This window comes from Telopea speciosissima, chromosome 6, assembly GCF_018873765.1.
Source record: "Telopea speciosissima isolate NSW1024214 ecotype Mountain lineage chromosome 6, Tspe_v1, whole genome shotgun sequence".
NCBI classification, from domain to species: domain Eukaryota; kingdom Viridiplantae; phylum Streptophyta; class Magnoliopsida; order Proteales; family Proteaceae; genus Telopea; species Telopea speciosissima.
In genome coordinates, this window is record NC_057921.1 from 43131412 (window position 1) to 43203500 (window position 72089).

At 39.9% G+C, this 72089-nt stretch overlaps 6 protein-coding genes across 6 annotated transcripts in view; 4 read left to right on the forward strand and 2 right to left on the reverse strand.

Moving 5' to 3' along the window:
• Nucleotides 1–1255: 1255 nt before the first annotated feature.
• Nucleotides 1256–3669, reverse strand: LOC122666246 (pentatricopeptide repeat-containing protein At4g19890). The gene has a single exon (XM_043862405.1). The coding sequence runs from the start codon at nt 3656–3658 to the stop codon at nt 1430–1432; it is 2229 nt and encodes a 742-aa protein (XP_043718340.1). The 5' UTR covers nt 3659–3669; the 3' UTR covers nt 1256–1429.
• Nucleotides 3670–3879: 210 nt separating this feature from the next.
• On the forward strand, nt 3880–34907 carry LOC122665300 (alcohol dehydrogenase-like 6). The gene is made up of 11 exons (XM_043861415.1): nt 3880–4027; nt 4118–4254; nt 9376–9422; nt 11862–12184; nt 21386–21468; nt 21579–21654; nt 21754–21815; nt 22182–22277; nt 22409–22570; nt 27012–27139; nt 34883–34907. Exons 1-10 carry the CDS (start codon nt 3988–3990, stop codon nt 27132–27134), a joined length of 1149 nt encoding a protein of 382 aa, XP_043717350.1. The 5' UTR covers nt 3880–3987; the 3' UTR covers nt 27135–27139; nt 34883–34907.
• A 5836-nt stretch (nt 34908–40743) lies between these two features.
• LOC122665773 (NDR1/HIN1-like protein 6) lies at nt 40744–41580 on the forward strand. Its single transcript, XM_043861911.1, has one exon. The coding sequence runs from the start codon at nt 40744–40746 to the stop codon at nt 41452–41454; it is 711 nt and encodes a 236-aa protein (XP_043717846.1). The 3' UTR covers nt 41455–41580.
• A 5689-nt stretch (nt 41581–47269) lies between these two features.
• Nucleotides 47270–72089, reverse strand: part of LOC122664831 — a 28845-nt gene continuing 4025 nt past the window's right edge. Inside the window, exons 2-5 of the mRNA XM_043860836.1 lie at nt 60324–60331; nt 55201–55428; nt 52397–53222; nt 47270–47820 (exon numbers count right to left, since the gene is read on the reverse strand). Of these exons, the coding sequence (XP_043716771.1) occupies nt 47596–47820; nt 52397–53222; nt 55201–55415 (1266 nt within the window). The 5' untranslated portion in view covers nt 55416–55428; nt 60324–60331 and the 3' untranslated portion in view covers nt 47270–47595. The remainder of the gene's footprint in view (nt 47821–52396; nt 53223–55200; nt 55429–60323; nt 60332–72089) is intronic.
• LOC122665775 (non-specific lipid-transfer protein 1-like) lies at nt 64840–65341 on the forward strand. The gene is made up of 2 exons (XM_043861912.1): nt 64840–65186; nt 65332–65341. The coding sequence occupies exons 1-2, from the start codon at nt 64840–64842 to the stop codon at nt 65339–65341; spliced, it is 357 nt and encodes a 118-aa protein (XP_043717847.1).
• Nucleotides 67578–72089, forward strand: part of LOC122664832 — a 13351-nt gene continuing 8839 nt past the window's right edge. Inside the window, exons 1-4 of the mRNA XM_043860837.1 lie at nt 67578–67615; nt 68974–69065; nt 69141–69210; nt 70349–70458. Coding sequence (XP_043716772.1) covers nt 69002–69065; nt 69141–69210; nt 70349–70458 — 244 coding nt within the window. The 5' untranslated portion in view covers nt 67578–67615; nt 68974–69001. The remainder of the gene's footprint in view (nt 67616–68973; nt 69066–69140; nt 69211–70348; nt 70459–72089) is intronic.

Consider the following 72089-nt stretch of genomic DNA (forward strand, 5'->3'; position numbering starts at 1 on the left):
CAATTAAAAAAAATGTTTTTGAGGGTGCATTTGGATCATATGCTTTGGGGTATAGGGGTGGATTCTAAATACATGCATTTGTAACTTCTACAAATTAAGAGAAGGATAGCTGCAGCTAAGACATGGCAATTTCTAATAATATGATGATATCTATACTAACCGAGGAACTAGAGATTCAAAAAATTAAGATATCTAAATGATCACCTATATGAACCAACAACAAATGATGTGGTACACTTTGAAGGAAAACCATCCTATTGAGTTTGGAAAGATAGACAATAGACGATAAGTAATGAAGGAGAAACTCTATGAATCTACATACGTAAGGCATGATCCTCCTCCATTGACTATATCAAATTGGGATAAAACCATAAGAATGTAAACAAGATTGACATAATTATATTGTCAAGATCATCCAACTGTTCCTTGGCCAGACAACCCAATGGTTTGGAAGAGTTTCTGATACATCCAATCTCCAACTCTCAGTAAAATTTTCTACAGGAATGAAATAACATCCGACAGCAATTACAACACAACAGACGCCAATAAAACACCCTAAAAAACAGAACCACAGTGGAAACAAGAACAAACAACAATTAAGCTCAATTGATGAAGTCAAAAAGACTTGGGCCAGATATTTTTTTCCAACGCCAAACCAGAAAAACAAGAATATCTAGAAGCCCAGCTGAAATATTCAAATAAAATTTACATCTCAAAACGAACCTACTTCCTTGATAAATGTAGACCATAACAATATTCCCAGCTTGAGGCATTACCCACCTAATAAATCAGTTAAAGTTAGACAAAGAGGGGATATCAGTTATATATCATACAGATCAGTTTAAGCAGTTTCCCATATTAAATATTCCAAATAAACAGCCAAAAGGTGGGAGGTTAAAGAATAGGAAGGAGCGCCATGTATGCCCTGTACATTAAACATGTCACAATTGTCAGTGAAGAGGAGGGCCATGCTCCTGCAAGATGTCAAATAACACCCACCTGATGGCTTACCTCTATTAATTTCAGCTTGATGCAATGTCTTTGCAAGATTTTAGATCCAGTGTCAAACATGCTATTCTACCAACAATGATCTTGTGCCTCTCCCTCGCTCTCCCCTCGTGCTTTTCCATTGCTAAAAAAACAATGTTGTTGGCCTGTAAGTCCAATAAGCTTCCCCATTTTTTCTCTTCCATTCCTTTTCTTTGGGGGATGAAGCTCACCAACATTTTTCTTTTCCATTCCTCATCTGTTGTGGGGTGCAATCAACCTCTTAACTTTTCATTCTCATTGGCCAACAAGAGCAAGGAACCCCCTATTACTAAATTCTTCACAATCCTACACTCTTCTTCATGTGTGTGTGTGTGTGTGTGTGTGTGTGGGATGTGGGGGGGGGAGTAAATAAGCGTGTATGCAATCAAGAAGATGGCTGCTAACTGTTCGCTTCTGAAATCCTTTTAGTCACTTCAGAAGCAACCGAATACTTGTTGTTATCATAGCAAGCTGTCATGAAGGCTACACAAGTTATGCGGTCCACATTCTGGTCTTTATCCAGCAATCTATGGAAGAATGATGCTGCCATGTCCACCATCTTCTCACTACAGAGTTTTCTGATTAAAGTATTGACAGTGCGAATCCATGACTTCTTGTCCAATTTGTCCAAGATAGCCATAACAGTGGCAGTCTCGTCCTTCTTGCAATATTCATAAGCTAATGTGAGGCGAGTAACTTCACAAGGGGAAAATCCCTTATCTACCATAGCATTATAAAGCTTGTGAGCCTCCTCCAGTTTGGACTCCTTGCAAAGGCCACTAATTAGAGCAACATAAGTGATGGAATCAGCGGGACACCCATACTCAGTCATCTTCTGAAAAACTTTCAACCCAGAGCTGGCATTTCTACCTCTACAGTACCCAGAGATCATAGATGTGTAAGTTTGCTTGCTTGGTACCAAGCCAAGTCCAATAGCTTCCTCAAATAGCCTCTCGCTATCTTTCATTCTTCTTTGCCGGCAAAATACTGCAATTAATGTGGTGTAAGTATGAATATCAGCCAGGAGCCCTGCTTTTACCATCTTGTTGAACAATCCCAAAGCCTGATTATGTTCAGCCCGCCTGCAATGCTCGCTAATGAGGATGGTATATGTGACTTTATCTGCTTGCAATCCATATTCATAGCCCGTCTGAAGCAGCGTTTGTGCCTCCTGAACTCTTCCCTTCTTGTAGAGGCCATCGATAATTGCATTGTATGTACTAATATTGGGAGAGCAATTTTCTTTAACCATTTTATCTAGCAGCTCATAAGCCCGAACAACATTCCCTACTTTGCAATGCCCATCAACCAAAGTTGTAAAAGTGTTGGTGTTTGGTACCAATCCTTGTTCTTGCATCCTAGTCAACAACATCTCAGCCCGGTTCAACTTCTTCTCCTTACAATAGCCACCGATCATGGCAGTGTATGTATGCACATTCGGTTTATAGTTATTGCTCCGAATGAGCTTCAGAAACAGCCTAAATGCCTTCTCTATCCAACCTTTCTTGCAGAGCCCATCAATCAATGCTGTGTGAGTATAGACATTTGGCCTACAACCTTTTCTTCCCATCTGCTCCAAGACTTCAAATGCTTGTTTAATACTGCCTCTCTTGCACAACCCATTAATCAAAGCTGTATAATTGATCACATTCACAGCAAACCCCACCTCATGCATCTTCTGCAAGAGCCCATATACCCTATTTGCATCGCCCTTGTTGCAGAATGCATCAATGACCAAGGTACAGGTCACATTATCTATGGCAAAGCCTGCAGCCATCATGTCCCTTAACCACTTCTCCACCTCAGTGACTTTACCAATCCTGCAATAAGCTACAATTATTGACTTGAAACTACAAGAATTTGGAGAAACACCTCTCTTACACATTTCCACAAACACGTTCTCCGCAAGTTCTGTTTGGCCCAATTCCACAGCAATCCTAAGGATAAAGTTCAAGGTGTGAACATTAGGAGGCAAGCCCTGGTTTTGCAGCTCAATAACCATGTCGACAGCTTCCTTCAACTTCCCAACTTCAGCAAAGCTTTTCACCATACACCTCATGACTTCGTGGGCTCTCTCAGAATTGCCTAGATGGATCAATGAAGCAGCTGTGGTTATATATAAGCGCATGAAGTAACGAAACTTCGAGAGGCTGATAGCCCAATAGAAGAAACTCAAAGCCACCATGGAACCATCCGTGTCGGCGACAGAGGCGACAACAGTAAGAGCCTGTTCGTGGGTCAAAAGAGATTCATCGATTTTTAGAGGCAATGGAGTAGACGTTGCTCTTCTCTGGCCTTGTTGATGATAAGCTTCACGAACACGAAAGCAGATTGTACTAACTCCAGTTTGGGATGGAATAGTTGAAGCCCGTGAAAGATCCTGAGTATCTTTGAATTCCTCGATGCAGGGAAGTGAAGTTTGAGGATATTGAGGCCATGAATGAACAGGTTTATGGCCATTGTTTGTTGTTGAATCGCTAAATTGACGAGTGAGAAATGGAAGATAAAAGCCATTTTTTCCTTTTGGGCAGGAAGAACCACGAAGATAACGACGAAATAAGGGCTGAAGGCAGAGATAACGAAAAGAAAGAACTACCATGGCACCATGATCGCACAACAGAATCTTCATTCCTCCATGGGTCACCGTATTTATCATATTCGTTATTTCTTTTAAACCACCCCCCCCCCCTCTTTTTATTTATATAGTTTGTCACTGAAGGTCGTTATCCTTTTATTCATTCCTCCATGGAGCCTCTCTCACCTAACACCACACCAACACAAGTTCTCTTGTGAGAGAGAGAGAGAGAGAGAGAGACTGTTACTTCTTACCATGAGCCTCTCTCACCTACCACCACACTAACACACCAGCACAAGTTAGCAACCACTCCGATTAAAATCTCCATTTGCTTCTACCCTGTTGGAGTTTCTTCACCTCTCTGGGTTTCTTGGCCTTCAACCATGTCTTCCATCAAAGAACCTCGTGTCATCACTTGCAAAGGTATCAGATTTCGACCCACTTTCCCACTTTTGATCCATTTCATTCTTATTAAAATGCTTAGAATTTAAGTTTTTCATCTTTCTTTTGTAGCTGCGGTTGCTTGGGGACCTGAAGAGCCTCTGGTTTTAGAGGATGTGGAGCTGGACCCTCCGCATCCAATGGAGATTCGTATAAAGGTCGTCTGCACCTCACTTTGCCGGAGTGACATAACACAATGGGAATCTAAGGTCCTAACTCCTATCCCTTAATCCTGCTACTGTTCGTTTTAGTAGTTTAAACTTTACAGAAGTCCGACAGTGGTTTTCCTTTCTAGATCTCTCCTACCCCTAATAATTTTTTAGGATAAGGTGGGCAACCCCTCCCCCCTTCCCCCGAAAATAATCCTCTCCAATTTGATGCCGACACGTGAGCTCGGACCATTGGATGGCCAAGCTGCCACGTGTCGGCATCTCCACCTTGCACTGCCGAGCTTTAGGAATTGGAGAGGATTAAAGGACAGTACACTGCACATCCTTCAATCACTGTCACATGGCAGTTGAGGTGGGGCTGTATTTTGATTATAGATGGACCCAAGGTCTTCTGCTCACCTGTCAAGTTCATCCCAACTGAGTTTGCCTAGTGTCAAACGAAGCAGACTAAGTATTGAAAAATCAGGGACCATGGGGGGATGGAAATGCCGCGTGAGCTCTACGTGCAAGGACCATGGGGGGGATGGAAACTTTATATGGTATCAAAGCAGGTTTTCACTGTATCCACATCCCCGCAGTACATACTACCACACGTACGGGAGAGTGCTGGGAGTTTAGTCCCACATCAACATCGGTCTTCTTCAGGGTGGCTAGCAAAATCCAAGCGACATTGGGGGAGTTTGCAAAGTCGACATCAACATTTGTCTTCTTCAGGGTAGCTAGCAGAATCTAATGAAATACACACCCAAATACTTTTAGGAGACACAATAAACGATGCAAAACCGTAAAGAACATCAAGAGGAGACCGAAAGTCAAATACTTTAGTAGGCATGCGCAAGGTTTAAAGTATCGGTATCGGGTATCATATCGGTCGGGTGATTTTAAGAGACGTATCGTATCGTTTCAGGGATACGTATCGAACAATACAGATACGCATAGAAATGGTCAAGATACACATGGAAATACACTTTTGGAACAAAAAACAATATAAATAAGCAATATATAATAAGTGTCATGCATAAAACCTAAAACGATGAATAATGTATAACCAAACAAATGCATTAAATTAAAATTGTTATAAAAGATGAGGTTTCTTACATGTTGTAATCATCTATAGCCATGACGAGTATCGGATGATGCAAGGATGATGTTGTAGCACTCCTTGATTCGTTTTTTAGTTTAAAAGTGTGAAAAACCAAGATTAAATGCAAGATTTTAGACTCTTGGTTGAGAGTTTTCCTTCGTTTTTTCGTAAGATTAGGAGTTGTATCGAGTCTGTGAGTAAAAATGGTTTTTTTTATGGAATGTATAGATGGTATCGGTACGTATCGGTATGTATCGGTGTGTATCGATATGTAGCGGTAATGTATCGGTATGTATTGAACAGTATTGGCCGAAACATATCGATACGTATTACACCACCCACAGAACCCTTTACTGGACATATCGATGGTATCGTATCGTATCGGCCCGTATCAGTCGATACATTACGATACAATTCGAGACAGTTCATTTTTAAAAAAAAAGAGACGTATCGGTATGTATCGTATCGGTATTGACCGATACCGATATATATCGGTCTGTATCGTATCGTATCGTATCGTATCGTATCGGTTGATACTTTAAACCATGGGCATGCGGTTAATGAGGTAGGCAGCTATAAGAACAACGTTACTCCAATATTGGGAAGGGACATTCATGGCAAACATGAGGGAACGGGCCACCTCCAACAGGTGCCGGTTCTTCCATTCCGCCACACCATTCTGAGCAGGAGTGTCAACACAGCTAGTTTGGTGAATGATACCTTGATCAGCAAGGTAAGCCTGGAATGGTCCTTTCGTACATTCTTTACCATTGTCACTACGAAGAATCTACACCTGAGCATCAAATTTGGTGCAAATCATACTATGAAACATTTGAAAGCACCAAAAGACTTCATTCTTATGGTGCAGTAAGTAAACCCAGGTAATGCGCATGTGACAATCAATAAAGGTCACAAACCATCGATATCCCGAAATAGAGACATGGCAGGCAGGGCCCCAAAAATCAGAGTGAATCAAATGAGTGTGGTACTTTTATTGTTCAAACTTGGATAACTTGAACGGGTTTGCTTGGCGAAGACACAAGCATCACAATGAAAATCATTCGGATTACACTACTTAAACAAATTAGGAAATACTCTGGCTAAGGTGCCAATGGGTGGATGATCCAATCTTTTGTGCCATTGATGCAATTCGGTCAAAGCTGATGATGTTGAAGTTGTTTGGTGACTCTGACTGAGAACAGCTGAAACTGGAGAGAGACCATCCTCGAACAAGTATAGACCACCCTACACTCTACCACAGCCAAATGTTGTCCCCTTCTCCAAGTCCTGAAAGACACAATGGGATGGAAAAAAAGTGACCTTACAATTCAAATCTTTAGTGATACTACTAATATAAAGAAGAATAGTGGAAAAAATAGGAACATGTAATACGGATTGCAAAGATAATAAGGATGAGCAGCGAATAGAACCTTTTTCGGACACACAGGAGAGGGAACCATCTGCTACCCGAACTCTGTGTTTCCCTGAAGAAGGAGAATACTGAAGAATAAATTGGAAGAACCAATCATGTGATCAGTTGCACCTCAGTCGATTACCCAAGGATGGGATACAACCGAGATACAATGACTACCAAAGAGATACCTGAGTGGGCAAAGTTAGAATCAGAAGTAACCGGGGCAGATGCAGAGGTCGGTCGATGAGGTAGAAGGCTCCAACTTGGTCATGAGACCCCTGAGAGTTTGCAGCTCATCCTGAGATAGAGAAGAACCTGTGAGTGTAGTATCGGATGTCTCATATGATGCGCATGGGATTGAGTGGATCAACCTCGACCACGAGAGATGGTTGGTCGGCCGTGTAGCTTCCAATAGTGATCCTTAGTGTGACGCTCCTTACCACAATAATCGCACTTGACAGGTTCCCGATCGGAGGTGGAACAATCACTGGAGTGTGTGAAACCACCCCAAGACTGAGTACCAGGGCCAGAATATAAAGCTGACCGCTCTTGTGATATGGGCTGCAACATCGTGGTACGGTGACTCTCTTCCAACTGTACCAGAGAATAGGACTGCTCCAAAGAAGGAAAAGGATCACGGCTGTGAACCTAAGCACGAATCTGATCGTACTCAACATTAAGACCAGCCAAAAAATCGTATACTCTTAACTTATCTTCATGTTTCTTGAAGCTAGTAGCATCCTCAGGGCAGGTAGCGTGAAAGTCTTCATAAAAATCCAACTCCTGTCACAGTCCACGCAACTCAGAGTAGTACTGTGACGAAATGAGTTCTTTCTGCTTGGGCTCATGACTCTTCTTCCGTAACTCATAAACTTGGGCATCATTAGCAGCCTTCCAGCTTTGGGTGTAGTATCCAGCAGTAAAAAACCCCGTGCTATATTAGGTTGCATCGAATTAATGAGAAATGACATGACCAACGAGTTATCTGAACTCCACTTGTTTTTAGGCTGACCAGCAGCAGTAGGCTTTTCTGTCTCACCTGTAAGGTAACCAGCATACCGATGAGAATCAATAGAGAGAAAGCATGACCGCGACCACATCAGGTAGTTGCTCCCATCTAACTTGATCGAGCTAATAGTAAATGAAGGAAAATCAGTATGAGTCCCACAACCCTCTCCTTCCATTCCAGTTGATGCAGTACTTAGGTTAGACATTGCCGTGGATCAAGAAGCTATGTACTGAATGAAGAATGGTTGCTAACACATGTGATAATCTGAAGTGTGTGAAGTGCAGCCAACCATAGCACCAAACAATTGAATAAAAAAGGTGTTGCTGTCGAAATCAAATCATAGGATCAGATTTCAAAAATACTCCCTCAGTTCATGCAATCGGTAACCTGAGAGAGGAAAGAAGATGAGAGGAACCCTCAACGATTTAGGTTACCACCACCAAATAATGGAGAGGTGGTGCTAACCAGAACCGAGAGGATAGAAGAGAGAAATAGAGAGGCGGAAGAGAAGGTGAGGCGACAGAGGAGGAGATCGAAGAGAGGTTTTGCGCTAGGGTATTAGGGTTGCGATCCCAATGTGGATCCACTCTAATACCATAACACAAGTCTGGAAAAATTATGGCTTATGTCATTATGACTATAGCCTCTATTTATAGTAGAAGAAGACAAATACTAAAATATTAAGACACAAAATACCAACTATATCCTTATACCCTGTTACACCCATATTACAACACAGGGCAAATAGGGGACGGAGAAGAAGAAAACATACCCAGAATTGGCAGACGTACTTGGAACTGGAGTGAAATATAGGCAGTTAAGGGCTTGCCTTGGGTGCCTTGGCTTTGCATAGGCCTGGCCTAGGCCTTGAGGCTGCCAGAGACCAACTTGGCTCACCTTGGTGCCATGACAACAGTGGTCAAAAATCAGGTTTTTCATTTAATGGGGGAAGGAAATGTGTTATTAGCTTTTGCAATAGATGGAAGAATGATAATTTGTAATAGTGAGTCAGGAAAATTCAATTAGTAGCATTGGAGGTAAAGAAAGCAGATGGACTATGGAGTGATAAGTTGGCTGATCCCAACTATTTTCTTTTTCTGCCCGCATATTTCTAAAATTGCAATCTGGAAATGTTCTATATTATTTGGTTGATCCTAAAACCTTTTTCATTGCAACATACATTAGAGAAAAACGTGTAACTGACAGCAACTGGGAATCTTTGATTGCAATCAATCTTCTATATTGGAAATTGTCCTTATCAAGGGATGATTCATTGTATCATATGGTTAATTGGATATTATAAATAACTTGCTGGGACCCCATATTGGTTGTCATTCACAACATGGATGTAGGCATTCAGCCGAACCACATAACCCTGTTCTTCTCTTTTTTCCTTCTCTATTCTCTATTACAACATATTATTACAGATGTGTATGCTGGTTGCTTTTCTTGTAGTTTATATTAGCCAGCTAGACATCTTGTTCAGCATTCTCATTTTGATTTACTGAAAAAACTGCAACAAGGATAGCCTGTCAGGAGTAATGATTGTCTATCTCTAACAAAGTGCCAGTTGCACCTATATGTTTAGCCATATAAATTTCCTTTCATGATCCTGAGTTATAAATTCCCTAACCTAATGCGTCTTTTTTACAGGCACAAGCTCCTTTATTTCCTCGGATATTTGGCCATGAAGCGTCAGGGTTTGTTCTATTGTTTCTCCTTTTCCTCTGCTCTGGACATATTATATTTAAATGGTAGATGATGACATAACTAGGCAGATTCTAACACCAAATGAGATGGTCTCAATTTTATATGGCATGCAGTTAATGTGGTCTTGATTTTGTATGGCTTATGGTTTACGTCATTGCTCATCTGGAGCATTCAGTTGATGCTCTTTTGTTTGCATTGAGCATAGCCTACAAATCACTCCTATGAGATGATTATTCATTGCCAAGTTATTGGGATAATGATGAGATGAGTTTTATTGATAAATGTCATTATATATGATTGTGGACCAATACACAATTGTACAGAGCTGTAAACTAGTGTTGCAAGCTACTTATTAAGCATTTGTATACATCAAACAAATCAAATGTATATAACATTTCAATGCATGGCTTCACAACCATGTGAGCCATGATTTGTAGATCATTCAATTTTAACTCCTTTTAGTATGAATGACCAATGAATAATGATTAATGAGGACATAGCCTCACCAACCACAGATTCAATTATTTGGTACTTCCCTCCAAAATCATATGCTTGTTATTTCTCCACTCCCTAAAAGCTTCACCAGATTGCAGGTGTTGGATATTTTGACATTTGATGTGTGTCCATCAGACCCAATTTAATTTGATTAAATTAATTAATTACATTTTCATTACATGTTTGTTATAATTGTTATATTTTATGCAACAGCCCATTCTCAACTATGGACAGACTTGGGGTTCTACGGTTGCCATATTGTATATTCCCCAATGGCAATTGGTTCGAAATATAAATATGGGAACTTTAATGTGTTGGACATTGATCCATATGAAATTCTTGATGGTTCACCACCAGTTGTGATAGGCAATAGGAATTTCTGGTAGTTACTTTTTCCCGTAATTGAGAGACGTTTATTGTTACATTTATATTTTGTGCATTTGTGGTGTGCCAATGGAAGATGTCTACTAACAGGACTGATTATACACCGCTCGCTAGACGAGCACAATGTAGATGGTAATGAGGGTGAAACTCAATAAGGTTTCCGCTACCCGTTTAGGGAGAACATCCAAGTATGTGAGTTGTCAATTGTGACTGGTTGAAATCCTGGGCTAGGTAGTTGTTTTGTAAAGAGTTTGCTAAATATATATTTTTTATTATGTTATTAAATTATATTTGAAAAGGTGGTTTTCAAATGGTTTTGGTCCAGTTACTGGTCACGACACTCCTATAATTAATTGCAATGGACTTATCTACATGGCGGTGATTTTTATTTCATGGCTGTGAGTCCATTGCGGGTGTTGGTAGTGTGGGGGAGAAATGTAATGAAAATACCCACCATTGGGGATTTTCAGGTCACGCCTTTTGTAGTGTCGTCCTTTTATGTAATTAAGGACAACTTAAAGGCTACCCTTTAGGATCCCACCACTTGGCACGATTTAGTCCGTTAGATTGTAATCTTCTAACTTAGCTTTTCTATAAAAGAGAGGTTATAGCTGAACCCTAATTTCACTAAAATAATTCAATGTTCTCTTAGAGAAGAGAGAGCTTGAGAGAGAAAGGAGAGTCTTCTTCTTCCTCAAGCAAGGGTTTCAGCCATTGAAGGTGGTGTACTCTACGGAGATCATTCGAGTGCTGCATTCCTTTTGAGGAGTGTGCCTCTTGTGTGTTCTAGATAACCAACAAACCTAGTATTGATTCGTTATCGCATGTGTTCATCGAAATCCTTGTCCATTAATTTTTGTAATGGATTCCTATATTGTATCACTTTCATTGCCTCTATCAGGTAGGTTTCAAGCCGCTATCAGACAGTTTAGAAACTCACCTTCTGATCGAACGCAGTAATTCAGCAAAATTTCTAGTTCACTTTCAAGTTGGTAATCATTCATAAAATGTACTCTAGTTGTACAAATGCAAGGGATGAATAATTCCACCTTGTCCCATGTAACTTTTGCTAAGAATGGTGGTTCTGACATTAAGCTGAAAAAAAAAAATAACATGCTTGTCTATACATCCATATCTTCTATGTTGATCTACCAAGTGAACCCTTCTAAGCAAGCTACCAGTCACAATTCTACTTCCCAATTGGTCAATACCTTCAAACAGGGATCTTAATTGTCTGATCTTCTTAATCAATGCTATTTTATTGACTGTCAAATTGTCAAGTTTTAGGCAACCATAGTAATGGATATAATCTCTACCTTCTTTTATTTTTTTTTTCAGATGGGTATCTCTACCCTACTATTCTCCGATTAACTATCTTTTTCTCCCTAAGAAATTCAAAGAGATCTCTTACTCGGTACAAATTATGTGTTTGTTGATGTCTCTCCAGGGAGATAGCCTATTTTAAGTTTTGATATCCTAAAATCTATTACAATTTTCTCATAAATTACAAAATAATTATGTAACTGAATGTTGCTCTGGAATATTCACAGAATTGTTGAAAGCACAGGAGAAGGAGTGACTGAATTTAAGGAAGGTGACCATGTGCTTACGTTGTTCACTGGAGAATGCAGGACATGCAGACATTGTAAATCTGATAAAAGTAACATGTGCCAAGTATTGGGACTGGAAAGGAGAGGTTTGATGCATAGCGATCAGAAAACCCGTTTCTCAATAAGAGGGAAACCTATCTATCACTATTGTGCTGTTTCAAGTTTTAGTGAATACACTATAGTGCACTCCGGGTGTGCCGTTAAAATCAGCTCAACAGCTCCGCTAGAGAAAATATGCCTGCTTAGTTGTGGAGTTGCTGCAGGTAGGGTTACTTTATAATATATTTTATTTTCTTTATCATATCAGCACAGTGTCAGATACTTGGTGTTTTCTTCCATTTTTTTATTGTCATGTTTCTACTTCTTCAGTTTTTTAATATTTTGACGATGATTTAATTGGACCATTCACAACTTATTCCACTTCTGCTCATTGATGCATACTTAGTGACTTCTTTTGGAGAGAGAGCATATCTGGAATGTGTGGCCATCTTCCATCTAATTCCAGGTATCCTGGTGGCCCTCCCACATTGCATACAGGGCTATGTATGGTTAGTGGATCTAAGAGGAGAAGAGAAAACAGGTAGGTTCTAGGGTTTATTGGGTGTTTATTGAGCTAGGAATTTTTTAAATAGCAGAATTTTAATTGGAGAGATTGGGTAGCTGATTGGCATTGGAGTGGGTTAGGTGGCATCATGATGGAGATTGGCATGTTTGGAAGGATTCTGTTCCACAATTGAGATGGGTTGAATTTTGGGATCTAGGTCAGTATTTATGGAGATTGATTGGTTTTGTTGTATTACTTACTGTATAAGTATCTCCTTTGGGCCTTGTATATATTAGCATTCCTTTGGTTCATTCTTAGAAATCAAATCTCTTATTTATCAATAGTGAAAACAGAATTATGGATTTATGTATTACAATCTAGAAAATAAGCAGAAAAAATATAAGAGATAATTAGAGAGGAAGAAAGAAGATACTTGCATTGGCCCCACCACAGAATTACCAGGAATCACAACTAGTAGTAGAAAGTAGGCTTGTGAACATTCTTTCAGTTACTTTTTTCGTTGGTATACTTGTCATTGGCTCCACCAACAGAATTACCAGGAATCACAACTAGTAGTAGAAAACATGACTGGTGAACATTCTTCCAGTTTCTTTTTTAGTTAGTTTCATATCCTCCAATCTAGCAGCTGTGATGATAATACAAACTACTGACATTATCAATAGTACATTGGCAATGTCTGAGGAAATGTAGCTCACATCTTTATTTTGCTTTTTCTTGCTTGGAGGAGGATGGCCAAAAGGGTTTTTCTTAAGCACCAAAAAGACCACCAATTGAACCCAAAATATGCCTCTGATATCCTTACTGAAGAACTGAAAAGGTGGTATTAACTTACAATTAGCTAGAGGGTGGTCTTGCTAAAATGATTGTAACTGTGTCCATGTCTTCCTCAATTTTTTGAAACTTCAAAAGTTTGTGATTGAGCATCTAGTAGCTTTGATGCAGAAAAAAACACCGTTACAGGCCAGAATTTCTACTTGTGGGTTCACTTGGGTACTTTTTGGAGTTATTATTTCTTTGTCACCCAAGATTCAGCTTTACACAATGTTTCTTTTCTTAGGCCCTGATTGGTAGCAATTCCTGACTCAGGTTGGAAGGCTATGATCTGAAATAGATCTAGTTCTGGTTTAGGGGTAGCAAAGGGGTGCTGCAAGGATGAGGAAAGATGATGGGTCAGGTGGAAGACGAAGGATCAAATTCAAGAAGAGAAGAAGAAGATAAGGGGAAGAAAATATGGGAGAGAGAGAGGGTAGAAGAAAGAAAGAACTCACCAAAACGTGAGAGGGGAGGGGATGCTCAACGCATTACTTGGGCCAGCAAGACTTCAGTTTCATTTCTTTAATTCAATCTCAGTGTTACATTCGTTGGCTACAAAGGTAGTATTTAAAGAAAATGTAACTCTTGACTAAATAAATGCCTAGAAGGCAACTCCAAGAAAATTAATTCTTAGCACACAACTATTGGACTCCCTAGACTAATAACTCACCTAGAAACTAATACCAATAAAGTATTAAAGACTTGGACTTCATGGCGCACATGTCAGGTGACCGCAGTTTCATTGATAGATCATCAATTCTTGGTAATGGGTACCTGTTCTTAATTTTCAACTTGTTCAATCCTCTGTAGTCTATGCACATCCGCATACTGCCATCCTTTTTCTTGACAAACAGTACAGGTGCACCCCATGGTGAAACACTTGGCCTTATAAACCCTTTCTTTAGCAGATATTGTAGTTCCTTTAGTTCACTTGGCGCCATTCTGTAGGGTGCCTTTGAAACTAGCGCCGATCCAGGAAGTAAATCTATTATAAATTTTGTTTTCCTAACTAGAGGTGGACTTGTCAAGTCATCAGGGAAAACATTTGGAAATTCCCTCACAATCGGAATTTCTGACATAGGCCTAACCTTTGTCTCTGTATTCATTACCGAGACAAGGTATCCCTAGCATCCTTTATCAAGCAGCTTCTTCATCTGAAGGGCTGATATTATCATCTTCTGAGGCCTCTTCTTCTTGTCACCCACAAATACAAACTCTTCTTCGCCTCTTAGTTTGAACAAAATCTTCCTTTCTGCACAAAGTACATTTATCCTCGCAGAGTCAGGTATCCAGAGTCTACAACGTAGTACTTTTCTATAATACAATTGTGGAAAGAATAATAATCAGCAAGAGGTTTTTATCATAGTTCGAGAACTCGCGAGATCTTGCCGAGTTTCTTGGTTTTTCAAAATCCCGAGACTAGACTGCCTACGAGTCTCAAAATGTCAATATCTCGCCGAGATCTCGGTTTGACATAGGAAACTGCCCATATAGGTCCTTTATATGAATGCCAGATCTAGAGATCTTGCTGGAAATTCTTGGTATACAGACACCTATCTATGCCAAGAACCAAGACAGACAAGACAAACACTTATTTATGCCTTAAATGTTTTTGTATTTGTATTTCATTTACTTAAGATATTATTCATAAATAAGCAAATACCCCCCTATTTGAATCCAATAAAATAAGTTAAAAAATAAAATTCCAAAAGGAAAAAAAGTCAACCCCCCAGTTCAAGAACAAAAACTAGATTTTCGGCGGTAGGTGCAATTTTCAACTTTGTAATGTTGGGGTTTTTCTCAAATCTAAAAATTCCATAAATCTTAATATGGTAAAACATTGCTAAAAACCAAAAGTGCGGTAAAATATTCATTTGTTTTGATGTCCAAAAAACTATTTTCATTGAGTGATTTTGACAAGCATTGCGCACATCGAATTAAGTTTGACCGGTACATAACTCTTTCAATATAAATCAGATTTTAGCAATCTTGGACTTGTTGGAAAGCTTTTTTTGAAAGTTTTCCAACAAGTCCAAGATTGCTTAAATTTGATTTATATTTAAGGAGCTATGTACCGGTCAAACTTAATTCAGTGTGCTCGAATGTTGTCAAAATTGCTCTGAATGAAAATATATTTTTGGACATCAAAACAAATGAATATTTTACCGCACTTTTGGTTTTTAGCAATGTTTTACCATATTAAGATTTATGGAATTTTTAGATTTGAGAAAAACCTCAGCATTAGAAAGTTGAAAATTGCACCTACCGTCGAAAATCCAGTTTTTGTTCTTAAACTGGGGGGTTGACTTTTTTTCCTTTTGGAATTTGATTTTTTAACTATTTTTATTGGATTCAAATAGGGGGGTATTTGCTTATTTATGAATAATATCTTAAGTAAATGAAATACAAATACAAAAACATTTACTTAATTGATATTAGGCATAAATAAGTGTGTTTGTCCTGTGTCTGTCCTGGTTTCTAGCATAAGTGTCTGTCCTGCTTTCCCACTAACTGAAACTCCTATTTGGACTTTGTTTTTGCAAAATCTGATAGTGCCATAGTGTTTAAATGGCCTAAAATAGGCGGAATAACAAGTTTCAGACTCAAACTAGGTCTAAAACCCACCGAGATGAGGCTTTGAGTCGAGAAAAAAAAAATTGCACCAACTCGCCGAGATCTTGGCTTAACTTGGTTTTTCAAGGGTCCGAGTTGGCGCCGAGACCCGAGTTTTCGAACCATGGTTTTTATTAACTAATTAACTAGAAATAGAATAATAAGGATGCATATTAAATTTTATATACTTGTAGGGGGATGAGGAAATCTCAACTGCTCATTCCGAAAAGCTTCAGCAAATACTCTACAATCGTTTGCACTTCCTTCCCAACCCCGCGTAGACGAATGTGAATTTCATGTCAAAAGCACATGCGCACATCACATTCTGCATGGTTATTCGCTTCCTACCTGTACAAAGGATTTGTTTTCCCTTAGATACCATGGCAGTAATATGTGTGCCATCAATGGCACTAATAGAGTCCTTCAAATATATAAAAAATTGAATTAATAAGTCGTGGTCTGATTCAGTAATATACGTTCACATTAAAGAAAAAAGTGAAAGTATGTATAAAATTTCTCTACTTTACCTTAAAGTAGGGGTAGTGATATGGGTTTGATCCATTCTCCGTTGGGACTTTTGAATGAAGGTGGTTTGATATTTTCTTCCCCCAACTTAAAAAATGCTTGCAAAATGATTCTAAAGAAATGACTCAAAGTTTCACTAGAGTGTTGGAATCTTTCAGATTGTTTCTTATGGCCACTTTTTGCTTGAATTATCTATAGATAGATGACAATTTTATTCATCCACTCTATTGTAACGACTGTCTTGTAACCATCCATGGGTTTTCATTAGGTTTTATAAATTTGCAATGGTAACATCTATCTGAATGGCCTATCATAATCTCAGCTACCCATTCAGTACCTGTGAATCTACTATCTCTACACAACCCTTTGTAATATATAGTTTCTTCAAATTGTTGTAACACTACTATCTCCATCAAATTCCATTGATCTTTTTCCTCATTACGATTAGTGTTGTCATTCGACATTACTGCTGCATACCCAATAAAATAAAATTTCAAAACTACACTATTTTTCATCATGTTGTACACGTATATGACTTAAACCATCCATAATATCAGTAACGGCAAATCTAACAGAGTAATCCACCATGCCACAGATTGAAAGAAATAAGAAACCATCCATAAGGGCAAAAATGACTTCAACAATCCAAAGTAATTAATTGTATGTTAAAAATATACCAAAACAAGATAAGTTAAATCATCCATGAATACAGTCATATTAAAAATCAAGATAACATATTAATCCAGCCTCTGTAGTAACCACATCTTCTTCTCCAATGGAACATAAAATGAAAGCCTCTCTCTATTTGTCATTTCCCGTTATCTTTGTGATAGCCTTCACATACAAATCCTCATCAAGATCTGGAATACTCTCAAGCACTGTAACATGGTGATTCACACTGGAATTAGGGATTTATGGCTCCTATCAAGTTGGTGGGTATTAGTTGGGATATTTCCATCAACATCCCCATCTTCAGGTGTATCCAACCCCCCAGCCCTAAGAGTATGTTGAAAGGACGGGTCATCGTCCTCATCAAAGATAACATGATCCTCGGCATTTCCTCAGTATTTCTAGCACCTCCATCCCCAAATGCATAGGAATCCCCAAATATCATCTACAATTCAGGCCATTTCTCTTAAATTTTTTCCAGCTTGGTTTTCCTGAAAAAATATTCAGTATGTCTATGATTTGGAACCCACTTTGTTTTTGCATTCTAGTGGAAAACACATAAAACAGAATCCAAAATTGCAGATGATAGATGGTGCAAGTAGTTACCTTTAAGTGCCTCTCCCAGAAACCACCGTCCATTGCATTCCAGACGAAGCCCGTTGTTTCCAACAGCTTTTTAAAACTGGCATTATCATTTCTTAGTTTGTTCGTTTCATTTCTAAGCAGTAACATCTTAAAAGGTCAGCCTACTTAGGCCTGAAGTTGGGTCTTTATGTTATTCCAACCAGCCTTGTTGAAGGTGCTAGTTGTTTTATTACCCTTTTTTACCTTCGCAACCATTGCAGGAAGATAGGCATCTACTTCAGTTTATGTCCACTTTGCCTACTCCGCATCATTGTTTGAAGTAGTTGCCATTTTATCTAACATTTTTAATGTATAACAACTTAATCAATAAGAATAAAAGGCCCTTGGACATATAGTACTGATATAAGCACATGACGCAATACAAACAAGGGAGGGAATTAACAGTAACCTCATACATACAAGAGTAAGTACTTGTATGTTTTCAATGCTGCACAAAGAGTAAGTACTTGTATGTGGACAACACACAGTATACATTCTCACAATATTAGAAGATAGACATCACACAGTATTGATATGCATTCTCAGAATAGAAAAAAAAAATTGCTATGAGTTCAACCATTTCAGCAATAGAACTATTTCAGAGTATGGATGTGTTCAACCTTTCTTTCTTAATTTGAGGGCATATCTGTAGTGAATGTAATTAGGCTTAGGGAGACTCTGTTTTCAAGTCCCCAACATGAGACTTTGTTTTCATTACTGTATTTTTATATCCAGTTGCAGCCTTAGCTCTAATTATGCAATCTATATTTATAAGAAGAATTGTGATAGTCGCAAACTGCCCTGTATTAATTTTATAAACACTGCACACTGTTACCATTTCTTCAGTTCTGCAAGTCCAGTATGCATTGAACTGTCTAAAGTTGAAACATTGCACTGTCCCAAGTAGTGGCAACATGTGTGTGTCAGCACCATTGGTACTCATAAGTTAAACAATGAACAGAGAGTGAATTAAGATTGAATACTAAAATGAAAGATGAACAAAAGCCACCACAAAACTTGGGAAACTAAGATCACTTGCAAGGGGATGAGGAAATGCAACAACTGGTAGTGATGTAATAAGCTGCTTATGTGCACCTACAACCAGACAAAAGGATTCCAGTTAGCACCAAAAACAGAAAAGAACTTCCTTTAGCCATTACTAATCAACCAAAAAACTCCAAAATTAAACCTAGATGCAATCAATTTCTGTGGAATGTTGGTTTGGGCATGGAAACAAGGAGATTCCCATGTTCAAGGGACAAATTAACATTTCCAAGGGAGTCTAGGGTTTAATAAAGAAGAAGGGGGCAAAGGTGGTTGCGGGTGAGAAGAAAAAGAATAAGTAGAAGTAGAAGACGAAAATTTCGTTTATTTGGGAGTGACTATGGTTAAGGTTACACAAATTAGGAAAAAGAAGAAGAACTTACCGTCGGAGCTTGAGGCGAAACTGTGTGCGATTTGGGAGCTCTCTGCAATGTTGCCTCGTGTGTTCGATTTGGGTTGGGTTGGAGAAAAGTATCGGGCTTCCTTGGGGTTTTTTTGAAGAATCTATTTCAAGTGATTTGCTCTGGAATTGGGAAATCATCAAAAAGATGCTCTGCAATTCCTAATTCCAGAGGCTATTTTTGGGTCCAGTCGGATTCTGGGAGCATGAAATCAGACCGATTGCACCAAGTGGAATTCCACTGTTAATCTGCTCCCGTGGAACGAAAACTACTGGAATCAGGAATTGGGAGTGTTTCCAATCAGGCCCTTAGTGCCTTACATATTTACTGTAAAAATTCCCTTTTTTTTTGTTAGATCTATAATTCAACAAGAATCAACAACCAAGAATTTGTCCTCCCTCCCCAATTGCAACGACTTCTTAAAAGCAATCACTTAGTAATCATATCAAATGATATTAACCATATGCAAAAGGCTTCAATTCTGGAAGGGCAAACTCCTTTCCTACGCTTGCAGGATCGAGTTAATCAGATCTGTCCTCCAAGCTTCATATATCTATTGGTGCGGCATCTATGGGCTCCCTACACCCATCATCAAAGCCATGGAATCTCTTTTCTGCCGTTTCCTCTGGAAAGGAAAAGAATCTTCCAAATTTCTCCATCCAATCAGTTGGGCATCCATCTGCCTCCCCAAATCAGAAGGTGGTCTTGGCCTTTGCAGGATCCGAGATTACATCTTAGCAAGGATTCTCAAATTAATTTGGGAAATCTTGTCTAAGCAGGATTCCATCGGGGTCAATTGGGTTTATTCCTACCTTTTAAAAAAGGATTCTTTTTGGACAGCTCCCCAACCTCTTGGTCCTTCTTGGGTCTGGCGTAAAATCCTTCTTCATCCCCTAGCCCTTAAAGCTATTTCTTCTGTGATCGCTGATGGGACCTCTACCTCCCTCTAGCTTGATCCTAGGCACCCCTTAGGAGTCCTATACACTACATTAGGAGCCTGCTTAGTATACTCTTCTGGCATTCCCAAATCTGTACCCCTCTCTACCATCATATCCCATGGCTCGTGGTCCCCCCTCCCCCACCCCTCCCATTCGGACAAGGTCATCTAGATCCCCTCCTCCAACGGCCTCTTCAGTACCAGTTCTGCTTGGGACTTTGTCAGATATCATCACCCCCTGTCCCCTGGCATAAGTTAGTTTGGTTCAAAGGTCACATCCCCCGCCGTAGCTTCAATGTTTGGAGATCCCTTAACCGTTGCCTCCCCACCCAATCATTTCTCCTACATCGCCACATCCCAGTTTCCCCCTCCTCTATCCTTTGTTGGAATGATATAGAGGACGTTGATCACCTTTTCTTTTCTTGCCCCTTAATCTCCACCATTTGGAAAAAAACCCTTGACTCCATCTGGCCCCGCAGCAGGAGACCTTTACCCTTCGCTCAGGAGTGGCCTTGGTTGGATATGACTTTTTCAGGTAATTCTATCTGTGACACTGCTGGCAAGTTAGTGTTCGGGGCTGCTATCTCGATTATTTGGATGGAGCGAAACCTTCGAAGATGGATCTCCAACTCCAGTTCCATTGATAAGATTTGGAAAGCCATCTTTGATGTCAGCTCTAGACTTCATATGTTTCCCCATGGTTCTCTTATCGATACCCCTAGAAACAGGCATATTGTTGTTACCTGGAGTCTAATTGGTTCTTTTTTGCATTCTTCTGGTCCTCCTAGGGCTTGAAGTTTTGTACATCCCCCCCCCCCCTCTCTCTCTCTCTTTCCCCTTGGGTTTTTGGTAATGAATTATTTATTCACCAAAAAAAAGATATTTAACCATAAATGATGTGTTAAAGAAATTTAAGATTCAAATTAGATAATTTGAAAGACAAACAAGATACACACTTTTATGCTTGCATTTAACTTACTAATCAGGTAAATGCTTTTTACTGATGAAAAGAACAAAAAATCCATACAGATCACTTCTATGTTTTTCTTTTTTTTATCTTTTAAGGGGGGGACTGGGGAGGGGGGAACATAACAGGCAGGAGACTCGAACTCGAGACCTCCTGGTGAGCATGGGCATGAAGCGCACCACAGCTCACCAACTGCGCTAGGCAGCTGTTGATACTAATATGTTTTTCTTATAAGAGCAGACTATGAGTAAACAATTTCTCCATGGATTTCCTTACTTTTTTTTACTTGTATGATTAATTTATTAGGTCTAGGTGCAGCTTGGAAGGTTGCGAACATATCAGAAGGATCAAATGTAGTAATTTTTGGCCTTGGTACTGTAGGTCTTTCAGTAAGTATTAATCTCAGCATAATATTGTTATTCAACTGTTTTTCCTGAGAACTTCAACTCTGTTGACACAATTTTGTTAAATGTGCTTTGTTGTACAAAAATGCAAATAGATTGCCCAAGGCGCTAAATTAAGGGGGGCATTTCGTATAATTGGTGTGGATACCAATCCTGAAAAGCATGAAAAAGGTAACTGTGGTCCATGTTTGTTTGCTTCATGTTATATACTTTGCTACATTTGAAGAGCTGTATTAGATTTTTTGAGCTTCACCTCTCTTCTTGGTGCAGGGAAGGCCTTTGGGATAACGGATTTTATCAATCCAGATGATTGTAATGAACCTATTTCCCAGGTACTTCTCTTCCATCAAATGCTATGCAACAGAATAGGCACTTTAATTTTATCAATGAATATAATGGAAGGACAGAAAGGGGACGAAAAATAAAGCAGGCATATGGTAATACACTTATACACTAATGCAAGCTCGGACCTTATTGAAATGTAAAGAGCTCAGGGTGTTGGAATCTTGTGTTTGGGAAGTTGAGAATTGATTTTGGCGTCTAACATCCTCCTATTTTATCAGTCTCTAAAACTTCATTCATTATCCATTCTCTCTCTGGGATCATTCAGTGTAGATTGTTATTGATTGCACTATCACATATCAGAATCATGTGGTTTCATTGGTTAAAAGTGAGACATTTATGATATTTCTTTTCAGGTTATTAAACGTATTACTGATGGAGGTGCCGATTATTCTTTTGAGTGTGTTGGTGACACTAGCATGATTACTACAGCATTGCAATCATGTTCTGATGTAATTTTATTTCCACCTCTGATTTTTTTTATAAGTATTTTCTACTCTGATTCTTGAGTCTATCTCTGGCCAATCTTTAGAAGTTAAAAGAATCTATAAATTATATTTTTCTTGTCTTCTTTTATCTTCAGGGTTGGGGTTTGACTGTTACTCTTGGTGTACCAAAAGTGAAACCTGAGGTCACAGCTCACTATGGACTGCTTCTTTCTGGAAGAACCTTAAAAGGCTCTCTATTTGGAGGGTGGAAACCCAAATCTGATCTTCCATCTCTAGTAGACATGTATTTAAAAAAGGTAAGATTAACTGCACAAATTACTCGTTGGTTCAGAAGCTTGCTGGATCTACTTGTGTTTCTGTGGTGTACCTATTTGTTGTTTTCAGACGTGAACTGGAATTGGTATTCTCAATTCTTTCCTTTGGTAGAAACTAAATTCCATATGTTAAGTGTTATTAGGTGTTACCACTATTCTAAGGGTATCTTTGGTAGCATCAGTGAATTATGGGTAGTATTGTAATGAGTTGGTTTAAGTTATGTCCTTATTTGTAATTGCACCTTCAGTTAACTATTTATAATACACTATAGGTATCGACTAGGTATTCTTCTCTCTCGCTCTCTCTTTCTTGTTTTCTCTCCTCTCTCCTTTCTCCCTTCGGTTCTCCCTCTTCTTCCTCCCTTGTTTGCTGGTATACTAGGTTTATACTGTTACATGGTATCAGAGCCTAATTAATCAGCCTTCCTCAATTATTATTTTGATAGTCTACTAGGGATCTTCCCATGTGGTTTGCTGCAACCTATGCTGCCATAATTGAATCCCTAGTTGAAATTATATGGAAGTAAACTAGGTCTTCATTGCATGTACTACCTACAACAGTTAATCCATGGAGTTATCTATCTACAAGAAACAAATTTAATCAAGCTAGATGCTGGCAGTACTCTGTTTTCTGGTTTTTTTTGGCAGCATTGAGATCTGCCAATATTATTGCATCTGGCCAGCAGATCAACCTGAAGTTTAAGGCATTGTTGGCCCTTCGATCCATCTTTGAGGCTGATTCAAGTCTCAAATCTATTGAAGAATATTAATCCCATATCCCTGCACGCCGAGCAGACTGATTTATAGCCAGTCCTGTCGGTAGGCATATACCATTGGCACACCATAGACACACAAATGCAACATTAAGTGCTTCTCAGGTATAGGAGAAAACAACTACTAAAGATTCTATTCATCCAAAAAAAAAAAAACTACTAAAGATTCTTATTGCCAAACACAACTGCCAGCGGTGAACCATTTAGGAAACTCAACAGCTCAACGTTCAATGCACATGAGTGCCCAAATCTATATTTCCATACCAATATCCATTAGAGAAATATACAATGTAGCAACCATAGAACATACTGCCCAAATCTATCCATAGTTTTTTTGGACAAATAAAAAATTCATTACCAAAGGAAGAAAAAGAGGGAGGGGGGGGGGGGGAGAACAAACAAAACAACAAATAAATTACAAGACCCTGCCTTTACAAAGGGGGAGGCAAGGGCCTACAAAAGGGAAGGGGAAGAACCCCCAGAAACCACAACTGACAAAAATTAGGGAGGTGGCCAAAGCAAGCAAAGGCCTAACCACAGCTCGACAAACAGAAACATCTTTAGAAAAAGCGCACGAACAAGAAATTAAGGGAGCCACAATGAATGCAGGATAGCCCGCCTTATCCCAAGAAGATGTCTCGGCAAAGGGCATGGTCACGGATGTCCATACTTAAAAGGTAATATCTTCTCATTGTTGGGCAAGGAATAGTATGAGAGGGACTGCTTCTTGGGAAGGAGGGGAAATTATGTCGCACCGGCAGTAGACACGAAGGGGGGGTTGAGGGACAACAGAGGGTAGCCCAGAAGAGTGGTGGGATGGAGTCTGAAGAGAGGGGGAGGCTGGGTTAATGGGAGGGTGATTATTAAAGTGGCCCAGTCCAGGGTGGGATGAAGAGATGGGATTAGTCGGGTTGAGAGTGATATGGTCTGAAGTAGTGGGACAGGTATTGGTGTGAATGCGAAATGGATTTATGGTTTGAATATGAGACTGGGAATGGGCCGAAGAGGGGAGGGAAGCTTGAGGCCAAAAGGCGCCTGGGGGTTGGGCCAAAATCAATTGGGCATTTAAAGAAGGGCTCAGGGAAAGGGCCAAAGGACCATTGGTGATACACTTGGGAGGAAGATTGTTTTAAATGGTGGCCACCACCACTAAAAAAAAAGTAGGGGAGGACAAAGGGGCAAGGGTAGAAGGAGACACCGCAGAGATGTTCATTCCCATAAATGGGATGGTTGAATGGCCAAAAGCTTTACAGGAAGTGTAATGTGGTTTATAGGCTACAGTGGAGGAGCATGAGATGGTTGAATGGCCAAAAGCTTTACAGGAAGTGCAATGCGGAGGCAGCCAATCATAGAGGACTTGCTGCACAAAGGAAAACCCAGTATCGTCAACAATCTTGATGGATGAGGGCGAAGGTTCATCAGCAGGGACCTCAATAAAGATTTGAGCATAGGCAAGATGTTCCATATTCTTCGTCCTTTGATAAGAGAACAGCGGAGTTCCTAGGACAGATCCAATGATGCTCAATACATCTTCACACCAATAATGGAGAGGAAGGCCAAGGAGAGAGATCCAATGAGTGATGAAACACAGGTCCACATGGTGGAGTTGCAGTTAGCGATCCCAATGCCGAAGAATGAGAGGCTTCCATCCTATGTACCACGGGCCAAATTCGAGCACATGAAGTTTGTCTTCTTCCTTAGAAAATCGAAGGCGAAAAAAACGTTGTCCAAAATGTAAGTATCCATGGCTCCTTGGATCTTCCATTGTTTGGAGAGAGACTGCTTTACAATGGGGAATGGAGGTCGGCTGCCAATAAAGTGGCCGACAAGGGAGTTCTGCCATTTGATAACTTCATTATCCAGAAGGTTTGAGGGGCAGAGAACCATTTCTGAATTGCCATCAAGAATGGGGGGGAACAAACCTCAGGGAGAGGCCCTCTCTAGAAGGAAGGCTACCATGTCCAAAAAGGGAGCTCCACATCATCCCATTGGCGGGAGGCCGAGGGGCGGGGGGAGAAACATGAAGGTTCTTAGAGGGAGGCAGAGGGGTAGTAGAGGGGACAGGAATGGTCTCTGAGGGGGGTGAGATGAGAGGGGAGACAAGAAGGGTCACAATAGGGTGGAAGAGGGGTAGGGAAGGTAAGGTTAGTGGCTGGGAGAGCCCCACCAGGGCCAGGAACCATGGTGGGATGGGAAGGGAAGGTTCGTAGGCCAGGAGCCAGAGTACTTCTCGGGTGGGATGAGAGGGGAGACAGGAAGGGTCACAATAGGGGGGAGGAGGGGTAGGGAAGGTAAGGTTAGTGACTGGGAGAGCCCCACCAGGGCCAGGAACCATGGTGGGATGGGAAGGGAAGGTTCATAGGCCAGGAGCCAGAGTACTTCTCTGGTGGGATGAGAGGGGAGACAGGAAGGGTCACAATAGGGGGGAGGAGGGGTAGGGAAGATAAGGTTAGTGACTGGGAGAGCCCCACCAGGGCCAGGAACCATGGTGGGATGGGAAGGGAAGGTTCATAGGCCAGGAACCCCCAGAGCACTTCTCTAGGGTAGAGATGGATGACCCCAATGACTTTGATATTGCATTTGAATCTGTCCATAGTTGTGAACAAATAAATGGTACTTTTGCTCTATTGCACATAAGATTTTTTTATTTTTTTTTGGTAAATGCACATAAGATTATTATAATCACAAGCATTCAATCATAAACTGAAATAATTAATTTAATCAAATTAAATTGGGTTTGATGGACATACATCAAATGTCAAAATATCCAACACACCTCTCAGGTCGTGGAGACTCTTTCTCCCACAACCTCTCATGAAGAGATTTGAGTTTTGCAGCTCAATTACAATAAATCTAAGTAGGCTGGTATACCAATGTAGTACCAATAAAACCCTCTTTATATGGTGGATATACAAATGAAGTACAACCTAATACTTTTTCCTCAACCTATAAGCCCAATAATATATAATACTCAGATATGTGGTCTTATTGGTCTTGTTGAGATAAGGATAAGAGCTCCTATTTATAGATCAAATCCTAACAATCAGAAAAATAGCCAGTTTTACTGTTGGAGCTCTGTCGGTTGACCGCTTGACTAGCCGTTATAGCCCAATGGCACTTTGGCCAGTCAACCTCTTATGACAGCTGGTTGACTGGATGACAGATTTCTTCAGACTTGTCTCTTAGCCAGTTGTCCATTCAACTCCCCTGATGGTCTGGTCAACCACCTTGCGGAAAACTGCCCAAGGCTAGTCTCGGCCTTATAGCTGGCCAACCGCCCTCGGTGTTTAGTCGCTAATGATAGTCAGCTTATCTCCAATGAGATTGGTTGACTCCCTTAGCTATTTGGGTGGCTAATTATACATTTTCAAGGGCCTCTAGGCTAATGGAATCATTACATGGGATTTAAAAACAAATTTACAAAACCTGGAGCTGCCGTCTATTAAAAGAAATACAACTCAAGTTTCTCATTGGAAAGAACTCTGCAAGTCTTCCCTATCACAGTTTCTTTGTATTATTCTGTACTAGACCTTGTTGAAATTTACAAAATCTGGTGCTGCTGTCCATAGATAATCATTACTTAGGTTATTAATAGGTCTTTTCCTCATTTTCTGATGAAATAGTAGTCATTGTCAATTTTGTGTATGCAGGAAATCCAAATTGATCAGTTTATCACACACAATCTACAATTTGAGGAGATAAACAAGGCATTTGACCTAATGAGGCAAGGAAAGTGTTTACGGTGTGTGATACACATGCCACGCCAATATTGATGAAGGTATGGATGGCAGATAGTACAGCATCTGTACATAAGGGATGTTGGATATATGATCTTCATCCCTTTTGTTTCCAATCCAGTTGATGACAACTTTTGAAATAATAGAATTGTGAAAAAATCAATATAATTGGCTATATAAAATTATAAATTATGGGAAAAGAATGCTACCTGGTCGCATAGCCCCGCGCCCAGACACATGAGTGCACGAAATTACCACCCCACCCCCTGTGAAATCAAAAATCTCATCCATGTATATGCTCCCTGCGCATGCTCTCATTGGCCCCATGCTGGTGCAGGGGCTACGCAACCAGGCAGAGATCTCTTGCCCATAAATTATTTCTCACATTTCTTACAATTTTTTGGTACATTTATTTATTTACTTCCATGTTTTTTAGTGGGAAATTATCTTTTGTATAGCAGATATCAGACTGCTCTGTAGGACCATTTTTCCCTTTTGGTGGACATTAAATTCTTGATATCTGTATATTTTTTAAATTGCAAATGAAAATGACCAAAGCCCTGGTATTTAAGATGCAGTGGTTTTACTCTATACCCTTGTTGTGCCAACTGCCAACAACCAAAACCCCTCCTATAATTTATTACTCTGTGTGTGTGTGTGTGTGTGTGTGTATGAACACCAGATGGATGGAGAAATAACCAAATATAGCGTTGAATAAACCACAAAAAAAACAACAATTTAACATGGTTCACCCACCAAATGTTACATACCCGTCCAAGAACTACCTAACTAAAGAAGAATAGTGCTCTTCCCAAGAGTAGGTGCGGAGAGCTTTTTGCGGGGAAACTTGCAAGTATAGTTTGGAGGGAGATGGGTGTCGAATATTACATGAGAGAGTACACCCGAGAGAAAAATCATCAGAGGAAATTAAACTTTTATTAAAAAAATAATTCTTATTCAAATCTTCTTATTATTGTTTAAAGACACAAAGGCTACCATTGTAGAACAGAACTGAAAGTCCAGTACCAAACTATTAAGGCTAAGACCACTTATAAGTTTATAAGGGAAACCCCTAACTGTAGCCTAATGAAGAATCCCCCTAATGCATGATAGAAGAACTCAGTTTCGAAATAGGAAACAGCCCTGCACCCCCATCCACGCCCAAAAAAAAAATCTTGGAGCCCAAGCCACAGAACAACGGTGTGAAAATACTACTTTCCTTGTTTACAATTGATTTCTTTTTCGTGAAATCTTAAAATTGTCAAAGTAATTTCTTTCCTAACATTTACTGAAGAGTTACACATTACCCTTTTGTTTTCTTCTGTTTGTAGAAAGAGCCTCTCCTTCCGGATTTTCCAACTTGACCTGCTAACTCAACATGAACATGAGTTATGGATATTGGGTTAAGAGTGAAAAATCCCGACATGACTAAACCATTTGTTAAATGGATTGCGTTCAGGGTAAGGGTTTATAACCCCTCCAACCTAATCTGCCTGACCTACTAACTTTTTAGTTATAAAAATTATTTACATTATCATTTAGCAGTATGACCCTCCCCAGACCCTGCAGTGGCGGGAACCTCGCGTACTGGGTACGCCCTTTTTTAACATTGAGCAGTATTGAAGTGTTTAAGCTGCCAATGTGACTCTTGGTTTTCATGCTTGAGTTCTGGATTTCATGCCAAGTTATTGCAACTTCTTTGAAAATTTTTAACACTATAACCTTGAACAGGTCAGGTTCATGCCAAACTGACACGACTTGTTTAGGTAATGTGTCTACTGTCTTCTGCTATGTATGTTGTCCAACCCAGAGGATGAAGCAAAGGTCTATCGAACTCTTGAGAAGGAACATGTTCTGATTCTCCTTAGTGGGCTGAACCCGGAATATGAGCCAATCCAGGTGCAAATCTTAGGCCAGTCACCCCTTACCTCTTTGAATGAAATTTGTAGCTACTTACAAAGTGAGGAGACCCAGAGAGTGGGCATGGAAACTGTACCATCCCTTGAACGCTTTGCTCTTACATCTATTTTCCACAGAGATTGGCAAGGTGCCAGAAGAGGCCAAGGGCCATCCCGTGAGGATGACAAAGACACACTCAGATGTGACCATTGTGGTAAGTCTGGACACTCTAGAGAGTGGTGTTGGGTGCTTTCTGGTCGTCCCCCTGGTATGCATGGTGGTTCCATTAGTATACGTGGTGGCATGAGAGGGGGAGCTAGAGCATACACTATGATGGCTGAGGCTAACTCTATGGGTTTCCATCTGAACTACAGGCAGATCACAGTTCCCTCTCACGGGAAGATATTGCAGCTTTTCATCACATTATTTCATAGTTGGGCAGCTCCTCTTCCATACCCACAGTGCCAGATTCTTCAGTTTTTGCCTTGCAGGTCTCCACATCTGCCCCTTCTACTACCTCTTCTTAGGTCATTGACTCTGGAGCCACCAATCATATGACTGGTATGTCTTTGTGCTATGACTTCTATTCTGTGTGCTCTAGTAGGAATAAGGTTAAGGTCGTTGATGGTTCTCTTTCCTCCATTTCTGGTAAAGGTTGTTCAGGTTACTTCTTCTATTTCCCTTGACTCTATTCTTCATATCCCTAACTTTGCCACTAACCTTTTGTCTATGAGTCACTTAACCAAATCCTTGAACTGTTGTGTCACTTTCTTTCCTTCTCATTGTCTATTTCAGGATTTGGTGACGAAGAGGATCATTGGCAGTGGACGTTAGGGGAAAGGGCTCTACCTACTTGAACTTAAGACACTAGTTTTGACTACAACTCAGTCTTATGTGTGTGGGCATATTGACAGTAGTATTATTGATTTGGTGATGCTTTGGCATCAACACTTGGGCCACCTCTCTTTTGGTGTTAGGAAAAAATAATTGCCCCACTTGTTTTCTTCTATTTCTACTTCCTATATATTTCATTGTAAACCTTGTTTATTTGCTAAACATCATTGTTCCTCTTATCCTAATCGTGGTAATAGATCGACTGCTCCTTTTCATATTATGCACACTGATGTTTATGGCTCTGCTCCCACTACTTCCTTGTTTGGTTATCATTATTTTGTCTTATTTGTTGATGATTGTTCCCACACCACCTGGACTTTTTTTATGAAACATAAGAGTGATGTCTATGATGCTTTCAGAAATTTCTATCAAATGATTTCTATTTAATTTGATACTAAAATCAAAATTGTTTGTTCTGATAAAGGAGGGGAAGTACATGTATGGTGGTGGACTTCAAACCTTTTTTACCAATAATGGCATTATCCATCAGCTTGCATGTGTTGACATTCCCCAATAGAATGGGGTAGCTGAGAGGAAAAATCATCATTTATGGAAGTTACTAGGAGTCTACTATTTGGCTTGCATGTCCCTAAGACATTTTGGTTTGATGCTCTTCTTACTACTGCCTTCTTAATCAACTATATGCCCACTAAACTCCTTGGTTCTAAATCCCTTTAGATATTCTATCCCCTCAGGTATCTACTTTCTCTCTCCCCCCAAAGGTGTTTGGGTGTGCTAGCTATGTCCATGTTCTTAAGTCGGCTCGGAAAAAACTTGACCCTAAGGCCCTCAAATGTCTTTTTCTTGGATATTCCCCCTCTACCAAGGGCTATAGGTGCTACCATCCTTCCTCTCAGTGGAGACTTCTTTCTAATGATGTCACCTTCTTTGAGTCTGTGCCTCTCTTTGCTCCGCATCAACATCCTTAGGGGAGAGAATAGTGGGACTGCAAAGGCTGCTGATGTCACTCCCTTTCTTTCACCTTTGCCTATTCCTTCTTTTCTATTTAATGTAGGGAAACACAAGGAGGTGGATATTGTTGCTTTTGATCATTCAGGGAGAGCTGATAGTGAGGAGTTACTTGTTTACAAAAGAAAGGGAAGAAGACCTGCCAAGAGTCCTCTTTATATCCACATCCTGAGATCTACCTTCCTCAGTCAGGTAACACTCCTTCCCCTCCTTCTGAATTAGATCTTCCCATTGCTATTCATATGGGAAAGAGAGCTTGTACTAATCTTATAGCCCAGTTTATTTCCTGTGATGCTATATCTCCTATAGGTGTTGCCTTTTCTATTGCTCTTTCCTCCACTTCTATTCCCAAGAATGTCACTGAGGCCATGTTTGACCCAAAGTGGAAGGAAGCCATATCTACGGAAATGAGGGCACTTGAGAAGAATTGTACCTGGAAGCTAGTTGATCTTCCCAAGGGGAGAGTAGATGGGTCTACTCAGTCAAGTTCCTATCAGATGGCACTGTTGAGAGGTATAAGGCCAAGTTGGTGGCCAAAAGATATCGTCAAGTGTATGAGATTAACTACCATGAGACATTTACCTTTATGGCTAAACACAACTCGATAAGAGTTCTCTTATCACTAGCGGCCAACAAAAACTGGCCATTGTATCAGCTGGATGTAATGAATGCATTCCTCCATGGTGGCTTGGAAGAGGAAGTATATATGCACACACCACCAGGCTTCAAGTTTCCCTCAGCTGAAGGTAAAGTATGTCTTCTCCCAAAAGCTTTATATGGCCTTAATCAGTCCCCGAAGGCTTGGTTTGAGAGGTTTAGACAAGCTATCTTGAAGAAGGGATATTCCCAGAGTCAAGTAATCATACTCTATTTACCAAGCGAGGTAATGCTACCATCACAACCTTAATTGTCTATGTAGATGATATTGTGGTGATTGGAAATGATAGGGCTGAGATAAACAGGCTAAAGTAGCACTTGGCTCAACAGTTTGAGATTAAGGATCTTGGACCCTTGAAGTACTTCTTGGGGATTGAAGTATCAGGGTCACGGAAGGGCATAAATATCCGTGAACGGAAGTTTGTGTTGGCCCATCTCTTATTGATGTAGGGAAGTACCAGAGATTAATGGGGAGAAGACAGTGGCCCATCTCTTATTGATGCAAGGAAGTACCAAATATTAGTGGGAAAATTAATCTATCTTTCTCTAACTCGCCCAGATATCACCTATGCAATTGGGGTAGTGAGTCAGTTTATGCATGCTCTCAAGAGCGGGCACTTGGATGTTGTTTATCGCATCCTCAAGTACTTGAAGTCCACCCCAAGAAAAGGGGTTGTTGAATGTCAAGCACATCCACTTGAAGATAGAAGGCTACACTGATGTTGATTGGACTGGTTCAGTTTCTAATAGACACTCCACATCAGGCTATTGTGCCATTGTGGTGGTAACCTGGTCACATAAAGGAGCAAAAAACAGTTTGTTGTGGCTAGATCTAGTGTAGAGGCAAAATTCAGGGCTATGGCTCATGGGGTATGTGAACTCCTATGGCTGAGAAGGTTGGTTCAAGAGTTGTGATTTGATACTGAGACTCCTGTGCGGCTCTATTGTGATAACAAGGCTGCTATTAGTATAGCTTACAATCCTGTGCAACATGACCGCACCAAACATATTGAGGTGGCCCGGCATTTCATTGAGAAGATTTGACAGGCGCTATATTTGCACTCCTTCTGTGAGGACCAGCAATTAGTTGGCTAAATCTTCACCAAAAGGCTCATCCCTCTTCAGTTCAGTACCCATATGTGCAAGCTGGGAATGGATGACATTTACTCTCCAACTTGAGGGGGAGTGTTAGAGTGCCAATGTAATAAGGGTACTTTGGGCATGAGTTATTATCTTGTTAGTTATAGTTTCCTTGTATTGTGCTTTTATGTTTTTTATCTTTTACCTCCTTAGCGAGATGGATGTAATTTCTATTATCTTAAGTTAGTAAATCAATATGGGGGAGGGGCATCACTTCTCTCCCCATACAGTTTACCCTCATCTTCTTCTTCTCTTCTCTTCTTCCCTCTCACCATCCTTTCTCTTCCTCCTAACTTTATCTCTTCTAGTCCTCTCTCTTACCTTTGATCCTTGCTTGTTTCCAACTAATGTGTGTTAACTGTTAGTCACGTTGGGGGCTTGTCCCTACGTGATGTACTTGTGTTAATTTCCTTCTTTTGTTTCCTTTGTAGGTTGTAATCAGTTGTTGTGTACTCTAAATAAGACTCCTACTTAGAGTCCACTTACTATTAGCTTGTAGCTGAGATTATAAATAAGAGTGACAACGATGGAACACACACAAGCTGAGTCTATCATGGTTCAGCGTTTCCAGTCCATTCCATCCTCTCTCTCTCTCTCTCTTTTCCACTTGAAGGTACTGGTTCCAGGTTCTGGTTTGTTACAATTCTAACCTATCTTCATCCCCACGATTTTCGGTTTTCTTGTCTCTATTTTCTGTTTTGGTTGTAGTATGACAACGATTGACTCCTAAGTTGTGTTACTTCTCATATCTTTCTTTCCCTCCATTCCTTATAAGCTTAATGCTATTCCATCATTGGTCTACTCACTGATTTGCAGGTGTTCTTGGTTGGTTCTCTGTTTTCTGTGTTGATTACTATTTCTAGCTGTAGGGATTCAAGGTATCATTCTAGCCAACCCAGCCATCCAATTGGCTTCCTCTTTTGCTATGCTTTACTTTCCTGTTAACCCTACATTCGAGCAGAATTTGAGGATCATCTGACCCACAAATTGGGAATTATCACTGTTCTTATGAATTACTAAATTCTGTTGGAGATTCTATTTCCTCTTATACATTGTCACAGCAGATCCAATCATTGGATCAGCTTGATCTTTGAAGGAATTGAACAGCATAAATAGGGGCCTAATCGATTCTAATCTTAGGCCATCTGACTGTTGGATTTTGAGAAGTCTTACTTTCTATATCTTTCCTTATTGTTTGTATACTTGGAATGTTGTGTTTCTGTCCATTATTTATTGTGTTCTCTTAATCCTACCTTACTATCCCTAGAACACATCAGAAAAGTTATGACCCCATCCAAAATCATGAACAGTTATTACATCTATCAAGATTCCCCCATCATAAGATCATGTGTAAATGTGTAGGGCCTGGGACTTCTTTCTATATCTGGTCTGACCCATGGATTCCACCTAAGGGTTTAAGATTTCCCTCGTCTTGCTCACGACATCCTTCCTTTACATTTGTAAATGAGTTAATTTTACCATTCAGGAAATGGAATGTTAATCTTCTACATTACCTCCCCCCCCCCCCCCCCTCTCCCTGCCCAATGTGATTTCCATATTCTTAAAATTAACCTTTCTTGGACCCACACCCATGTTAGTTGGTTTTGTCCCCTCACGAAGATAGTTGATGTTTCAGCCAAATATGGAGCATTCTTTTATTCCAAAAAGAGGGGATAGCCCCTCAATTTCTCACCTTCCCTTGAAAAACATTGTTTGCTTCCTTCCTTTGAAATCTATTTTATCTAGGTTTCAACAGGTTAATGGTTTTTCTGTTTTCGGTTCTATCCATTCTGAGTCTGTGCCTGTGGCACCTCTTCCTCTCATGTGAGTTCCTCAAAAGAATACGGGCTGTTGGTCCCCTGGGTTTCAGATCAGAATTTGTATCAGTGTCCTCTTTTCACTTCCTATCTCATTTGGACAACAAGGAATCGATTCATCTTTTCTGAGTAGCAACCTCAACCAGTTAGTCTCATGCATAATATCTACAAATGCGAAAATGAATTGGATCTTTTACACCATCAGTCCTTGGACTTCAGTGTGAACATATCTGTTTTTATCTTCTCCTTCATTTCCTTTAGATGCTTCAATCTCTCTTCCTAGTTCTGAAAACTTAGTACTTCTGACAGATGGGAGCTATAGCACTGCTAACAATGAATCTGGTTAGGCTTCAGTTCTCATTTTCAATAGATATGTCTTATCTGCTTACCTTCAATCTGGCTTTTCAGGTTCATCAATAGAAGCAGAGTCTCGCACCATCTGACAGGGACTCAGTAGAGAAATGCAAATGGGATCGAAGTCCATAGATGTTTGGTCCTGTTCACAGGTTGTGCTGCATTCCCTGAGCGAGGAGAATGCCAGCAGTTGGTACTGGGATATCTTTCCTATACTTTTATGTCATTTGCTCTTTAGTTTCTGTTTTGAATTCTCTGAATTGCCTTAAGAAATCAAGATCTGATGTGTTGTTAACTCACTGTTTGGCATTGAGGGCAGACTATCTGTTACTCATACAGAATCTGAACTTTGAAATCTGTTTTCTTCAGGTAAATGTTAGTTTACTTTGTTTTCATAGAAAAATGGGTTAATAATGGAATATATGGAGATGTTTAGGGGATCAGGTAGGTTGTTAGTGATACCTGTACCGGATCTGCTGCATTGTATTCTTACCCTATCAGAGGGTCAAGAAAGGTTGGTAAACAGGTAACTGTTTGCAACCCTTATGAGATCCAAATCTGTTCCAATCCAACATGATTACATCAATATATTTTGCACCTTTTTTCCTCTATTTGAATTTTGAGCCATAAAATTTTGCTAGCGATCTAGGTGGTGGGTGGTTCTCTATCGCAGGGACCCATCATGTCCCACCAATTGGAAAATCTGAATAGTGGCAAGCTCATCGGCATCTTCATCAACTCAGTAAGAGGATGAATCAGATCAGTTCAGAAAGAATCATTTTGGTTATTTCTAGAAGTCCAAGTTGGACTCGATGTATAAGAACCAGATTGAAGGAGCTGGCCACCAATCCAAGCATATCTATGAGTGTAACCCTGTACTTTCCTTTAAAGATGCTCCCCTTCCCTACATATTGACTAATGACACTCCCCTCCCCTAAAATGGAAAGATTCTATCAACTGTAATTATATTAGTTGACGGTGTTAGAAATGTAATGAAAAAGACAATAATACCCTCATCTCTAACCCGATTCCCTTCTTCCTTCTTTCTTCTTCTTCTTCCTCCTACAACCCCACCCACCTAGCTCACCCCTCTTCACTTTTGAGTGACCAAACATCACCCGCCCTCACCACCAGTATTACCCTTGCTAACCTTAGAGCACCAAGGTTGGTAGCTCAATTGGTGAATCAGATCCAGGGATCGATGTGGCTCTTAGCAATGGCATCGTTCCCAATCACCTGTAATCGTCGCCTCAACCATCACCCTAAACTTGTAATTGCAGCCAAGCTCCTTTATGTCATCACGTTCAGCAGCAACTTCGTCAGTCTGACTGGCATCTCTCGTGAAATTTCCTGCAATTTTTCAGGCAAACCCGGTACAGTCTGCAGCCGGCAAATCTTAGCTTCAATTTCATGGGTTCGCCGGAGAGTACAAACGAAGAAGTTCTTCATTTTACTTAGTTCTCTTATTATTAGGGAGGGTAGTCTTAGAATATCACAGGGTATTTTTAGATTTAAATAAATATATTAAGGCTGATATCATCACTTTATAGTGTTTTTTCGTGGACTGGGTATCGGTTGATAGAATCTTTCCATTTTCAGGAGAGGGGAGTGTCATTATTCAACATGCAGGGGAGGGTACAGTAATTTTCCCTTATTCTCTTTTTATCACTCTACCTATTAAGTGCGTCCAGGTGTTTAGTGGTTGGATCAATTATTTAGTAGGTTATCATGTGTTGTGATTGTTTGTGGGTCTGTAGGAGTCAGTTTAGTTCCTTGTGAGTGATTGTATGGAAGTGGGCAATTGAAGTAAAAGTTATCATGTCTAGGGTTTTTTTAAAGTGCAATAGCTAAATTGAACTCAGATTTTGGAATCAACAATGTTTCTTATTGAAGATTGGCTTTCCTTGGAGAAAGTTGTTTATGAAAATTGCTCCTTCGTAGAAGAAGACAAAAAACTCGTAACAATTTTGATATCAGAGCCAGACATTCTTGAGATAGCTTATGGCACCAGAATCACTAAACTTGCTGAGGTCGTGAGTCCATTAAAATAGATCATAGACCATCAAAATGAGATATTAGTTGATATAAACGAGAACTCTGACCAACAAAGCCAATGTCTTGAAGAGCTCCATCACAGATCGCTGCAATGGATGAAAGGGGAATTCTTGAAGAAAATTCTGACCGACAAAACCAACATCAACTTTGACCTTCTCTCGCTTTGTTTTGTTTTTAATAATATATTTTCCTGGTTAGCAAGGCATGAGATGATTAAACTGTATTAACCCTTTTTTTGTTTATTTGTAAAGAGTGAAATTATATTTGATAATCCAAGGAATGTTGTGGTCATTAATAAAGAGAGTTTGCAGCCTCAAAATTAAGGCAATGAAGTCTTAATTTCATCATAAACAAGATTACTGAAGTCAAAGCATGTTCAAATTAGAGCACATGTACATAAAGCTCAGGGTCAGGTCAGAGAGGACCTTTAAGGTGGGATCCACCTCCGATGGTATGAAGCAGCCCATCAAGTTGCAGAGACCTATAGCTGCCTCTTTCCATGACTTCTAATTCCTTAGATGGTTCCTGGAAATCATTCACAAAAAACTCTACCAATCTCAAGGAATATCTGAGCATTTCCTTTTTGCTTTTTAGTCTTATTGAAATTCTAAATTATTAATACAATTCTCTTTATTCCTCCTTGTCAAAAGGTTCTTTGGTCATGGATGAGGTAACTATCAAATTTCGGACTAAAATTTAATAATTTAACTTCATGTATAAGCAATTTCCCTTTATGTCATTGTCCATTTACTCTTTTTACCCAAAAAAAAAAAAAAAACTGTTCAATTGTTTTCAATAAGTTCTATATATTTTGTATTGTATTTTTTTATAATGGAAAAGAGCATTGTTTGGTCGCGTATAGTCTGTTCCAGACGCAGCCCCCTAAAATGAATCCCACGTCCTACAGAAAAAAGAGACTATAATGATGCAAAAAATAATGAAAAGCGCAAACAAACAATCACACGGTGCACATAAGGATTTACTTGGTTCGATAAGATTGCTTAAGTCCACGATGAGTTGAGATCTGTTACACTATCAATGAAGAATAGAATTGAAGTCGCTGCCTATTTCCATGACTTGAAATTTCTAGATGGTTCTTGGAAATCATTCACAAAAGCTCTACCGACCTCGAGGATTATCTGAGCATTTCCTTTTGCTTTTTGGTCTTATTGAATTCTAAATTATTAATACAATTCTCTTTATTCCCCCTTGTCAAAAGGTTCTTGGTCATGGATGAGGTTACTATCAAATTTCGGACTAAAATGTAATAATATAACTTGTCATGTATAAGCAATTTCCCTTTATGTCACAGTCCATTTTCTTTATTTACCAGAAAAAAAAAACTGTCTAATTATTTTCAATAAGTTGTCTATATTTTTTATTGTATTTTTTATAAGAGAAAAAGAGCGTTGTTTGGTTGCATATAGTCTATTCCAGTTCCAGACATAGCCCCCTAAAATGAATGCCCCACCCTGTAGAAAAAAGAGACTATAATGGTGTAGAAAAGAATGAAAAACGCAAACAAACAATCACACGGTGTATACAAGGATTTACGTGGTTCAACAAGATTGTTTATGTCCACGATGAGATGAGATCTGTTACACTATCAATAAAGAATAGGGTTATAGTCGCTTGTCGTCATACCTCTCTCAAATTGCATTATAGAGAAAAAAAACCCTCGCTACAAATTTATAGCAAAACCCTATACAAAAATTTTATCGAAATACCATATAGTCCTAAAAAAAAATTTTGGGAGCTACTGCCCCCGAAACCCTACATGGACCCGCTAACTCATCGAAGCCCCACTAGTATAGTAGATTAACGTGAAAGGTGGGTCAATTCCTCCGGGCCTTTTAACAATACTTCGGAATCAACCCTCTAATCCAAGCAACGGACTACAAGACATCATACCCCCAATACGCCCCTTTACAAAATAAAAAATCCCCCTTGATTGATGCCCCTACCCATCCCCTCATTGGCTCATGCATTAGTATAGGGGCCACACAAACACACAGTGTTCTTCTCCCTTTTAATAATTTATTTTCTGATTTGGTAGACTCCATTTAGGCCGACACTTCGTATATGAATAAAGATACCTTGGAGTCTACTTACCCACAAAATTTCTACCACATAATAATATTTTATATAAAACTACACGAGATAGGAACTGAGAAGGGTCATAATATACGCAACCTTACCTCCGCTTCACGGAAAGGCTATTACAACCATACAGTATGTCGCCTGAAGTCGCACAACCTATTTCTCTTTTTATTTTCCTCGGATATAATCCTAGGTTTTTTTATTTTTTTTTATTTTTATAAGAATCCTAAGTTTAGGTTATACCTAAGTATTAGTCATTAGTCCTCGTTCTCAAAGAGCTTTGATGATCATATCACCATTCAAGTCAAAAAGTTAGAAAATTTATTTTCAATAATTTCTATATATTTTTTATAAGGGAAAAAGAGCATTGTTTGGTCGCGTATAATCTGTTCCAGACACTACCCCCTAAAATGAATGCCCCACCTTGTAAAAAAAGAGCCTATAATGATGCAGAAAAGAATGAAAACCGCAAACAAACAATCACACGGTGCACACAAAGATTTACGTGGTTCGACAAGTTTGCTTAAGTCCACGATGAGATGAGATCTGTTACACTATCAATAAAGAATAGGGTTACAGTCGCTTCTTGCCATACCTCTCTCAAATTATATTACAAAGAAAGAACCCTCGCTACAAATTTATAGTAAAACCCTATATATAAATTTTACCACCATATAGCTCTAAAAATTTCTCAACGACTATGTGCCCCTCGAAACCCCACATGGACCCCCTAACTCGTCGAGGCCCTGCTAGTACAATAGATTATCGTGAAAGGTGGGTCAGTTCCTCTGAGCCTCTTAACAGTCCTTCGGAATCGACCCACTAATCCAAGCAACAGACTACAAGACATTATACCCCCAACACGCCCCTTTACAAAATGGAAAATCCCCCTTGATTGATGCCCCTACCCGTCCCCTCATTGGCTCATGCATTAGTGCAGGGGCCACCTAAACAAGTAGTGCTCTTCTTCCCTTTAAATAATTTATTTTCCTATTTCGTAGACTCCGTTTAGGCCGATACTTCATATACGAATAAAGATACCTTAGAGTCTACTTATCCACAAAATCTCTGCCACATAACAATATTTTATATAAAAAGTGCACGAGACAGAATCTCAGAAGGATCGTAATATACGCAACCTTACCTCTGCTTCATGGAAAAGCTATTACAACCATACCGTATGTTGCAAGCTAGAACTCCCTGAAGTCGCACAACCTATTTCTCTTTTTATTTTCCTCGGATATAACCCTAGGTTTATCCATTCATAAAATTATTTTTTTATAAGAATCCTAGGTTTAGGTTATACCTAAGCATTAGTCATTACCCAAAAGCAAATTTGTATAATAATTTAAACATATAAATCCACATGTCACACACCTAAAGTCATAGCGTGGAGTAACATGGTTTCTCTACACTTGCCAAACAGCTCCTTTGCACGCATGGTGTAGCCAATCAACGTACACTTTTTGTTTTAAAAGCTAAACTACCCGTATGGTTTTAGTGTATGGATTATGTGAAAGGCAAGACCTTAACATGACAAAACTACTTCCTAAAGAGACAAATAAACCCTAAAGTCAAACAAAGTAGCTTAAATTATTACAAAATCTTTTACGTCTTCCATAGGAACCAACAAAAGAAAACTATAAATTTGAAGGACTCCCTAGAGATATATATATATAAATATACAACTACTGTCATATATGTTACACCACCCTTGTTAATAGAAAAGCTTGCAGTGAAAGGAGTAATTCTAGCTAGCAATGGCAGATCAAGTAAATCCAAAAATACATCCAGCCGTCGTCGACCCCAAAACGCCACCGCCGGAGGGTTCAATGTCCGAAAAAGGCGATCTCCGGCGGACATTCCCAGTGGTGCATCCAAAGAAAAGAAGAAGTTTTTGTTGCAGGTGTTTTTGTTGGACAGCTTTCCTTCTCATACTTCTATTGATTATTATTGCAGCTGTGCTTGGTATTCTCTATCTAGCCTTCCATCCAAAGGTTCCATCATACACCATTGATCACATAAACATCACTGACTATTCTATAAACACAGATTCAAGCCTTTCTGCTAAATTTATAGTCAGGCTTAAGTTCTATAACCCTAACAAGAAAATAGGAATATATTATGAAGATGGAAGCAATCTTACTTCATGGTATACAAACACAAAACTCTGTGAAGGGTCTTTGCCAACATTTTATCAGGGTTACCAGAATACAACTATCCTTGATGTTGAATTAAATGGTGAAATTCAAGATGGAATGACTGTTCTGCAGGAATTATATCAGCAACAACAAAATGGTAGCATTCCATTGATTCTTGATGCTAAAGTTCCAGTCAAGGTAAAGCTTGGAAAATTGAAGCTGATGAAAGTGAAGATCCATGTAAGGTGTAATGAGGTGGTGAATAGCTTGACTTCGAATAATTTGATTAGTGTTAAAACTAGTAGTTGTAAATTGAAACTTAAGCTTTAGTACTTTAATTTCTTCCTTTTGTTCATTTATTTTTTCCTATTTGTTCTATCATGAATTTTAGATTAGAGGGAATTTTGATATTTTTCCCCAAAGGAAGAGGAGTTTAGGTATATATGCTTCCCTTTCATTTACATATATGTATACTGCTTTGAATTCATTACTTTTGTTATATGAGTTATGCTTCCCTTTCACTTATTGTACATCATGACTCTGACTATTGTTGCCATGTCATCACACTAACTGCCACTCTAACTGTCATGTCATCACTGCATGCTGACACTATACACTGCACCATCTACTGACATTGTACACTCTTGAGTACCGCTCCATTTCTACCATCTCATGTGAACTACCAATCTACTCTATACATGTGTCCACCTACTGTACCACATCAGTCAACCATTGTACTGTGTATTGCCTATGTACTAACATACTGCTATCTGACTGCCATGGCACACTATGATGGCTCTGACTATTGGTGCCATGTCATCACAGTAATTGCCACTCTGACTACCATGTCATCACTGCATGCTCACATTATACACTGAACCATCTGCTGACATTGTACACTCTAAAGTACCTCTCTTTACAGTAATTTAGCTCGTCTCCAGGGAGATGTGCACCCAGGGTGCTGTCAGGGGGTATCCAACGGTTGAACTGTGCCGCACACCTCGGTGCACGCCTAGGGATGTATGTAACACAGCCTAACGGCTGGCAGTGCCCTGGGCATTCCCGGCTTCTTGGAAACGATCATGATCCTCTCTACCATCTCATGTGCATTCTACACTGCCACTCTGCTGTGTACATGTGTCCACCTACTGTGTCACATCAATCTACCATTTCTCTAAAACTTTTTTTTTTTTAAATACTTTGTACAAATGTTGTTGGATGTTGATGATATTAATATATGTTAGACACCGGAGGCCGATCTACAGCCTCACGGTGTCGAAATTTTTTTTCCATATGTATTTTTTTTTTTTTTTTCTGGTTTTAAAAATTCATTTTCCTACAACTAAAATAGGAAATAATTAGGGGTAATATGACTTAGATGGTAATGAATTAAATATATGTTAGACACCAATGGCCGATCTACGGCTTCACGATGTCGGATTTATTTTTCTGCTCTTAAATAATTATTTTAATTTTCGAAAATTAAGAAAAATATATAAAAATTTAAAAAAAAAACAGAAATAAATAAAGAAAAATATGAGTTTTAAGTTTAAAAAATAATGAAAAAATATGAAAGTTATTTCTACATGTTTTGAAATGCATTACATATATATTATGTTTACTAATTTTCGGTTTTGTTGTGTTAGGTCAATACTTATATTAACATTATATATAAAAAATTGTTTTTAATTATGTGAAAAAGATAACGGTTAGGGAAAAAATATTAAATAATTATACAAGTGTATTAGTAATCTAAAAGTGTCAATTGAAGTGCATCTACATTAAGTTTTTTAATTACTTGTGTTACTTACATTGCAGTAAACAAGTATCATTATGGCAGATCGTGATACACAACGTGCGAAGGGCAAGCAAAAGGTGGGGGAAAGTAGTCAACAAAGGGGGCAGGGAACGAAAAGAATAGAGGGAACAAGAGAGACCAGCCAACCAGCATAGGGGTGACATTGTATGGTTACATGGCACTCCCATTAATGGGGATAAGAGAAAATCTATATGTAACTATTGCCACATGCAATTTATGGGAGGTGGGTCCAGTAAACTTAAACAACATCTGACTGGAGGATCTAAAGATGTTGTAGGTTGTCATATGGTCCCTACTGAAGTAGCTAGGGAGATTGGTGATAGTTTGAGGGGAAAGAAGAAGAGGAAGGCTGACAAGCAAAGCATAAGAGAACAACTTGAGGATACAGTGAGGAGTTCGATGGGAGGAGGAAGACGATGCCATGATGATGATGATGATGACTCCTCTGATGATGATGATGAGGAGGACATTGCAGTACCTGATGACATACAAACAGCAGAAGAGGCTAGGGATTTTAGGCGGACTGTTTCAAGGAGTAGAGTAAGTTTTCAAGATGATCAACAGAGACAGAGAGTAGGGGTTAGTGGAGGAGCTGGCAGTTCTAAAGGTCCTAGATCTTTTAATCCTTTTAGAAAATCACAAAGTGTGAGGGCAGCCCCAACACCTCTACCAGTACCAGTACCACCATCAGCATCTGATCCTAAATTACATAAGAAAAAAGGAAGCAGTCAACCCAGAATCAAAGGAGCATGGAAGGGGATGAAGGGATTGGTTAAAGAATAAATAGCTAAGTGGATGCTATACCATACCATCCCAGCAAACACTGCACAAGGCCCCCATTATGATACCATGATAGATACCATTGCAGAAGTTGGCCCAGGATTCAAGGACCCCACCCCATATGAGGTAATGAATGTTTATCTACCTCAACAAAAGAGTGAGATTGATGAGTACATCAGTGAGATGAGGAGTATGTGGGAGACATATGGGGTGACTATAATGGCAGATGGATGGACTGGGCCTACAAGAAAGTCCATCATCAATTTCATGGTTTATTGTGATGGGAGGACAGTGTTCCTCAAATCTGTGGATGCATCCAAAGAGATAAAGGATGGAAAATATATTTACAGATTGTTAAAGGAAGTAGTGGAAAAAGATGTGGGTATTGAGAATGTTATCCAGATTGTAACGGACAATGGAAGCAACTTCAAGCTGGCCAGTGAGAAGATGATGAACACTAGTAAGTACCGACTCTTCTGGGCTCCTTGTGCAGCCCATTGCATTGACTTAATGCTAAAGGATATGGGAAAGTTAAAGTTGGTGAAGACTGTGGTTGAAAGTGCCAGACAAGTCACCAACTTTGTATACAACCACTCCTATACACTCAATCTATTGACAAAAAAATGTGGGGGTGACTTGGTTAGGCCTGGCATCACAAGATTTGCCACCAACTACATTGCCCTCAAAAGCATTGAGATAAAGAAGGCCGGGCTGAGAAGTATGTTTGCTTCTGAGGAGTGGTTTGGATGGAAGGGTTCCAAGACTGCAAGTGGGAGGGAAGCACAAACAACGATGTCATCTGAGGACTTCTGAACCAAACTAAGCAAAGTGGTGAAAGTTTTGGAGCCAGTAGTTAAAGTTCTACATGTTGTTAACTCCGCTCTGAAGGGCCCAACCATACCAGTCCTATATGCTGCAATAGACTTGATGAAAGATAGTGTCTACAGTGTGGCTCCTCGCAGTAGCAAACACTTCTTAGATATCATCAATGCTCGCTGGGAGAATCAACTTATGCATCCACTGCATAAGGCTGGTGAGTAAATTTGTTTTATGTTTACTAATTCATAGTATTATTATTTACTAATTACCTATGCATTTGACAATACCTCTATTCTATATGTCATATTTCAGCATACTACTTGAACCCTAAGTATCAATATAACAATAGGCTTGGGTTGGAAACTCAACTTATTGATGCTGTGAAACAAGTAGTGAAGAAGCTGGAGCCAGATGGTGCACTACAAGCAATTTGCAACAATGAGGTGAGTCTTACAATTCATTTGGAAACTCAACTTATTGATGCTTTCAAACAAGTAGTGAAGAAGTACTTACTAATTTTCCACATGGGTGTAGATCAAGGTATTTAGGGATGCATTGGGAAGTTTTGGAACTGAGGCTGCGATACAAGGCAGAGCACGTGGTGATGCTGGTAATTCTTTTAAGTTTTAAATTACATATGTATTGAAATTTGAAAGTTGAAACAACATTTGACACATGTCTTTTTTGTTGTAAACTTGTAATGCAGCTGAATGGTGGGTGTTGTACGGGGAATCGGCTGAGAACTCACGAAGAATAGCAATTAAAGTCCTTGCCCAAACATGTTCTGCATCTGGTTGTGAGAGGAACTGGAGTACCTTTGCACTCATCCACTCCAAGAGGAGCAACAGATTGGGGTCTCAACGTTTATCTGATATGGTGTATGTGCACTACAACTTGAGGCTGAAATTGCAACACATACGCATGGGACATGAGGGACAGAGGGGCACTATTGATCTCGCTGACATCTTTCAAGTTGACTCAGACGATGAGGACCCTATTGTGGATTGGGTGAGGGGATAGAGGTGAGCCAGTGTTGGATGAGGAGAGAGGTAGGCCCGACCCCATGATAGCTTCTGAGATTGGTGCTGATGTGGATGAGTATATGGCTGACGAGGGTCAAATACATGCATGGGAAGCCTCACCCATACCATTCCAGCCCACTGGTGGCAATGTTGCTGATGATGAAGACTGGTCTAAGTCCTCAAATGATGATGATGGTGGTGATGGTGATGTTGGTGGTAGTGATGGTGATGGTGATGCTGGTGAAGAATTTGACGGCATGCGAGAGCGTTATGTGGTAGGCCAGGATACGACGCCTGTAAAGCCACTCCGATTCACTGGAGAGACACAGTTTGATCATGCCACACAAGATACAGACCACGGAGCACGTGCCCCCGCACCCCCACCCTCAGGACGCCCCCTACAACCATACAGCAAGAAGTGTAGGGGTCGACAAACACAGTTGCAACTTGATCACATGGACATTGATGACCTATCTAGCTCTGTTGGTGGTTTGAGTATGGGTGATAGGGAGGGAGGACCGACTGGACATTGGCGTGCCCCATCTTTTGACGCACATACCACTGCATATGGATATGGATCATCATCATATGGGCAGTTTACTAGGGTAGGGGACTATGACTACTAGTCCCAGTCCCAGGGACATACTGGATCATCTTTTGTATATGATATCTTTGCATACCCTAGCGGGACTAGCTACCAACCTCACCAGCCATACATGCAGCCAATGCCAACGCCTCTTGCGCCGGCGCCGACATCATATCACAGTGGATCATCTTCTTCACGGACTGGATCGATTGGTAACCCTAGTTTATATCCTAGGATTGGATACCTACAGTATGTTGATGACTCCATTTACATGACACTTGTGGATGACTACACTCGTTTCTTCTCCGATTCTATACCGTGGTCCACATATGTCCTTCAAACAGAGAACAATGGACGTCAACTCCAGCGGGGTATGAGTGGGATTGATCCAGGGAGGCACAGCAACTATTATTAGCACTTATAACTTATAAGTTGTAATTTGTGAACTTGTGAAGTTGTGACTTTAACACTTTCTGTATTGCCTTTAAGGCTTTAAGCATTTGAGCTATTGAGTTTTGACTTTTGAGTTATTGACTATTAATGTATTATGGAGTTTATGAGAATATGATTATGAATTATGTCTTATGAGTTTTAATTAGTTTGTTTACATTTCTTTTATGTCTTTAAGACTTTAACTACCTAACCAATGTGTATTTAACCAAGGTTTATGCATTAGGGTTGGCGACCGTATGTCAATCAAGGGTGCAAGCCCAAAACACCAATTTCAATTCATGTTTTTGCAATTTTATGGTTTAAATGTGTTTATTTATCTTAAATAAGGGTGTCCATGAAGTTTCAGGCCTAGATATGGCCAAATAACCCCCGAGATGGACCCCCGAAATATTGCAGAAAAAATGCAATATTTCGGGAATATTTCGCGATATTTCGGATATCTCGGTAGGCCCGAGATACCGATATATCGCGAAATATTAAACCTTGCCCAAAACCCCTTGGAATGAAGTAAAATATGACCAATGGCTTTTTGCAATTTGGAAAACTTTTCAAACTGGTAAAACCTATGAGAGCAAATAACCCTAAATTTATGGAAAATGATAAAGCATCACACTGATTAGTGAGCTAACTGAATTTCAACAGATTCTTTACACTAACTCTACATTCTTTCAACGAACTTGGCCATGTGGCACTCAGGAACCATTCAGTTTTTCAAAATTGCTCTCACTGGGCAAATAATAACTAACATTTTCTGGCTAGTAAGAGATATTTAAAATAGGATCTTTAAGTGTAATAGACTAATAGGATACCTCTTACCAGTTACCATGTAAAATGAGAAAAAAGTGCAATTTTACCAACTACTGTCAGCAATTTGAAAAAGTAATGGTTTTCTCGGCCTAATCTTGTCAATTTGAAAAATAATCGCAGAGGTTTAAATGTGTGACATGATATGATTAAATTGGCATTCAAATTCATTTTATAAAGAACTGTCACTAATTGAATATATATATATATATATATAAAGAAACTAGAATCAGGAAAGGAACATACAGTAAGCATTTAAGCAAGTGATCAGCTCTCCACTTCTCATTAGGCCCCCCACACATTGATAAAAGCTCCTTGAACTCCGAATGAACACTTTTACATATCATACATATCTTTCCAGAGATAATGCCTTCAAGTTCCATAATTATTGGATTATGAATTTCGGACTTCACCTGTCAAATTATTAAGATAAATTTTAGTCAAACTTGACAGACCCAGCTGACAACATAAGGACTAGTTTCAGTATCAGAGAAGCTACAATAAGTATTATGCTTATACATCTTGTGTGTGTGTGTGTGTGTGTGATAGAGAGAGAGAGAATGGTACTGTTTTATGACTTTTAAAGAGGATAAGCACTCCAAAAGTCCGTATTGTAAAATGGGAATAAACCTACATAGCCCCACCGATAGTGATGAATCAACTAATAACACAAGCCCTCAGTTGTCCGTTGATAATAGCCATCCCCCCCCCCCCTCTTCCACTTTTAGAAGAGCAGTTTGAAGCCTGATTCCCAACAAGAATTGAGTGCCCAACTGCAATGGGAACTGAATAAACCATTATGATCCTTCTAGAGCTATCTAAATATACTAGGACTCAGGCTGAACACAATCACCATCAAAGTTCAGGTTATCTGTGTTCTCAGGCAGAAGGTTGACTGGTATAAAACCCATCCAAGAAAAACAGTGAGCTCTTGCTAATCTTGACTACTAGCTGATGCAGGGCATCCACCAGCCAATAGGCCAGCACGCCTATTCTCCAAAAAATACTTGTGCAAGCTCGAGCCCAAGCCCAAGCCCAAGCCCAGCCCATAAATCTCGGCCTAGGCTGGCCAGGGCATTACTGGCCCTGCAGTTCTGCTGATGTGCATCTAGTGGCCTTGCTAGGAAGCCACTAGAGTATCTCCTAGTTTTTAGTACTTTTTTCAATATAATGGCGGATCCTAGGGGATCTGCACTTTAGGATCTATTCGAGAGGAGAATAAAGAAGATGAAAGGTCAGGTTGAAGGGAAGAAGAAAGAAGATGTATTTAAAGGTGTAAGGTGAAGGATCAGGTTGTGGAATATGAAAGGTCGATGATGGTATGGAGGTAAGATTGTAGATGGATAATTTGATAGGTGCAGCCCAGAGTCCCACTGGTTGCCAACCGTCAGAGTTCTACCGAGGTCATGATCGAAGGAGTCCCACCTTGATCCCGTTTGAGTCTCACAAACCTTCTTCATCTCACAAGGAAAGAGTCTCACAAAAGGAGCAGTCATATTTCAGATTTTTCTTGGATTCTTAATTCACGTATGATGTTTCAGAGCATCCATCTTACTGTCCATTGCCTCTTTCCACTTAGGATCAGCCAATGCATCAAATACCTTAGAATGAATTTTAACAGAGGAGATAGCTGCAAGAAAAACTTTCAAGGAAGAAGATAAGAGCATGATAAGAAACAAAATGCTCAATAGGATGACGAGTTCTTACCCTTTTCTTACAGCAATAGGGAGATCATTAGAAGAGAGGATGGGAGCAGCATCGGTACCCGATGAAGAATAGAGAGGGGTGATCACTCGTAGCAGCAGGGACAGCAGGGGTATCTGCAACACGGCATCGCCGAGTATAAACCTGGACAGGCGGAGGATCTGTAGAAATAGTAACAGAGTAATCAACCAAAACTAGAAGGAGAGAATCTCCAACAGAGGTAGATGGAACAGACCTGCCTTCTGGAGAAAAGAAAGGTAAATCTTCAAAGAATGTGACATCTTTGGACACAAACTTCTTTCTCAAGGATGGGCAATAACATTTATATCCCTTTTGAGAGGGAGAATATCCAAGAAAAACAAACTTTACCGACTGAGGACCTTATTTGTCAATGAGTATCCAACACATGAACAAAGGCCACACAAACAAACACTAAGAGAGGTAAGGAGAATAAGTATGTGAAGGTTTAAGGAATGGTAAAGGTTATGTCCCAACAAGGATAGGAGTAGGCATTCAGTTTATTATGTAAGCAGCTGTTAAGACAGCATCCTCCCAATATGTCTTAGGAACACCCATCCCCAAAAGTAAAGATCGGGTAATCTCAAGCAGGTGACGATTCTTTCTCTCAGTAGTCAGTACACCATTTTGTTGAGGTGTATCAGTATAAAAAAATTGACTTTCTACCCCCATGTTATCAAAGAAATGACTAAGGCTGTCTTTTTTATTTTCTCCGGCCTCATCGGCACGAAACATTTTGATTATCACTCCAAACTGAGTTTCCACCATTTTGTAAAACGTCTGAAAATTTGAAGGAACCTCATCACGACTTTTCATTAGGTACACCCATGTGGTGCGGGAAAAATCATCAACAAATAAAATGAAATAACGATACCCAAAAAGAGAAGTAATCGGGGAAGGTCCCCAGACATCAGAATGCACTAACTGAAAGATAGAATCGGTCCTATTCACACTTAAAGGATAATTGGTTTTACAATGCTTGGACAACTGAACACGCTTCACAAGACAATTGAGAAACTTAGACAGACTCGAACAACTTAGGAAATAACAAACTAAGAGAACGAACAGACATATGACCCAGACGTCTATGCCATAAAAAAAGTTGAGTACCAGGTTGAGGATTCCCTTTACTCAAGCAAGTAGCGGAAGAGGATTCTTCAAAGATGTAGAGGCCACCTTGCTCACGACCACCACCAATCCTCTTCCCCGTCATCAGGTCTCGAAAGATACAATAAGATGGGAAAAGGTCAAACTACATCTATATTGTTTGGTAAACTGACTGACAGATAATAAATTTGCAGGAAAAGAAAGAACATGAATAGCGGAAGGAAGAGAAAACGAAGAGGATAAATGATAAGTGCCCTTCACGGTAACCTGAGAAATGGACCCATCAACAAGTTTAATCCCCCCTACCCCCAAAAAAAAAAAAAGAGGAATTATTGAAGAAAATCCCTCACGCTTACCTGTCATATAATCAGTGGCTCTTAAGTCTATAACCCAGTAGGTAGAAGGAACAGACTGAGGATGGTTAGCCGATGCATGGGCTGTAATACCTGAGATGGTGCTACTATCTGGTTTCTCCAGAGAGGCTTTCAAAGAAGACTGCTGATCAAACAAATCCTGGATAGCAATATCACGGGGATCAATTGATGCACCACCATTACTCAGAACTGGGTTCCCCCTCAGTAGAAACCAGATTAGCACTTCTTTCCTGAAATTTGGCTGGTTTCAGATGTGGATGAAGAATTCAACAATGATCTTTGATGTGCCTTGGTTTTCCACAGTGGCTGCACTTCAAGCAGTTTTTTTCTTCCTCAGTGAAGTGATGATGCTGAACTCTGTTCTGAGAAGTACCTGGTTTTATACCCTTCTAACCATCAGCTAAGGTAAACTTGTCTTCTCCATCCCGCTTGGACATAGAGGCCCGAGAAGCCTTCCCTCTAATATAATTATAGACACTCTCAAGTGTTGGAAGATTGTCCTTAGCAAGAACTTGAACACGCTGCAACTCAAAGGCAGGGGGAAGACCAGAAAGTTCGAACACACGTTGCTGCTCCTTTCTGTTTCTGAGTACCTCTAGATCTGTGTTGAGAGGTGACAATGATCCAACTCCTCCCACTTCTGTGTGAGATGGCTGAAATAGTCTTCAATAGACCTCCCCTCTGGATCCATAACCACCTGTTCCTGTTGAAGGTGATAAATCCGAGCATTGTCATGCCTCTGATAATAATTTTCTGAACCGAGTCCCAAATTTCCTTCGCTGTCCTCATGAAAAAATACTTTCAGCTTATACTGCTATCCATGGAATGAAGTAACCATCCCATCACAGTGAGATTAAGACTCTCTCACTCATCATAGGAAGAATCCCCTTCTTTTGGTTCCTTCACTTTGCCATTGATATAGCCCATCAACCTTCGACTCCCAATAAACATCTTAGCAGACTGAGCCCACTCAAGATAATTCCTCCCATTGAGTTTCACTGAGGAGATAATTATCACAGGATTGAAATTTCCGGAGTTTACTGTAGTCTGACCTTGATTCTCAACCCAACTACCATCCATTGTTGTAGATTCAACCTCCATTCTTCAGCTTCAAGGCTTCAATCACAAACCATCACAGATCTGTTCATAGTCTTCAGAAGAAAATCGCAGGCATGGTAAAAAGAGAGATTGCAGGCTTCAACTGATGCTGCGATCAAGAGCCAGGTCAAGCCCGCTCTGATACCATGATGAAAGAACAAGAGAGAGAGAGAGAGAGAGAAGAGAGATTACAAGAGATAAAGAGAAAGGGAGATTCGTGATTAGGTCGAAATAGACCCTCACGCCTCCTATTTATACTTTCATATATGGAAGCCCTAATAACTCCAACAAATGCAACCCAAAGAGGCATTTTCAAGCATAGTTGTCAAGGCATCGCCATATGTTCCAAGGTGCCTAGGGCCAAAACCTGATGATATTTCTCTCCAAGGCATCAAGGTGGTCAGGGCAACATGGTAACTATGTTTTCAAGTTGTTACAGTGATTTCAACGAGAACAAAAAATCAGTAGCAGATTGACTAGTTTTGTGAACAGAAGAAACCCCTAAAACTTCCAAAATCTATAGCCATCATCATATGCCCAACATCCTACAACTTTAGCAAACAGTGAATAAAAAAGTTTTAAAAAAAAAAAAGGCACGACAATTTACTGACTCAACAATTTTGAGGGAATTCATAAATAATATCCTCAAAGATCAAAATAAGTAAGAGTGTCAGACTAGCCATTTTACCTGTGCAATCACAAATTCAGAGTTGCTCTTAAACCGCTTCTTTAACTCACTCTCTGGTGTTGCTAGTAGTTTGTCTGTACCACCATTGCTAATTCCAGATACAAGAGCAACCAAAGTTGTTGTATCAAAATTTACGAGTTCTTCACCCAATAAAGCCTCTGGTGTGGCAGAATCCGTGTGTAAAGAGATCGACTTTATTCTCGATATTAGAGAACAGAATGCATCACCAAGAACCAAATTACTTTGATATTTAGGCAGCTTCAGTGTAGCAGTTCCCGGAAGTGGGTCTTTGAGCCCAGGCTCTAAGCTGGAAACAATGTTCATGAAATCAAACTTTATTTGGAAAATGCTTGCCCCTCGGAATGATCTTGCATGTAACTTGACCCAATCACCTTCTAATTCCTCAGAAATATCAGAGTCAAAATTAGAAAACTCTTTCCCAAACTCAGATGCCCCAAATTCATCTCCAACTTTCTGAGAAAGAACCTTGTCAAGTCCATTGGCAAAGAACAGAATGATTGACGATGGTTTTAATGTCAGAGATGAGTTAGCCGCTTCAAGAACCTGCTCTATGCGCATTCTTAAGCCCTTATTCTTGTAAGATCCGGACCATGAAATATACTTTGGGTTCCGATCCGACACAATGAACCAGACTGGGTTACTATCAATAGTACACACTATATCAACATGAACACCCTTCAAAGTAAAACACTTTTTCTCCCCATTTCCGGAGGTCAGAGGAATAGGCTTGCATACACGTGACACTCCAGTTATAAATGTTTGCTGAAGAATGTGAACAACAGACTCGAGGTACCCAATGTTCACACTGAAAATACAGTAGAAAGGTGAAAGGTCAACATTTAGAGCAATATATGAGAATGTCAAATCAGAAAGGCGACTGGATTTATGAATGAAGTACTAACGTTTCACGGGCGTTGTGCAAGTCCTTTTGCAGATTATTCCAATAAAAATTGAATAAGAACAAATATCCACTTGTAATAAACAAGAACAAATGGAAAATAGAAAATGAATTATAATTAGAAACTTTGTCCATACAGGTTTTAATAGCAAATCATTACTAATACAGGGTCCAAGGTTTTGATGATAGGTCATCCTTATTGTTGTCTTGGTCATTATTGAGTGTCGTAGTTGGGTGCTTTCACTTTTCATGATTTCTCTGATATTTTATTCTCAAAGCATTATATTTTATAGTGTACATAACAAAACATATTTGGATATCATTAAGATAATATTTTTATATTTTAATTGTGAACTTCTTATTTATTTTTATGTTTTTTATTGGAAACAAAACATATATGCATAGACAAAATTGTTTATGAGGACTATTCATACAGCTCAAAATAAAAGAAGCTCATAATAGGGGGAGAAGTAAAAGGAAAGTTAAGAAGGTATACAAGTTTTTACCCAATCAATACCAGACTACTAGACCCCACTACCCCACCATACCAACCAAGAACACAACACCAGCCAATCACTAGATTCCTACAACTACATCTCCCCCCACTTCACTCCAAGAGCCATGCAACGTAAAAATGCTTATTAAATAATATTAAACATTCATTAAAGGTCAGAAAAATGGAATAAATGAATAATGGCAGGCATATCAGTAAAAATGGTTCATAATGGCCATTAAACTCTCAATTCCACTTAACATCAGACAGTCTTAGACTAAGACTAACATTCTTAACAGTTATAAAAGCGCTTATGTTGCCTCAATCGTCATAACTTGGCAAGTCTCTTGTTGCACAGTGCTCATCCACAAAGATGTTGCACAATGATCGGCAGAAAGCCAAACAATTTCCTATAAAGCCAAATATTGAGTTACTTAACTGACTTGGCAACACATCATTTATTGACATCGATCCACAGTAAGGAGTGATCTGATCCCGATTGAGGAGCTAAAGGAGCTAGGGGCAGGCCTAAAATGACCATAGGAGAGGTTGTGGGGAATGACATGCATTGTTTGGGTCTTGTGCCAAGTATGACCTCAATTAGAGGCTATTGGAGGGCTAGGATCCATGTTGTCGACACCATGTAGCTGAGATTTTTCTAACTTCCTAGGCTGTACCTCTTTTCTCTTACTTTCATTTCCCATTTCCCATTTCTCAATTCTCTTCTCTCATTTCTTCATTTTTATTCTGCAGTCCTCTTACTTTCTTTTCCCTATCCATGTAGCTGACCCCATTTAGTTGGGATAAGGCTGAGTTGTTGTTGTTGATCCACAGTTGGAAACAAACTATGTTCCAGCAATTGCAGTCACATAGAGACCTGGGAAAACCCTTGCTTACGTCCTTAACCTGATCACTAAGTAGCTCATTCATCTTGTCATTCTTCCATTATAACAATAAGAGAATCGATAGATTGAATCCTCAATCAATGTAAAGAGGGCATTCTACATAGCATTTTCAATCAGGTCACTGCCAGTTCCATGTACTACACAGAAATGCCTCTGCGACTATTCTTTTTTCATTGGGAATTCATTCAAGCAGTATGGTTTGGTAGTAATTGTCAGCTTAGCCCATTGGTAGTAAATCTATAAAAGAGAGGGTCTATTCATGGTTTAACTACCGTTTCGGAATCGTCGAACAACTACTCGGTGTTCTGTTATGGGGCCATAGTGTTATGGTTCATTAGCATTGCCAGAACTGAGTATAAATATGGACTCATACGAGAGATAGACAGAGAGAGAGAGTCATTTGGAGGAGCTTCAGGCATAACGTCCATGAATACTGCAAAAGAGAAGAAAAGGGTTGGGGAAAAAAACAGTGTTTTGGGATTCTTACCAGATTGGACCGGTGAAATTAGGAGAATTAGAAAATAGACGAGAGAGGTACTTGAGCTCGGAGTTCACCAATCTAAGAAGAGTTCGTTTGCAGGAACTCGTAATCTTCGAGAGAGGTAAGCTTCGAATTCGATATTCGACGGCTCTGCACCTCTTCTTCTCATCCTCAATGCGCTTTGGATTCGTATCGGTACTGTAATTTTCGGAACCCTTCATCTCTCTATTTCAGAGAATCTCTCTGACTTTTTTCTTTTTTTCTTTTTTTCTGGTAGAAATAAGATCAATTAAAGGGGCAGGAAACGCGCAAGGAGTCGGTCTTACAAAGACTAGACAACCAAGAAATGGAAACCGACCAATCAGTCCTTCCTACTAAGGAAACTGCCTTCCGGGCCAAGGAGTCAGCCACGTTGTTAATCTCCCTGGAAATGTGAGAAAAGTTACAAGTCCTAATGTGAGTCATTAGAAATTTAATATCCGAAATAATAGATTGGATATCAGGGGGGAGTTTCGGTGGTGGTGATGAATTTCACAGCTTCAAGATAGTCGGATTCCACCTTAATACACTCCAGACACTCAGCAATACTTTGTAGCAGACCACTCCTAATAGCAAGGCACTCTCCTTGGAGAACTGTCGAGAAGCAGGAAGGTTCAGAAGTGCTAGTAAGAGGAATGTCTATATGGTTCTGCAATACATAACCGAGACCCCCTTTGCCATCTTGGAAAGCCGCATCAGTATTAAGAAGAACTGTACCCATAGATGGAGGGAACCAGGGGGCTATGTGAGTGGCATTGATACCTTTAGCAGCGTAAACTGAGAGAGCTTTGGGCTTCCTTTGGGCCTGCTCAAAATCATCGAACTGGGCTTCAGCTTTCCTATTAACCTCCATTGGAGAAGACGCGATACCATTGAAAATGAAGTCATTACGAGCTTTCCAGAGCTGCCAGCAGGTGGAAGCTGCAAGACCTTCCATCTCCTTCTTTTGATCCTTCCCTAAATGTGGCCAGGTAATCCAACTATGGATAAGAGAGTGCAGCTCCGGATTGATGGAGGGGGGGGGGAGAAGCAGAGCCGTGACCCAAACCAGGTGGCTCGAGCAAAGTCATAGTCCAATAAAATGTGATCGACAGATTCTTCAGCTTTGCCGCACCTCGAACATATAGGATCCACTTGAATTTGGCGCTTCCCGAGATTCACTCCAATCGCAAGCCCCCCTGCACAAGACCTCCATAAAAAAGATCTGACCTTTGGAGTAGTAAAACAAGACCATATCTTCTTCCAAACTAAAGAAGAAATGTGCTAAAAGGAGGAAGGTCTGTGATCTGAGGAGGGTTGCCGCGTGTGACAGTCCTCCAAATTAGTCAATAGATGATATGCTGATTTGGCTAAATAGATACCGTTACGACTACCTCCCCACCTCAACTGATCACTCATAGAAAATAGACTCAGAGGAATGGCAAGGATAGCAGCAGCAGCATCCTCTGTGTGAAAAGCCTCTCGAATTAACTCAGACTTCCAGGTTCGATTAGCCTCATCAATCAAGTCCTTCACCAAGCATATTTGCTGATTCATTCTCATGGGGTGACTAAGTTTGAAATTAGGAGACGAGGGAATCCAGCAATCCTCACGAATCTTGATGGAGAAGCCATCACCCACTATCCAGAGCAGGCCTGCATTTAAAACTTTACGGCCTTCGATGATCCCTCTCCAGGCCCAAGAGGGGCTAGAACCAGTAGGAGTCTCAAGGAAGGACACATGAGGGAAGTAGAGCTGCTTCACAAAGGAAGCCCAGGTGGAGGTAGGATCTTTCCAGAGCCTCCAAGCAAGTTTTCCCAACAAAGCTTTATTTTGGATTGAAGGGTCTCTTAAGCCGAGCCCACCTTTCTCCTTCGACTTGAACATACGCTGCCAAGAAACCCAATAGATATGGTTCTCTCCAGCCTTATTCCCCCAATAGAAGTGAGTAGCTGCCTTTCTTATCTTTGCATGATGGGACGTTGGAAGTTTGAAGTGTGAAGCTTCAAATGTATTCATCAAGAGAGCCTCAGATTTAATCAGTACTTCTTTTCCCACTTTGGACAGCAAGTGTTGCTTCCACCCTTGGAACTTCCTACTAGTTTTGTCATTAATTTCACGAAAAAGCTCAAGTTTGGACACCCCAAATTCGGTCAGCAAACCCAAATATTTCTTTGGGCCCTCCCCATAAGGAATCTTGAGCATGCGAGAGAACCACCGCTTGAACTTTTGGGGAGTATTAGCACTGAATGTAAGACAAGACTTTACTAAATTGATGCTTTGGCCACTAGCAACACAGTAAAAATCACAAGCTTTGAGGTTGTGAATGTTGGAAACATTTACCTCCGAAAATAACAAGCTGTCAGCGGCAAATAACAGGTGAGAGAGAGGAGTGGATCGATTACGTATCCGAATGCCTTTAATGATACCTGTCGCTTCAGCTTGTTCAAGCATAGCACTCAAAGCTTGAGAGCATAACACAAACAGGGCCAGAGATAGAGGGTCACCCTGCTGAATTCCTCAAGAAGGGCTGATTGGTTCTTAAGGGACCCCATTAACCAATATGTTGTAGGTAACCGATGAAATACCCACCATCACCATCCGAACCCATTTTTTACTAAAACCAAAAGCAAGAAGAATGCTTTCAATGAATCTCCATTCAAGGCGATCATAAGCCTTCCTCATGTCCAACTTGAGAGCCAAGAATCTCTTATTCCCCTTCTTCTTGTGTTTAATATAATGGAAAACTTCGTGAGCAATCAATATATTATTCAAGATCTGCTGGTTGGGAACAAAGGCTGACTGAGCCGGAGAAATAAGGCCGTCCAAGTACATCTTAAGGCGCAAGGCCATAATTCTACTCACAATCTTGTTAGTCACGTTACATAAACTAATCGATCATAAATGATCAACCTTCTCGGGTTGGTCAACCTTTGGAATAAGACACACATATGTAATATTTGAACTAACAGACAAAATACCAGTATTGAAAAACTCCTTAACAAAATTGCATACCTCCTGCTGCACTAAAGGCCAAAATTTCTGGAAGAAAGCTGGGGGTAGGCCATCTGGTCCTGGTGACTTGAGAGGGGCGATGGCAAATAGAGCAGTTCGAATCTCCTCATCCCCCGGAATGCGACACAGGTCTTCATTCATAGTAGAATCAACCAAAGGAACAATCGCCTTAAGGACCAGCTCTAAGGCTTCCTCTTCAACTCCCTCAGACGCATAAATGGAATTATATTGGGCCTGAATCTCCTTTACCACTTCCTGATCTGAAGTACTCCATTGACCTGAAGCAAGCTTGATCTTCAAAATTTTATTACAGTGCCTCCTTTGAATGGTGGTAGCGTGAAAAAACTTGGTATTACGGTCACCTTCAATGTTCCATTGGATCCTCGATTTCTGCTTCCATAAGAGTTCTTCACGCTGAAATTCTTCCTCCAATAAAGTGTGGATCACTTTCTCACGATCTTGGTTTAAAATAGAAGGAGGGCAGTCCTGTAAAATTTCAAGCTCTCGAAGGAGGCTGGCAATCTTGTGGTGAACATTGCCGAATGAAAGCCTATTCCATTGTGAAAATTCAGATTTGCAATTCTGAGACTTAAGACGGAGAATAGTGGAAGCTGAGCCTGAAGCTGGAAGAGACCAAGCTTTCTTAGCTATCTCACCACAGTCCTTATGAGAAAACCACATGGCCTCGAATCTAAAGGGTTGAGCACCCTTAGATTTAGCTCCAACAGTATCAAGCAAAACAGGGAGATGATCAGATCCAACTATAGAACAAACTGAAGCACTTGCCTCAAGGAAATTCCTTCTCCAATCTTCGTTCGCTAGGACCCGGTCTAATTTGCACCTCACATTAGCTAAACCTTTCCTCTTGTTGTTCCACGTAAAAGCAGGACTTTGAGTGTTGATATCCAATAGACGACAGTTATTCATCATGTCTTGAAAGTTCTGCATGTCGCGGGTACCTCTAGAAGTTCCCCCTCTCTTCTCACTCCAAGTCAAAATGGAATAAAGTCACCAATGCAATTCCACTTGTCACTACGATGAGAACCCAGACCAGTTAATCGATCCCAGACCAATTGTCTTCTCTCTCGGATTGGATCTCCATAAACCATAGTGAGGTAGAAGGATGAAGCTGAGGTTAAACTAACCTACGAATCAATGATGCGAGAATCAGCCTAGAGAATTTGGAGTTTAACCCCATCTTTCCACATAACAGATAAGCCACCCGCAGTACCAACCGGAGCAATGGAATGCCAGAAAGGCATTTTCAGCCTACGTCTAATACGATCAAAACTACCACCCGAGCATCGAGTTTCCATCAAAAATATTATATCCGGTTACATTTGTTGGGAGAGATGAAATAAGGAATGTTGAGTCAAGGATCTCCCGAGTCCTTGACAATTACAGCTCATAATTTTCATGGATAACCATGGGGCTAATTTCCCCCAGCTGCCGAGGGGTTTTTCAATAAAAAATGTCCATCGGATGAAGTTGCCTTAGTGATATCTGTGCTCTGTTGTTCAGCAGGTGTTGTTTTGGCTCTCTTTGCCCTTTCCTTCATTGATAGGTAAGGTAAGTTCCTTTGACGATGTATTTCACCTGTCTTAGCCATCTTGCCTCCAGAGTGAGATAGGGGAAAGTTCTGTGCCTTGTCTTGTGAAGTAAGAACAAGGAGTAGGGATAGAGGATCATGAACAGGGGAGGGGCTTGGGGTATGTGGAGTTTGGATGAGGCTTGGGCTTGGGGTATCTGACGAATGTATAGTATGGTCATGGGGAGGGTTTAATGGCCTGTGGTTTTGGGTTGAAGGATGGGTTGAGGAAATCAGGACTGGTTCAGATGGGCTGGGCTCGAGTAACTGGTGGGTAGTAACTGGGCCTGTGAGAGAGATACCAGAGAGTAATGGTAGCAAAGCTTGTAAATTGGTAGCTACCTGAGGGTATTTTTATATATGAGCCTGTAAAGAGTCAAGAATCTGAAGTGTGACGGTATTCTGATTGGAGGTACTGGCTAGAGAGGTGGATGATGTAGGGGGGAGGGAAATGGTTGAATGGTTGATGTGAGGCGGGTTCGAGCTATGACTGTTAACGGCATTGGGACAAGAGGTGTGAAATGGGGGAATAAAGGACGAGTAGGGGGGGTCAGACGAGTAGGTACCTGCCGGTAAGGAAATGCCAAGTGGTTGATTTGTCATGTCTGGGAACACGCGGGGTGGAGGTGATGCTATTGCCAGAAGAGCAGCTTTACTAGATTACTGACTAGAAGAGGCGGTGCCATGGCTTGCCAGAGTGTAGTTTGCCGGAGGGGCTATAATAGGAAGTGACAAAGAGGGAGTCGATGCAATGAGGCGTTGCGTAGGGAGGGTTGCCCTTAGTTTAGTGCCAAGCTGAGCTATTGGGGTTAAAGGACAGCTTTGCACAGCGCATCCCAAATGGGCCTGAAAGTATTGTTCCTGGGACTCAAAGAATCTCTCGCATCTTCGTTCCTCATGGTCCAAAGAGCCACAATAGGCGCAGAACAAAGGAAGCCTTTCGTACTGAACTTGGATTGGAATTTGAACTCCGTTCCTCCGCTGTATATGGACAACTAGAATAAGACCTCTACGAATATCTAGGGTTATACGACATCGAAGAAACGGATGAGAAGCCCTATACTGGTCTCCTCCGATGAGCATCACTTTGAGAGGTTTACCCAACTTCCCAGCAAGCTGCAGACCCAACTCGATCCTGAGAAGTTCATAGGGAACCTCATGAAATTGGACCCAAAAATCAGCGTGTTGAAGTGACCAAGCTCCAGTATCATTCCAAGGCTCCAAAACTAAGAGATTGCCTCCAACCGTCCAGGGACCTCCTTCGATGACGTTGGTAACATCCATCTTGTGATTGAAGTGGAAAAGAAACAAATGATTCTCCAATGGATTGATTGAAACTCCGTGAACAAGGTGCCAGGCTGAAACTAGAGCCTCCGACACCGTTTGCCTACGGTAGGGTCGTCCTCCTAAAACCCTTCCTACTAGAACGAGTTTGGCTTGATTGTCAAGTCGGTTCTTTGTTTCTTCGTCAAGCAGTAAGGTATAGTCATCCTGATTTAGGGGTCGAGTAGAAGCAGAGGAGTGGGCGTTGAAATGAGTCGGTGATGAACGGCGAGAAGATTCACCCTCCATGAAACTTAGGGAATCGGAATATCCAAAAATTAGGGTAACAGAGAGAGGCTTCACGCAGTAGAGCGGACGACTTCACGCACTACGACGGACCTCGACATTCCAGCGACAAAATAACTGAGCTATGAAAATCTCTCTGACTATGGGCGGCCTTTACCTCCTTAGGGGCAACTTTAGATCAACCATTGAGAAATAAAGTCCTAACTCCGCATCGATATCCGTATCAGACATTCGTATTTGTTTGGAGATATTTCTTAGAAAATCCGAATACTATATAATAAAAGGGTTGATGTTCAGTGCCACAGCGCAGCCTGCGCCCAGACACATGTGCTTGCCATTCAGGGGTGCACCTCCGGCACAGAAAACATTCTCCCATAATAAAAAAGAAGTAAATAATGATCTTGAGGGTTTTTGAAGATTCAACATATTCTAAAACATGAGGAAAAGAAAATCATGATCTAAGAGATACGGACTGAGAGTTAATTGTATCCGCCAGGGGGGAAAAGGTCTGAGTTACACAAGGCAAAGATGTAAATGAATGGTCAAAAATCCGAGTTTGATATGATCCAAATCCATTTAGAGGTATCTGTATTCGTCGGATCCGATCACATCTGATCCGTATCTGAGTGGAATATGATCGGTTTACAGACCTAGAGCTAAAGCACGAGAATAACCAATCTTTTTTTTTTTTTTTGGGGTACTAGAGAATAACCAATCTATACTTTACCCCAAAAAAAAATAGACAATCTAAGGAGAGAAAGCATAGAGACTTGCCTCTTTTTTTTTTGGTACAAAACAATCTTAGTCATTTTAATATGAAGAACACATGGTCGCAGAATTACAAGCCTCTAACAATCATAAAGTGGAAGTAGGTCATATTGTCGTATATGTCACCAATAGAGCCTTCCTAACTAGCTAGTGAGTCAACTACCGTGTTAATCTCCTTAAAAACTTACTCGAATCTACAATCCCTGAAGGAAGAGGCAAAGTAAAGAATATCCTCTCTTTTACCTACTGAAGCCCCACTGGGATATTATGAGATGTGTGAGTTACGAAAGCACACAACTCTTGACAATCCGTTTCTACAATCAAACAATCCGTATTGTCAAACAAAGCTTCCAACATGCATGCCACCTTGGATTACCAATGCCTACCCTAGAAGAATATTGTCAAATCTAGTTGGCTCCAATTCACCAGACGAGGTCTCCCCAAATGATCAAAACTCATCATACCAAGTCCTCCCTTCCACTAGTCACGGATCTAAGCAACGCCAGTGTTCAGCTTGTAGAATGTCCGAGGAGGGGGAACCCACAATTGATTAACCTTAGGAGGTCTTGTTGAACTGTCCGATGAAATATTAGGAGACGAAGGAGTCTTGCGATATAGTTAGCAAAAATAGGAACGGCAAAAAAATGGAGTCTTACATAACGGTAACAAATTGCAACCGGGTGGTCAAATAAAATGATCAACAAAATAGAGAACGGTAAAAAACAAAAAAAGGACGGTACGGGTTTTAAACGTTTATATTTAAAAAAAAAAAAGGGCACTATTCTCATATAAATTGAGAAATTTTTATTTAAAATACATGCTTCTATTTTCGGTATCTGTATATTTACCTTGAGTCGAATGTCATATCATGAAAAATTTAGCCCTTCAAGTCATCTTTATGTCGGTGAAAGAATCAAGCCGATCAAAGTTCGGGAGAAAGATATGCGGTCAGTTAAGTTCAAGGTCTTAAAAAATGCCAAAAAAAAATGGGTACATGTTTTAAACGCGTTTAAAACGGGAATGCTTGCCGTTTGCCATTTTTTACCGTATGTTTGGGAAACATACGCAAAACTTGTTTAAAGCGGTAAAAAATGGGAACGTGTTTTCCGTTTTAAACACGTTTTTGCTAACAGTCTGGTCTTACAGAAATTCCACATGTGTCATTTAAGCTGCCTCAATAACCTTTGTTTAGAGTCCACCTTTTACAAGAAATAAGAGATCATTTCTCGCACACCATAGGTATTATGTGATGAAGCTAGAGAGGAATGAACACTCCTACTTACTTTCTTGCCATAATGAACAAACTAGTCCCAGCTCTGTATCCTGTATCCAGGATTGTATTGTAGTTTCACTGGATTAACTCTATATGATAAAGAACATCCGACCCAAGCAAAAGGACATGTGAGCAATATATGGGCTGGGTCCTCCAAGCCTTACCACATCTTAGGCAACAACCATCAATCTGAGCCTTGCGTTGTAATAGACCAACCCTTATAGTAAGCCCCTCCGCACACACTCTTCAAAGGAATTTCCTTATCTTTTGGTATGGTGTGATAGCACCAAATCCTCCTCCAAACTTCTCTCTCCTTCCTCAATATATGGATGGTTCTTCAAGTTGGTAACACCATGAAAAATTAACTTGCATAAAATAATGGAAATTTAAAAAGAATAATGCAAAATTGGATGGGGTGGTTGGGGGGATCCTAGACTAGATGAGGAACAAGAGGTCTCAAACTCAAAACCTCTTGGGAGCTAAGCTCTGCTACACTAGCCTCAAGCTAGTTGTACTAGTAGTTGTCCTCCAAAACCAAAAAAAGATATGGCCTTTATAACCAAAGAGTAACTAAACACCCTTGCTCATGAATTCTCCAAGTATCAAGAGTATTAGGAAACCCATTGATCAAGATAGTATATGTATCTCTGGTACTCTACCAATATCTATACAGATCGAGAGTATCAATCGAAAAGTAGTTCACTTTCTAAAACCAAAACCGAACCAAATTTTTTTTTATTCAATTTAATTCGGTTTAAATGACTGATTCCATCCGAATCTAAATTGACACCCTTAAATCCTGAGTGCTCTATCTATTCAACAATCAGATCAACTAGTTATACCAACATTCGGATTTCAAATTTGTAGCATTGTTGATCGAAGACCTTGAGTGAAGCAGATCCATCACTCATTACTCTGTTAGGTTGCTTCAGCAATGCTTTATTAGTTAGGTGATAGTTACAGTCACCTAATTAGGGTTGTGTTTACAATTTCTCCATAGCTTTTGTCCTGGAAACATTGAGCCTATTCATACTTTATTCTTCTCTATGAAAAACTGCAAGAAGGCAGAAGAGCAACTATGAAGCATGCAAGGCATTCAATTAGCCCAACTAATCATATGAACACTAAAATAATTTTGCCCAACTACCCACCATTACCTCTTTCACCCAGACTCCAAATTGAATCCCATGCCCCCTCACCTCCCTCTTGTATTCCGCTCTCCTCCAGCCGTGGCAGGAGTTGGAGGATCCAGTCCAGCAAAAACAAGGGTGTTTGGGCCATTTCACAGGCGGGCCCCCTATCACTCTCTCTATCTTTCTCTATATAAGCGTACAACTTGAAACTGGGAAGCCATCAAGTTCAGCCCACGAGACAAAGTTAAGAAGAAGAGTGTAATAATTAAAAGAGTGAAGCCATGGCCATCTCTAGAGTTGGGAAGCTTGCGTGCCTTGTTCTGGCATTCATGTTGGTGACTACAACCTTTGCGGAAGCTACCATGACATGCTCGGAGGTGGACAAGAAGCTGTCAGCCTGCCTCAATTACCTGCGCAAGGGCAGCTCTGTCTCTTCTTCTTGCTGCAAAGGTGTAAAGAGTCTCAATTTTGCCACTAAAACCATCGCCGACCGTCAAGCCACTTGCCGGTGCCTCAAGTCTGCCTATAGTTCCATCTCTGGTATCAATCTTAGTTACGCTTCTAAACTCCCTAGTGCTTATGGTGTCAAGCTCCATTACAAGATCAGCACATCCACTAACTGTTCCAAGTATGTTCTTCTTCACATCTCTTTCTCTAACCTCTGCATTTATTTTCATTCTTGGATTTTGATCTTCACTGTGAATCATTCATTAAATCTTAGATTGGGGGAAGTTGTAATGGATTCCTAACAAGGGTTTTTGTTATGCTTGCAGGGTGAAGTGAAACTGAGATGTGATGAGAGTTCGGACTTAGAGACTAGGAATATTAAGGGCCAACGTGGAATTTTCATTTTGGATGTATTTGTGTGTAGTTTTCAGTGGTACTTCGTGACCCTAGATATGTGGTTACTTAAGTCTTACCATTTGGTGGACTTATTGAATAGTATAAGTTTGTATTCACTACAAATAAATAATTTATGATATGAGAAGAGTGGCCTATAGTGCACATTTATTTGTTATTACACTTTGATAAGCTCATCAAAATAGATCACGTGTTGCAAGAATGGCATATAAATATTTTCAAGTTTCGCTCATACCTCCGGTGCAGATTCGAGATCTATAACATATTTATGATGTCATTTAAAAGATTTAATTGGATGGCATTTACCGCCTTCTTCTCTTTCTCTTCTCAGTCTTTATTTCTCTTTTTTTTTTTGGGTTTTTCGACATCTCAAACAGAGTCTTTGTCAAATCCTACTGTTATCAGAAGATCCTTCATTCTTCTCCACAAGAGGGTGAAGTTATTCTTCCCATTGAGCCGTTCGATGCCTTACTTAGTGTTTAAAGCCATTTCCTATCATCGTGATAGCTTACCCTAGAAAACTAAAAACTTGAAGACTTTGATATTGTAGAAAAACAATAATTTAAAATGATGCAGAAAATAATGTAAATACAATCACACAATGCAAACACAAAGATTTACATTAAGGGTGCAAGTTTGCCCCTGACGGCCCGAACCCGCCCTGAGCCCAAACATGGCTTGAGTTGAGATAGCTTGGCCCTGAGGGTGGGTCAGGGTTGGGAATTTCTGGCCCTGAGTTAGGGCCGAGCCGGGCCATGGTTGAGGCCTCGGGCTGACCCCGGCCTGGCCAACCCAACCTTGTCTTCTTCTTCATGTTCTTTCTTCCTTTTTCTTTTTTTTTTGTGGCTTTTCCTCCTTCCACTTCTTTCTTCTTTCTTCTTCCTAGCCTAACTAGCCCATTCATCTCTCTTCCCCTCCATGGTTAGGGCCAATCAAAGTCCGCCCGCCCTGACCTTGAGATCGGGTCAGGGTTGGATTTTTCTAGCCTTGAGTCAGGGTTGGGCCGGGCCTAAGCCCAGCTAAGGGAACTCAGGGTTGGGTTGGAGTTTTAAAAGGCCCAGCCCAGCTCGACTCTGTTGCAGCCCTAATTTATATGGTCTGACAAGATTGCCTACATCCATGGTGAGATGAGACTTGCTAAATAGGTTACAAGTACTTGTGCTTACACCTCTCTCAGATTTCAAAAAATCATCACATATTACCGAAATACCTTTGTAGTCCTAAAATAAAATCAGCCCCCGAACACCCACATGGACCTACCAATTCATCGAGGCCCTACAGACCTTTAGAATTAGCCCACAAATGCAAGCGACGAAATACAAGACATTGTACCCCCCCAACAACTTTTTAATCAAGGGATTGATAATACTCTTCATACTTGAAAAATTCATGAGCAACGGTGTTTGATGAGAAAAATAGGCTTTTAATTTCCATCATTTTACACAAATTTTTCCAACGACACCAACTTGAAGAGCCATCCATACATTGAGGAAGGAAGAGAACCAGGGATAGCATCATATGTCCATACTCCTCTAAGATCCTCTTCGTGAACCTAAAGACTTCAATGGCATCATTAAGGTGGAAACGATAACATTAAATGATGCTACCATAAAAGATAACTTAGGTCTAAACCATGGAAAGTTATTTTAAGATTAACTTTTCTTCATCGATGCCTCGGTGCAGAGATTCTCCACTGGTGATGTGACTTTGTGATTGGACTCATGTGTCATCATTAATTCCTATCTCCTATTATACACATAAAAAATGCAATTTCCAATTAAAAAGTTCAGATCTCTGTGGTGAGGAGATTCTCTTTTAGAGACTTGAGTCCCACATTTTATATAAAAGGAAAATTTTCCAATGGTGGTTAGGAATTTTCCCGGTTGGGAATTGGGTTGGGGAATAGCCAAACTCAAGGAAGAGTTGGGCCCAGAAACGAAAGCCCAGACCAAGGTCACAGACTCACATGATTGGAGCCTAAAGAGTTAGCTGGATCCATTGATAAATAAGCCAAGGGTTCCCTCGCTGTTCTGGTTAGCCACTTTTCCGGAAAAATGTCGTGTTAACCATTTACGATTCTGAAAAAACCAAGGCAAGCAATTGTACTCTTGTAGTACATCTCTCTCTCTCTCTCTGTATATGTGCTTTGTGTCTGCAATGGTGGATTCTTCGGTCAAAGGCAAGCCTTTCGTCAAGGTCTTTGCGTTTGAGGCCTAGATTTCATCAGTGCCACTGTTTGTGATTAACGGAGGCTTCTTCTTGTTGTTTACTGCTCATTTAACTGTGCTGGTTACTGTGCTGGTTTTTCATTCATGCATTTACCTATTTTTTTCTTTCCCTTTTTTATTCTTTGATTTTTATGATACTTAAATTGTGTGTTGGGGTTAAGGTTTCTTGGTTGTAAGAAACGATGTCTGGAACTTCTTTCTGCCTTCAAAGTTCAGTCTATTTAATGATTTTGCTGACTTGCAAATGAATTTGAAACACAAAACAATAAAAAAAGGAATCCTTGAAGAAACTCATGAGATATTTAGCTTATATATGGTTACAATGTTGCTTTGATCTATGGTGCTTTGCTTCCCCTCTTTGTTAAATTTTAGCTCTTGGTGTTGGTTAGAAAGAGCGTTTCAGCCCCTTTCCCCAATGCAATGATAGAAATTAGTTAAATCCCATATTTCTTGAATTTCTCACCCGATGGTATGTCTCACTGCACATTTTCACAATCATGAAAATTCTAGAATCTGACCTCATTTTATTGGCCATAAACTTCCATCAAATTGCACCTGATTCCTCCTCCCCCCAGGAGCCAAAAAAAGAAAGGAAAAAAGATACAATGAACATGTTGCTCCTGTTTGTGCTCCTTATCTCCCACCATTATCTGTAATGCGGTATCATAGATTTTGTGCCAGTTATACTCTTTTGTTTATTATAGTTCTTTTTTTTTTTGGGGGGGGAGGGTTCTTCTTAACTTTTTGTGCCCATAATAAGAAAATGTATTTACTGTGATACTTAACAGCTGATCCAACTCCTAATATTTTTTTTTTCGTTTGAAAATTTATAGCCACATGTGGGGATGAGGCTTAGTGTGAGTTTAGTTTTCAAACTTTACTCCATATCTTTAGTAGTTGTATGGTATAACTTAACTGCCCCCACTTTTGCATTCTTTGGGTATGATTCTTTTCCTCTTTGTCGTGATAAAAAAGAACCCAGCAACTAAGCACCGCGTTGCCTTGTTCCATAAGTATAATGGACAGACTAAATCTTAAGTACATTGTTCAAAAGTAGGTCTCCTAGCTGTTATCTATGAAATAGGCCCCAAAAAACAAAAATTCTGAAAAGAGGAATTTGAGAATTTCCATTTCTACCTAATGCTTGGCCTTTATATCCCAAATTCTTTTTCTGCACTGACCGTCTTTGCTTTCTCAAAGATGTTTCTCCTAATGAGTAATGAATTCATTATGCTGACCTCCAAAATGGTTTCATTGTTTTGCTGCTGTATTGATTTAAATCATGTTTGCTATATAATAATTTAGAGTTCTTCCATTGGTGTGTAGGTGAAACTTAAGCTGTCAATCCACAAGGATGGATTGGGCATTTGTACATAGAACTTGGGAAAAGTGGGTTTCTAATTATGTTGGTTCATCTGGTGAGGAAGTTGAATATTGCCTAATGACCACATATCTTTTATGAACAAACAAATGAGTATCTTGAAAACTTGTAGGAGAACCACTGAAGGCAGCTTTGCTTATTAACTATGACCCAACTGGACCTTCTCGCTTGCTTTCTGTCATGTAAGAGAAGCACAAACTTTTTGTACTTTTAATTCTAAAGATGCAGTTTTTTCCCTTAAAAGTATTTCAGTCACTTGTATAGGGCATTCTAGCATCATTTTTTATTTTTCATTTAATATATACATTTAAAGTTACTTCTTCCCTCCAAATGAGACCACATTTTCAGTTCTCTGGATGTACAGCATCAAAAGGGAACACAAATAGATTGGGCAAAAAGAATATCCAAAGAAATCATCAATGGCTTTAAAAAACAATCACCTGCCTTTAAAAGCAACCTCCTGATACTGGTTTTGACTAATGCGGCTGGCTAATTATTAATTATTTTATTATCCTGATAAGGGATCATTTGAAATGACTCTACCTATATATTTTATGGACTTCTTAGTGAGGATTTAAACTTCTGTAGAGCTTTTTTAGTAATTGCTACTGAACATTGATTAGGATTGCATGTGAGCAGAGTAACTATGGAAAGTCTAGTCTGTAGTTTGGTTTTAGATTATAGATAAAACCATAATTTTTTTGGGTTCATTCCAAATAAAACCATAATTGAAACAGAAAAGTTCAGACCTCAAGAACTAGGAGAAAAATCAGAGTAGGAACTATTATAAAGCTGAAAATATTAAAGCAGCCAGCAATTGAATTAGAATCTGGGCAAGAAGACAAACAGGAGCTTAAAGATATTAGTTACATGGCCTGCAGATGCAAAGGAACTGAATTCTTTGTTGGCTTTTCTGGTGACAATTTAAGAAAATGGGAAAACAATACTGGTCGTGAGCTTTAATGAAGGGAAACTATTAGAAAATGATAAACCAGTCCATAAACAGAAACAAACATGTGGAAAAGCATAATGATATGGACTAGAAGAGAAACACATTCAGATCATGAAAATTAGAAGATTAACAATAGAGAAGTTATAAAGAAGAACATAATAGCAACAGGACAATAAGACATTATAAGAGTGGGGGAGAAAGAGAGAAGTTATGAGATGAAAGACCAAGTATCAACTATGATCTCCATTAGGGATGCTCTCAACTTCCAAACAGAACTTCATTTCATGTGTCATTTTATCAGTTCTGGAACATTATGTCCACAGCTTAATTATGAAACATAATGAAGTTTAATTTGGTGGTGGTGGCAGAGCAGAGCAGCATGGAATGAAAACAAAGCCTTCTGAGTTGAGCCCATTTCTTGACTTCATCAAGCGCAACAATCTCCAGGGCGAGTGCTTTTTCATTGGACCTAACGTTTGTGAGTTCCTGTGCTTTATATGTGTTCGTATGTAATATTTCCTTAAAGTTTATTCATTTGTCAATAGTTTAATTAAATGTGTCTGTTGAGAGTTATTTTGTGTTTAGATACAATATCTGTGGGTCATCTTGATCTGTTGTTCAATACACAAATCAATTGTTCTGTCAAGTTTGCTATATGATCTGTAGTATCAACAGTTTCCAAACGTTAAAATAATATCCTGAGCAGTTAGGTATCCAGGACTGCAACACATTAGATGCATGGTGAAGTTCCATATAGGTTACTTCTCAATATACTTTCAGATATATTGAAATTTCACGTACAGATGCTTCAATACCTACTATTATAGAATATTCATGTGGTATCTTAGATTCTCTACATTGATACGTGTTCCTTGTCCAATTAAAGCCCTTTGCATTCCAATGCCGATCTTGTCAGTTTGAACTTTCATGAGCGGAGATACTGCCATATGGCAGAACAGGTAAGACATTGGGTCCAAATTCATCCAAGCTTTACCCAAAATAGTTGGCCACATGCTGGAACAATGCTTTTTAGATTTGAAGAGTCATGTTTTAGAAATTGTTGAAAACAATGGAATATACCATAGTTGTCACGACATCTACGCAACCCTAGGCGTTGGAGGAGGAAAAAATCTAGGCGACACCAACAAGGCGCCTAGGAAATGCCATGAGAACTGTGGAATATACAATGGAAAAAATGCCAATACATGGAGCAGTATATGATTCAATTTTTCTCTGAAATTTGGCACATGGCCAATCCAGATGTTACTTTGTTTAGCCCCACAGTTGGAGTTATGAAATTACCTCTACAAGGGGCACAAATTAGGTGGGCCATCCTTGATGAACCGGACCACAAGCCCTGGTGCTAACAAAACTATGTTTATATGAATTCTCAATCAACATAACCAACTGATAGGAAAGACTTTCCAGTCACCATATTGCACTGATACAAGGAGTCAACTCCAATATTGTTATCTGCAAGCTTATTGCAGTTCATGTACTGATGTACATGCATATGAGTTTCTATTCTAATCTTCGGATTGAACTACACATGATTTAGAATTAATATGAAGATACATTAATTTGAGTGTTGCATTTATGATTTACCCATCCTGAGAAAGTTCCAGCTTAGTTGTTCTCCACTTTGGAGTGACCTTGTGACACCAATCTTATGGAGATAAATGTATGAAGTTCTTTTACCATAGGTTAATTTCATGGATAGACTAAGAATTGATGGTGCCTGTTACATTTCTCAATGCATAGTATCATTTTTAGATGTGGAAAAATATCCTAAATATCCTAATGTCTTTGGAAGGGGGAAATAAGTGGACTTTGGTTGAAGTGATCAAAGATTCGAAGTACTTCCTCACTTATGCTATTCTTATTCCCTTACTTCACTTTTGGCAGACCTTTGGGACCAAGGGATGAGCTAGGGTTGAATCTAACATTCAGATGTAGGGTCCTCAATATAGACTCTACATTTTAATGGAACATGAATGATACCTGTTACAATATCAGAATTAGAAACCAGCAATCACAAGAGAGAAGATGGAAGAGAAGAAGAATGGAGAGATTGCTATGAAGACTAGCAACCGATTGTTGTAGCCTCCC

Bases quoted from the DNA above. Each gene is read 5' to 3' on its own strand.
- LOC122666246 (XM_043862405.1), bottom strand. From the start codon at position 3,658: ATGAAGATTCTGTTGTGCGATCATGGTGCCATGGTAGTTCTTTCTTTT.
- LOC122665773 (XM_043861911.1), top strand. From the start codon at position 40,744: ATGGCAGATCAAGTAAATCCAAAAATACATCCAGCCGTCGTCGACCCC.
- LOC122665300 (XM_043861415.1), top strand. From the start codon at position 3,988: ATGTCTTCCATCAAAGAACCTCGTGTCATCACTTGCAAAG. The intron at 4,028-4,117 runs GTATCAGATTTC...TTTCTTTTGTAG, and splicing joins TCGTGTCATCACTTGCAAAG to CTGCGGTTGCTTGGGGACCT. The intron at 21,816-22,181 runs GTACTTCTCTTC...ATTTCTTTTCAG, and splicing joins GTAATGAACCTATTTCCCAG to GTTATTAAACGTATTACTGA.
- LOC122665775 (XM_043861912.1), top strand. From the start codon at position 64,840: ATGGCCATCTCTAGAGTTGGGAAGCTTGCGTGCCTTGTTCTGGCATTC.